General features: G+C 49.2%; 1 protein-coding gene and 2 non-coding genes across 8 annotated transcripts; 2 read left to right on the top strand and 1 right to left on the bottom strand.

Annotated features, from left to right (window-relative positions):
• The first annotated feature begins 3,465 nt into the window (after positions 1-3,465).
• On the top strand, positions 3,466-44,993 carry ACY3 (aminoacylase 3). Of its 6 annotated transcripts, none has more exons than XM_043549469.1 (8): positions 3,466-3,789; positions 39,169-39,285; positions 39,956-40,207; positions 40,903-41,098; positions 41,179-41,272; positions 43,327-43,434; positions 43,759-43,868; positions 44,755-44,993. In XM_043549469.1, exons 3-8 carry the CDS (start codon positions 39,975-39,977, stop codon positions 44,944-44,946), a joined length of 933 nt encoding a protein of 310 aa, XP_043405404.1. In that variant the 5' UTR covers positions 3,466-3,789; positions 39,169-39,285; positions 39,956-39,974; the 3' UTR covers positions 44,947-44,993. The 6 variants fall into 6 exon arrangements, with proteins under 6 accessions (XP_043405404.1, XP_043405405.1, XP_037755310.1 ...); XM_043549470.1 differs by lacking the exon at positions 3,466-3,789 and adding an exon at positions 37,136-37,153; XM_037899382.2 differs by lacking the exon at positions 3,466-3,789 and adding an exon at positions 38,404-38,551.
• TRNAL-UAA lies at positions 16,461-16,543 on the bottom strand. The gene has a single exon. It is a non-coding gene; the product is annotated as a tRNA-Leu (tRNA).
• Positions 22,392-22,474, top strand: TRNAL-UAA. Its single transcript has one exon. It is a non-coding gene; the product is annotated as a tRNA-Leu (tRNA).
• Positions 44,994-51,898: the final 6,905 nt, after the last annotated feature.

Below are 51,898 nucleotides of genomic sequence, written 5' to 3'. Positions count from 1 at the left end.
TTCCCCATTTTGTGATGCCCAGCGCAGCAGTCTGGGAGCTGACCTTGTTAGTGAAGACAGAGGCAAAAAAAGCATTGAGTACATTAGCTTTTTCCACATCCTCTGTCACTAGGTTGCCTCCCTCATTCATTAAGGGGCCCACACTTTCCTTGGCTTTCTTCTTGTTGCCAACATACCTGAAGAAACCCTTCTTGTTACTCTTGACATCTCTTCTGCGGAAAAGGACCTAGGGGTGACGGTGGACGAGAAGCTGGATATGAGTCAGCAGTGTGCCCTTGTTGCCAAGAAGCCAATGGCATTTTGGGATGTATAAGTAGGGGCATAGCGAGCAGATCGAGGGACGTGATCGTTCCCCTCTATTCGACATTGGTGAGGCCTCATCTGGAGTACTGTGTCCAGTTTTGGGCCCCACACTACAAGAAGGATGTGGATAAATTGGAGAGAGTCCAGCGAAGGGCAACAAAAATGATTAGGGGTCTGGAACACATGACTTATGAGGAGAGGCTGAGGGTCCTGGGATTGTTTAGTCTGCAGACGAGAAGAATGAGGGGGGATTTGATAGCTGCTTTCAACTACCTGAGAGGTGGTTCCAGAGAGGATGGTTCTAGACTATTCTCAGTGGTAGAAGAGGACAGGACAAGGAGTAATGGTCTCAAGTTGCAGTGGGGGAGGTTTACGTTGGATATTAGGAAAAACTTTTTTACTTGGAGCGTGGTGAAACACTGGAATGCGTTACCTAGGGAGGTGGTAGAATCTCCTTCCTTAGAAGTTTTTAAGGTCAGGCTTGACAAAGCTCTGGCTGGGATGATTTAGTTGGGGATTGGTCCTGCTTTGAGCAGGGGGTTGGATTAGATGACCTCCTGAGGTCCCTTCCAACCCTGATATTCTATGATTCTATGATACTGGCCTAGTGGATAGGGGTGAGCTATAGATGTGAGAGATCTTGTTTTTAGTAAGGTTTTCAACACAGTCCTGCACGATATTCTCCTAAGCAAACTAGAGAAATGTGGTCTAGACAAATTGCTGAAAAGTGGGTGCACAACTGGTTGAAAGACTGTACTCAAAGAGTAGTTATCAATGGTTTGCTGTCAGATTGGGAAGACATAGTGGGGGTCCCATATCTAGTGTCCTGAGTCCAATACTATTCAATATTTTCATTAATGACTTGGGTAATTGAGTGATGGGTATGCTTGTAAAATTTGCAAAGGATACTAAGGTGGGAAGGGTTAGAAGCACTTTGGAGAACAGGTTTAGAATTCTAAATGACCTTGACAAATTGGAGAATTGGTCTGAAATTAGCAAGATGAAATTCAATGAAGACAAGTGTAAAGCAGGGCCGGATTAATTCTCCTGTGGGTCCGAGGCTATTAGATTTTGTGGGGCCCCTGTATACAAGTCTTTTTCCTGGGAGGGAGTTTGGTGCAGGAGGGGGCTCCCATTGGTTCCCAGCCAATGGGAGCTGCAGGGACAGTGCTGGGGGCTGCCTTCCCCCACCCCCGACAGAGGCCGCAGAGACATACTAGCAGCCGGCTGCTTCTGGGACCAGCGTGGGGCCAAGGCATGCAGGCAGCCTACTTGAGTACCCCTCTGCACTGTGGGACTTTTAGCAGCCCGGAGTTGGAGATCGCTGTCTGTGATTTATTTTTGTGGGGCCCCCCTTGAGCTGGGGCTCTGGGCTGCAGCCCCTAAATCCCCTGCCTTAATCAGGCCCTTGTGTAAAGTACTGCACTTAGAAGGAAATATCAAATGCACTACTACAAAATGAGGAATAACCGACTAGGTGGTAGTGCTGCTGAAAAGGACCTGGAGGTTATAGTGGATTGAAAGTGAGCTAACAATGTGATGCAGTTGTGAAAAAGGCTAATATCATTCTGGGGTGTATTAACAGAAGTGTTGTACATAAGAAATGGGAGGTAATTGTCCCACTTGGTAAGGTTGAGATCTCAGCTGGAGTATTGTGTCCAATTTTGGGTGCCACATTTTAGGAAGGATATGGACAAATTGAAGAGAACTCAGAGGAGAGTAACAAAAATGATCAAAGGATTAGAAAACCTGACCTAGAGGAAAGGATACAAAAAATGGACATGTTTAGTTATAATAAAAGAAGACTGAAGGGGATCCTGATAAATCTTCAAATACACAGAGGGCTGTTCTAAAGAGGATGGGGATCAATTGTTCTCCATGTCCACTGGAGGTAGGACAAGAAGTAATAAGTTTAATCTGCTGCCCAGAACCTAGCACATACATAGAGGGGAGAAATACAGGGCTGATAGCCCCTCCCATCCCCTAACTCCCCCACTTCCTCTACCCCCACCTCATGTCACCCCTCATATTGTCCAACCACTCCTGTCTTCTGCTCCCTCCAGCCCCCACTACTCCCCTGTACCTGACCCCCCAACTCCTCTTCCCTCCCCTACCACCCATTAACATTTATCTCCCCATAATCCCCCATCCCTCACTCCAGACCCAAACCCCTCACTCCTATTCCTGCCTCCTCTGCCACCCCAATCACCCCTCCCTTCCCAGCAAGCATTCACATATGTAATTTATTTTCTTTTCAAAAACAGCTTGAGTGCCTTCTGAATCATTTCCTTTCCTCAGATTACATTTCTCCAAAATAATCACATAAAAAAACCTTGACAGAGACAGATTTAGCCAAATGTTTACAATCCAGTGTCAGGTTTCTGCCCTGGGTGGGTTTCAAACACCAAAGTTGCAAGAATCTGAACTTTCAGAATTGCTATTTTTATGTTTTTCAGGGTGGGTAGGGAGTTCTATCTCAGGAACCCCTTAGTCAAATTACCCCAAATTTGGATCGCTGAACCTACTCCACACCCCTATGAGACACACCAAATTTCAAGACAACCCATGTAAGTACGGGGATTTTCGAGCACTTAGGAGAATCATCCGTTAAACAGGAAAAGCTTCCCAATCTTAATCATAGCAGAGCTGGTGCTCCACTGTAATATTGCATGAAATAAATCATCATCAGTTGCTTTGCTGTCCCCAAATCCGCAGCACAGGGGAATGCTGAAAGGAGGAATTTTAGGAAGGAGAGAGGAAAGGGTCTCTGCACATCCATCTGCAGTATAGGCAGCTCCAAAAGATGTGAGGGGGCCCATTGATCTCAGTGTGATGGTATCCGCAGAAGGACAGCGCCAAGGGGGAGATGATACAGCCTGAGACAATAGCTCCATTCATCTCAGTGGGTGTTCTCAGCCCTCCCCCCCCCCCGTGCTCCCCCCAGTTAGTGCTTGGGAGCCTGTGCTAGGCACCAAGCCTGCCCATTCTCATCTCCTCACCGCAATCTCAGCACTGTGCACTCGGTGCACGCTCCCAGCATGCCTGTACTCAGCTCTCCCCCAAGAGGGCAGGGCTTCCTCAGCTGCTGGCTTGCATGGGGGGGCTAGGGAGCAGGGGCTCAGACCCTTTCAGAGTAATAGGGCCCCCAAGATCTTGGCTCCACATGGGGGGCAGGACAGAAGAGAAGGCAGAGACACCCACAGAGAGGCAGCCCTCCCAGATCCCAGCTCACAAGCACTCAGTCCAGGGGATTAAAAGAGAACTTTATTGGGGGTTGCGGGAGGAGAAGCAGGGAAACTAGAATAAACTTGGGAAAGCAAGTGATTAATTACCAATACCTATTAGATAAGATTTCCACCCCACCCCTTTGGTGTCTTACTCGTCCACATCTCAGTCCTCCTCTGGCAGATGTGAGTGGCTTCCCTCCCCAGCTCTCTGTGTTGCAGTTTGTTGTCCAGAGATGGAGGAATCCAACAATTCCGTCAGGTCAGTGTTTCCCGTGGTGCTACTGGGAGCTGATGAGATTTGTGAAATAATTGTGGGTTTTATGATAAAAGCATGAAACTTGCCAGAGTCTTAGGGCATGACCTAATCAAGATTCTCAGATCTGGGGGCATCACCAGCTCATGCCACATTGGCTCTGGCAGTCATATGCAATTCTAAGATGCATTTTTTCTACTGATGTTTTTTCTGATACTGGTTGTTTATGGTATTAAACCACCCAGTGGGTTTTCATTTTTGTACATTTAGATTCCTATTGTCTTAGGTGTCCTAAAAACTAAAGCAATGAATTATTATGGCTTGAGACAGGGGTAGTCGATAGGTGGACCACAGGCCAAATCTAGACCTCCAGACTCTTTTAAATGGATCCCAAATATTTTTATTTATTATTATTATCATTATTGTTGTTATTTTGTCTGGAGTCCAGACCTTGACTATACATTGAACAAGAAATTTGGACCTTGACAAAAAGGAATTGACTACCCCTGGCTTGAGATCATACAAATATATAAAGAATGTACATGCTTAGTAGCATGCCACTAGGGAGTATTCATTAAAAAGTGAATGCTATAGCAAAGTAACTCAATCCGTTGAAAAGGTTCTGTCCATGACCAGAAAGTTACATTTCTATTTGCTAAGAATGATATTTCAGATTGATCTAGACATAAAAGACGTTGCTGAGTCTCAAAAAGATTGAATTAAAAAACAAGGAAGTTATTCACAGGCCTCAGTGTATTGAAACATCGCATTCCCTGCCATTTTTCAAGGAGGAGAGCTGTTCTTGGGCCTTAGAGACCTCCCTTGCCGGAGGTCTGTGGAACAAGGAGTTTGTTTTGGTTGGTGGGCTCCGTTAATGGCTTGGTTCTGACTTGGTTTGTCTGTTACAAATGTGGTGTGCTGCTGCTGCCCAATCTTCTCAGCCTCCCTAACAGAGACGGTCACAGAAGGATTGGGAATGGTTTTGGTGTCCAGTTTAGCTAAGTCTGCACTCTCCCCTGAGGAGGGGTTGCCCATGTCTTCTATGATGTCAACAAGTGCCTTGACATGTCGCGACAAAGAAGCCTGAACATGTTTCGCCTGCTCACAGTGTTTTGTGTTAGACGCTTTTCAGGTGGCTCATCTACCCAGTGAGGCTTCAAATCCTCCTCTCAGCCTGGCCACCTCTTGGCCCACTGTCATCGAGGCCAAGGGGCCTCTGGACTTTGTGTCGACCAAGAGCTCCACCATCCCCTTTGATTATGGCATTATTTTGCTCATGAGCTTGGCCGAGTGCTATTGCAGAGCAAACATGTTGTGGCTTGTGAGCTGTGAAGGTCGCCTTTAGGAAGGCTCTAGCTGTGTCTGTATGAAGGGTAACCATATCTTGGAGGTGAACAGGCACCCAACGAGTATAATTACTGTGATCTAATGCAAAGAACCAAGGTGGCAGCTTTCCAAGGTGTTCAATGTATGGAGCAAAGTTTGCCTGGTGGATTGACAGCACATAGGTCAATACAAGAAGTTCCTGATTAAGTGTGGCATGCCAGAAGTGGAACATTGGATTTTCTAGTTTTTGCTTGTCACACCATTTACCCTACCCCATGGGGGCCTCATCTTCCCTGAGACGTTGGGTAGACTGCGTGTGTGCATTCTGCAGCAAGATGTACAGACCGCTGGCGGTTACTTCATGGGTGCGCCTAGTATGTGTGACATGAGACACTTTCAAGAAGTCAGCTGTTCCTGGGGAGTCCACTTTGGCTTCCATCTCTCCACTATCTTCTAGCCAATCACCAGACTCCCATGAGCTTTAGACTTGTCATATTCAGTTCTAGCTTAATGACAAATTTGTCCTCTCCATCCCCAGGGGGCCAGGTCCACTGTATCTGTTGGGTTATGGTGAAAAGGGGCTGATCCACAGAGAGTGTATTTTCTCTGCAGTTCTTCAGGGTGACCCACAGCTTTCTCAGTTCTTTTTTGTTAGTTTGTTTATGTGTAGTCCTGTTAAACTTGATGTAGCAGGGCTGGAGCCAATGTCCATTGTTCTTGTTTAAAGTCTTTGCAATTCCATCACCATCATCTAATCTGCAAATGCCTGTGGCTACTGGAGGCAGAGGGGACAAGGGGTAATGAGAAATGGGTTGGGGGTCCTGGGAGGCAGAGGGGGCCAGAGGTGATGCAGAGGTGGGGGGGAGCCTGGAGAAGCAGTGGGGGCCAAGGGAGATGGGAGGATGGATGGAGAAGCAGTCGCGGTCAGGGGGGCTGGGTGGGGGAGCTGGGGGAGGTAGGGGGGGACAAGGGGGATGGGGAAGCAGCAGGGGTCGGGGGGACAGGGGAGGAAGAGGGGGTCTGGGCAATAGGGGGATGAATGGGGACCAGGGAAGGCAGCGAGGCCAGGGATGCCAAAATACAAGTTCACCCAGGGCACCATTTGCCATAAGGCTGGTCCTGATCTAGCTACCGCCTCTCAGAGAGGTGGATTACTACAGCGATAGAAGAACCCCTCCTGTGGCCATAGTAAGCATCTACAAAACCTTTTGTAGTGGTAATCAAGGTGGGCCGTTTCCAGCGGTTGACAAGAACGTCTGAGGAACAGTGGTGGGGGGAGGGAATAAACATGGGGAAATAGTTTTACTTTGTGCAATGACACATCCATTCCCAGTCTTTATTCAAGCCTAAGTTAATGGTGTCCAATTTGCAAATTAATTCCAATTCAGCAGTCTCTCATTGGAGTCTGTTTCTGAAGTTTTTTTGTTGAAGAATTGCAACTTTTAGGTCTGTAATCGAGTGACCAGAGAGACTGAAGTGTTCTCCGACTGGTTTTTGAATGTTACAATTCTTGACATCTGATTTGTGTCCATTTATTCTTTTACGTAGAGACTGTCCAGTTTAGTCAATGTACATGGCAGAGGGGCATTGCTGGCACATGATGGCAAATATCACATTTCCCCATGTTTATTTCCTCCCCCTCCCCCCCCCCCCCCCCCCCCCCCCCCCCCACTGTTCCTCACACATTCTTGTCAACTGCTGGAAATGGCCCACCTTGATTATCACTACAAAAGACTTTTTTCTCTCCTGCTGGTAATAGCTCACCTTACCTGATCACTCTCATTACAGTGTGTATGGTAACACCCATTGTTTCATGTTCTCTGTGTATATAAAATCTCCCCACTGTATTTTCCACTGCATGCATCCGATGAAGTGAGCTGTAGCTCACGAAAGCTTATGCTCAAATAAATTTTTTAGTCTCTAAGGTGCCACAAGTACTCCTTTTCTTCTTGTGGATACAGACTAACACGGCTGCTACTCTGAAACCAAACATTACATTGTGGCATCTCACAAGAAGACCCCGAGCATCTGGTTCTATGGTAAAGAAGAGAGGAGTTCCTCTCCCCGACCAGGAGAAGTGACGCATGAGAAATGGCCTCCCACAAAATCTAGCAAAAAACCTCCACATTAAAATCAACAGAGCCACATCTACAGACTCCAACCTTCCTCTAGGAATACCACCATTTCACAGCAGCCCAGGGAGGTAACTAGGTAACTAAAGCTAGAGGCACTCAATAATCTCTCATTTCATCAATGGTCTTAATTAGAGCCAAGCAAATGATTGATGTTTCGGTTCAGGGTCCAAACCAAAAAATCAAGAACAAAAATGTGGTTTGATTTGAAGCTAAATTGATTTTTTTCATCTTGTTTCAGATGGTTTGGGGTGTTTTTCCATGCCTTTTTGAGGTATTTTTTAATTAGCTAAATTTCTAAACAAACTACCCTTCCGAAATGAGATGATCAAAATAAACTGTTTGACTTTAAAAAATTGCCCTTCCCTGCCTCCTTTTGTTTTTTGGCCAAAACTATTCATTGAATTCAACCCAAATTTGCAAGTAGTTTCAGTGGCCTATACAATATATTTTTTTGGTGAATTTACTATTCACCAAAAATTTTTTAAAAACACCCAGCTCTAGTCTTAATTACAAAATTCTGGATCGTTCTCTGATTCTTTCCCCTGCTTCTCCCCCCTTCCCCGCCCCCCCATTTTGTCATGATGACTCAGGGACCTTCAAATCTTCTGTCTGATGCTATGTCTACCCAGGAACAGATAGGGAAGTTAAGGAGAGCCAACTAAAGGTATGATAGTGCACATAGGTTATAGCAGGGGTTCTCAAACTGAGGGTCAGGACCCCTCAGGGGGTCAAGAGGTTATTACGTGGGGGGTTGCGAGCTGTCAGCCTCCACCCCAAGCCCTGCTTCACCTCCAGCATTTATAATGGTGTTAAATATAAAAAAGTGTTTTTAATTTATAGGGGGGGGTCACACTCAGAGGCTTGCTATATGAAAGGGGTCACTAGTACAAAAGTTTGAGAACCACTGGATTACAGTGTGTTCTGGAGCAAAGTAGCCTTTGTTCTATGTAACTTAATCCTCTGTTGGCCAGAAGCTGGGAATGGGCAACAGGGGTGGATCACTTGATGGTTACCTGTTCTCTTCGTTCCCTCTGAAGCACCTGGCCTTGACCACTGTCAGCAGACAGGATACTGGGCTGGATGAACCATTGGTCTGACCCAGGATGGCCGTTCTTATGTTCTTTTTGCCTCCACGCTTTGTGATCATAGAATCATAGATGTGTAACCCATCACTCCTTCCATGCCTTGTTTGTGCTGATAGACAAGCTGGGGCTTGAGTCCTTCAAACTTCAAAAGCCCGGTAATTACGCAATTAATTCCTGGGGCTGCTGGATAATGGCAGTGCCCCAGACGTGGTGTGGAGTCAGCCTCTGGTAGGTGTCTGTGTACAGTACTAGCAGGGAGCACTTCTGCAAGAAATCACACACACAGAATGAAATACCCAGAATGAAGTACCCAGACCTCAGCCTGGAAGCACCATTGGCTAGTCTGAACTGTCAGACTGAAATGACTGCTAGATCCATGGAGCAGACTGTACAGCATGTTAGCTCCACCCCTAAAAGGATCTGGTCAATCAGCCACCTTCACCTGCCTTACTATGGAGTTTTAACATAACATTAATTGCTTAGCCATTACCTTAAGAACTGGGGAATAGGAAAATGGTTCTAATCAATCATTCCAAAGATCTGCCCAGGTGATTAGTAGGCAGAGAAAGACCTGAGAAGTGACCTGCCCTCCCTGAAACCTGCATCCTTGTTGTTAAATAGAGGAGACCCTGCTCTTGAGAGGGATAAAAGAACAGCTGTACTAAAAGTGGGACTCAAACCCACATGGGGCACACATCCACAGGAGTTTAAGTCCCACACCTTAATGACTCAGCCATTCTAGGTGGTGCAGAAGTGCTCCCTGCTAGTACTGTACACAGACACCTACCAGAGGCTGACTCCACACCACGTGGAGTGGTGAACTCTCCTGAAAAAAATCTTTATTTTTTTTTTTTGGTAATTAGGATTTGTGTTTGTTTTATTTATGGTCAGAAGACTTCCCAGATTTCAGCCCACTCTAGTCCAAGCTAAGCAGCCTCCACCTCCATGTACATCTGGTCTGATCCAATATGACAATTCCTGTGGTTCCTATGTCCCATTTGGTTCTTTCACCTCCCTCTGAGGAAAGGTGTCTGTGAATGTTGTTACAGAACAGAATTCCCTTTCCCCCAGGGCTGCTTTCGCTCTCTCCCCATTGTGACCAGGTGCCTGGGATGTGCTACACTGAGAATGCCACACACAGGGCAGACTGCAAGAAACAGGGCAGACAGTCCCCCAAAATGGTGATTTATTCTATAATTAGATTCACCAAACCAGTAACAAAGGAACTTCTGCAGTACCACCCTGGTTAACAAGAAGCCAAACACAGTCCCCTTTAGGCATTCCAGCCCCTGGTTCCCATCCAGACAAATAGGTGTAATATAGTGAGAGGAACTGAAAACCCAATTCACCATATGTGAGGTTCTACCAGTCCCAAGGGATCAGGCACTCACCCCCAGATCAATATATATCTCAGATCTTACCCAAATATCATGCTGTCAGCCAATCCTCAGTAAGCTAACTAAAGAATTATTAATAGAAGAAAAGAATAGAGTTATAAATTGTTATAAGATCGTATACATACAAATGATTGCAAAGTCCTTAGATCAGGTTTGTAGCATTAATGGAATAGACTGCTGGTTTCCAAAAGTTACTCTGGTAACTTCTGTGACATTCTGTACCTTGGGGGAGCACCCTGTAACCCGCATATTCCTCATTTATATATGATTGTGATCTTACATATAAAACATGCCTTCTAAGGTATCAGGGGAAAGGTTATGATCTGCTGAAAGTCATTTCTCTATCCGTATATGTGTATCATTAATGCATATGAAGTTATGAGAATTGTGTTGTATGGTGGTCACTACAACATGCTGTAAATTGAGGAATCAGCCAGATATTAGCTCCCCAGAGGCAACAGCAAGGAAAGTAACCAAAGCCCAGGTGGGGTGTGAAAAAACCCATCAACAGCAGTTGTCCAACAAGGGAGCTACAATTCAATGACTCACCTGCATGAGGCCACACTAGGGGGATTGCTCAACCTTGACTGGAGACTCAGCAACACCCACCAGACTTGCCTGGACTTGTGTTTTCCAAGCACATGGACTGAGGGTATAAAAACAAACATAGGAGGCCATACTTGGCCTTTCTCCTTCACCCAACTATGCTGCAAGCAATAGGACACTCTGAAGACTCCAACTAAGGGGACTGGCCCAGATTTCAAGGGTGAAATCTGTATACTATGGACTGCAGTATACAGTGGGGTGAGAAAAATTGCTTAATCTAGATGTTGCCCAGTCTAATCGGGTTAAGAGTTTAGACTGCATGGTTGTATTTTCTTTTCTTTTGGTAACTAACTCTGACTTTTTGCTTATCACTTATAATCACTTAAAATCTATCTTTTGTAGTCAATAAACTTGCTTTACTGGTTATATTTGCCAGTGAGTTTGTATGAAGTGTGTGGCAAATCTGCTCAGGTTTTGCAAAGGCTGGTGTATATCCACTTTCCATTGATGAAGTGGTGAACCAATTAATAAATTTGCACTGCCCACCTTGAGCAGTGCAAGACGGTATATTTCTGAGGTGCAGTGCTGGGAGCTGGGGGTATTTCGCTGGTGCCTTTCCCTGTGTGATTCATGAGTGGATCTGTGAGCATTCATGCAATCAGCTGGGTGTGGAGTCTCCACTTGCGGTTGTGCTGAGTGATAACAGCACCTGGAGGGGTTTGCTGCTGCTCACTAGAAAGGCATTGTGAGAGACAGCCCAGGCTGGAGAGAGTTCAGGGGGCTCAGTGGTCCCACAGTCCCAGGCTGCACTCTGGGGAATGTGTCACAACTTCCAAAAGATTGGAAGGTCCTTAGTCCATTTTTCAAAATACTCCTTTTATTTGTAAATCCACAGTCCAGAAAATTGAAGCAGGAATGAGGCAAAATGGGGATGACTCAGGAGTCTTTTATATCCTCTGCCATTTGCATGGAAATTTCGTGTCCCAAACAAAGCCTGCAGCCCCTCTATATGGAAAGTTACTGACAAAGATACAGTCCAAGGTCACATGTCTATATCACATGCCATTACGTGTTTTGCTGAATCACAGGGTGTGGCCATTGGCTCCAGGACTGGATTTAGGGGCAGGCAACCCAAGTGACCACCTGGATTCCGAGTGCTGTTTTTGGTGTTAACAAGTTAGCAACAAAAGAGAAAATAGAATGTATGAAGTAAAATGTTTCAGATATTTCATTTGTGGATTCATTTTTCACTAACCTCCTAGAACGTTCTGAACCTTTGTAGAATCTCATGGAACCTTCCAGACTTTCTGAGAACTACATTTTCCTCAAACCTCTTAGAATGTTGTAAGCCATGCCCTTGCAGTATTTTAGGGATGGGGTATCGCCGGTCAATCAATGAGATATAAGAACGAAGTGAAGTGAGAGCCCAGTGGCTATATTGTGAACCTTGTTGTATTGTGTACTTATGGAAGTATACTTGTGTTTTAAGACTTGAAGAGTGTAAGTAGCAACTAATAAAGGATATATTTAATGAGACGCTAAAGATATCTATGAAACCCCTATCTGTGCAACAATATAAAAGAAATACTGTTATTTCTTTTGCCATGTTTAACATGTAATGTTTGATGACTTTCTAAGACTGCAGAACATTAGGGTGACCAGATGTCCCAATTTTATAGGGACAGTTCCGATATTTGGGGCTTTTTCTTATATAGGCACCTACTACCTCCCACCCCGTCCCGATTTTTCACACTTGCTATCTAGTCACCCTAGCGGAACATAGACTTTTGCTCTCCCTAATACTATCTGTTCTCCCCCAGTAGAAAATAAGAGATGACCCCCGAAGAAGCCTTCAGGAGCTCAGTATAGGAAGTATATTCCAGTTATTCTTAGGTACATTTCAGTTATTCTTAACGTTAAAAAGTTTCTATAAGCTTATGGTCTCTGAACAGACCACTTCAGAGGGCAACGTGGTACAAGAGGGAAAGATAGCACCATGACACTTGTGAGAGGGAGGGGAGCTGGGAGACCTAAAGGTCAATACTTCATTTATGTCTTGATGTCTTCAAATCCAGTCTGGAGTCTGTCTGGAAGATGCTTTAGCCAAACATAAGTTAATGGGCTCAACACAGAGGTAACTGAGTGACATACTCTGCCCTGTGTTATATAAGAGGTCAGCCTAGAATCTGATCTAATGGTACCTTCTGGCCTTGAACTCTAAATCTATGGACTTCACTTGATTGAAACCAACTTGGAGAGTATTAAATCATCTGTGAACATCTGAAACTTGGCAGCCTCTTTTCCTTGCAGTTGGAGGGCTGCAGGTATTGCTCAGGATGGATGGGGATGGAAACAGCTGTGTTTCTAAAGAGTCCAGGGCTTGCTTTTTGAGAACAAACCCAGGCCTTGGACTCTGCATCCTCAAATTAAATGCCTGAGACTCTACCCAATAAGCTACCCACAGTGCAGTTTATTGGATTGCACTGTACATACTGTGGAATGTAGGTCAATGCACTTCAGCCTAGAAAACAGCAACACACCAAAGAAGAGAAAGAGGTTCCCAGGGATCTTCTTCTGTGGTGCATTTTCTCTACTGAAGTTTTTCTGAGTCTGACTGCGTATGGTATTAAGCCACCTGCTAGGTTTTCATCATTGTAAACTGAAAACTTATATTCCTATTGCCTTAGGTATCCTAAAAACTAAAGCAATTATAGGTTTCAGAGTAACAGCCGTGTTAGTCTGTATTCGCAAAAAGAAAAGGAATACTCGTGGCACCTTAGAGACTAACCAATTTATTTGAGCATGAGCTTTCGTGAGCTACAGCTCACTTCATCGGATGCAAGTATTGCATGCAAGACATGCAAGTTGCATCCGATGAAGTGAGCTGTAGCTCACGAAAGCTCATGCTCAAATAAATTGGTTAGTCTCTAAGGTGCCACAAGTACTCCTTTTCTTAAAGCAATTATAGTGGCTTGAGATCATACAAAAACATTAAACATTAACATGCCCTAGCATATCACTGGGGAGTATTTTAATTTTATAGAAAAATAACACAAGTTTACAAGTTTCTGTTGGTGACCCAAACATTACATTTCTCTTTGCTAATAACATTGTTTCAGATTGATCTATGCATAACAGGATAGTGCTGTGGCTTAAAAAGATACTGTCTATAATTGCAAAGTGCCCACTATTCTCCAGGCAATACAGCAGAATCTCATGCAGTTTCTCTGCACCCATAGATACACGTGTGTACAGTCTTCTATTGCTGAGCACTCTACTGCCAACCCCAAGAGTTCAGTGTTCTCTTGTAAGCCCCATGACCTGAAGCTCCACAGAATGGGACACTCACTACTGACTCCTGTTGGTGAACAAGGAGAAGAACAGCCCAGATCTGCTTAGGAATTCCAGATGGGCAGGGGCTCCATGAGGGACCGAGTTCTCTGCTGCCATCTGTTGAGCATGGGGAAATGACTGGATGTTCCATGTCTCATTTGCATTTCAGTTCTGTGACTGTTTGGGGCATTTGGTTAAAATATAGTTAAGTTTTGAGTTTGGGGGCAATAAAATGACACTGACCCTGTTGGGCAATGAAAGGACAAGAAAACTGCAATAAATGTGCTGGGGTGAGGGGTCACCATGACTGAAATAAGTTCTGGAACAGTTGAGTGGGGTCACCATGACTGCAAAAAGTTCTGGAACAGTCGAGCCTGGAGATGGCTTTGAAATGAGACAGGTTTTTTAATCTGTTGCCAGAATGTGTTTGTGAGAAAAAAATAAATCTGTTATGAGTTCTTTATGCCACTTATTCTTCTCTGGAGAGCCAGCACACAGGTTGTTTCAAGTAGGTGATTGGGCTTGAGGTACTCTGTAGAGCTGAGCTGATGTGGTTTTAAGGCACTATTTAGCACTGAGTTAAAACAGCTTTGAGGAAGTGAATGGAGCTAAATTGGGGCAGATTTGAGGCTGTGGATTGAGCAGAAGCTGCAGTAAACAGCAGCCTTCCTGAAGGACTCAGCTATGGTTTCTCCATCCAACAATCATAGCTCTAATCACCTGAGGTGGTAGAGCCTGTAGAGCAGCCAATACAACATTTCCCTTGAGGCTGGAGACAGAGCTGTCAGAATTCTTGGACTCCACCCATCATGCACAATAAACTGTGAGTGAGAGAGCCAGGAAAGAGGGAATTAATTAAATAAGTTCATGGAGGAGATAGGTCCATCAATGGCTATTAGACAAGATGGCTACACCTCTGACCGCCAGAGGCTGGGACTGGATGACAGGGGATAGGTCACTCAATAATTGCCCTGTTCTGTTCATTCCCTCTGAAGCATCTGGCACTGGCCACTATCAGAAGACTGGATACTGGGCTAGAAAGACCCTGGGTCTGACCCAGTATGGCCGTTCTTATGTGGTAGCTAGAATGAATCAGCCACTCACAACTGGAAGAGAAAGACTGAGGTTGGGACTATTGTTAAGACACCCTTGACTGGGAAGAAGTCTTAGCTCATAAATATTATTAATTGATGAATTGCTGGCTTTCCCAAGTTTTTTCTGTTTTTTCCTTTCCCCACGATAAAGGTCTTTGTTTTAAACCTCAGAACTCAGTGCTTGTTCATCATAGAATCATAGAACTGGAAGGGACCTCGAGAGGTCATCTAGTCCAGTCCCCTGCACTCAAGGCAGGACTAAGTATTATCTAGACCATCCCTGACAGATGTTTGTCCAACCTGCTCTTAAAAATCCCCAATGATGGAGATAACACAAACTCCTGAGGCAATTTATTCCAGTGCTTAACCACCCTGACAGTTAGGAAGTTTTTCCTAATGGCCAACCTAAACCTCCCTTGCTGCAATTTAAGCCCATTGCTTCTTATCCTATCCTCAGAGGTTAAGAAGAACAATTTTTCTCCCTCCTCCTTGTAACAACCTTTTCTGTACTTGAAAACTGCTATCATGTCCTCTCTCAGTCTTCTCTTCTCCAGACTAAACAAACCCAATTTTTTCAATCTTCCCTCATAGGTCATGTTTTCTAGACCTTTAATCATTTCTGTTGCTCTTCTCTGGATTTTCTCCAGTTTGTCCACATCTTTCTTGAAATGTGGCACCCAGAACTGGACACAATGCTCCAGTTGAGGCCTAATCAGTGCGGAGTAGAGCGGAAGAATTACTTCTTGTGTCTTGCTTACAATACTCCTGTTAATACATCCCAGAATTATGTTTGCTTTTTTTGCAACAGCGTTACATTGTTGACTCATATTTAGCTTGTGATCCACTGTGACTCCAGATCCCTTTCTGCAGTACTCCTTCCTGAGCAGCCATTTCGCATTTTGTGTGTGTGCAGCTGATTGTTCCTTCCCAAGTGGAGTACTTAGCATTTGTCCTTATTGAATTTCATCCTATTTACTTCAGACCATTTCTCCAGTTTGTCCAGATCATTTTGAATTTTAATCCTATCCTCCAAAGCACTTGCAACCCCTCCCATCTTGGTATCATCCACAAACTTTATAAGTGTACCCCCATGTCATTATCTAAATCATTGATGAAGATATTGAACAGAACCGGACCCAGAACTGATCCCTGCAGGACCCCACTTGTTATGCCCTTCCAGCATGACTGTGAACCACTGATAACTACTCTCTGGGAACAATTTTCCAACCAGATATGCACCCACCTTGTAGTAGCTCCATTTAGGTTGTATTTCCCTAGTTTGTTTATGAGAAGGTCATGCGAGACAGCATCAAAAGCCTTACTAAAGTCAAGATATACCACATCTACCGCTTCCCCCTTATCCACGAGGCTTGTTGCCCTGTCAAACTTCATGGGGAAGTGTTGCCCACTGGGTGTTCCCAAGGTGGTATATATAGTTTCCCAGATTTCTAGGTGGGGAGGTGGAGACAATGTTGCTGGAGTTTTTGGTAGGAACCCCTAGAAAATTGAGCCTGTCCCTTTTTCCTGCTGCCAACATCTGCCAGAAGGATTATATGTTACAATGAGTGCTATTGAAAAAGCTGAACCAGACTAAATGAGTTAGGAAGGCACTAAATTGGGAATTTACTTTTGGGTTGGTTGATTGATGATTGAAAATCAAGAGAATTCATCTTTATCCACTAAATGAAAAACTGTGGGAAGGAAAATAGTTTTATTTATGGTGTTAAACAGTGGGTGCTTGAGAGGCAAGAAAACATTTTCTACCAGAAGTGGGGTTCGAACCCACGCAGACACATGTCCATTGGATCTTAAGTCCAACGCCTTAACCACTCGGCCATTCTGGTGATTCCCATATGTTGCCTGTTGCTAAAGTGAGCTTTGATCCCCAGAGCATAGCTTTACCTACTGCTGGTTTCCATGGCTCTTTAATAGCTCCAGGGGGGAAGCTGTGAGGTTGAGGATTCTCTCATCTCTCCCTTTTGTTTCCTAAGAGTGGTTGCTTCATACAGTTTCTCACATGGCTCACTAGTGAAACTGTGCTTAACAGATGCCTTCGGGCTTCCAGCTTACTATGAAAGAAGCAGGTGTTCTTGCAACACCTGCCTTGGAACCTAGTATAAGGTGAATCGTAGCCACAGCTGACACTTGTCCCAGCATCTTCAACTTTTTCCTGATGCTTGATGTACTTCCTGTCCAGCCTTGCCAAATTCAGTTTCTGGGTGCACTTCTTAAAGCATGGTAGGTGCCACCAAGCATTGTGTTTGACTAGGTCCTCCATGGTGGTAGTCTCCAAAGATTCAGCTACTAGGTGATACTCTGTCTCCCCACTAATGCATAAAAATCATCAAGACCAAGGTAAAATCAAGGATTTATGTAATAAATTACTTTGGGATTGTAATTAATTATGTTATGTAACTCTGTTCATACTGTTTGCTGATGGACTCTGGTAATTTCTGGCTGGATGCTGACATCACAACCCTTTTGGCATAATAAACAAAGCGGATAATTAATACCACTGAACCGCTTCTTTTTTGCCAATGACGGCAATCAACTTGAAGCCTTCCTTCCATTTGTAGTCATCTGTAATAGAAAAAAAATTAATTAGGTGTCAGCATTAACTGATAACGCAGTACTGTCAGTCAAGGGCCATCCTTTAACTTTCTGAGGGCTGCATGGTTGACATGCCTGTGTTAACGTATCAATTTTTTTTAAAAAATTGATTTTTAACCATTTTCTCAAATACCTGTATAAGGAAGGAGTTCTGTGGAAAGGGATCTGGGGGTCACAGTGGATCACAAGCTAAATATGAGGCAACAGTGTAACACTGCTGCAAAAAAAGCAAACATCCTTCTGGGACGTATGAGCAGGAGTGTTGTAAGCAAGACACGAGAAATAATTCTTCCGCTCTACTCCACACTGATTAGGCCTCAACTGGAGCATTGTGTCCAGTTCTGGGTGCCACATATCAGGAAAGATGTGGACAAACTGGAGAAAGTCCAGAGAAGAGCAACAGAAATGATTAAAGGTCTAGAAAACATGACCTATGAGGGAAGATTGAAAAAATTGGGTTTGTTTAGTCTGGAGAAGAGAAGACTGAGAGGGGACATGATAACAGTTTTCAAATACATAAAAGGTTGTTACAAGGAGGAGGGAGAAAAATTGTTCTTCTTAACTGCTGAGGATAGGACAAGAAGCAATGGGCTTAAATTGCAGCAAGGGAGGTTTAGGTTGAACATTAGGACATTAGGAAAAACTTCCTCATTGTCAAAGTGGTTAAGCACTGGAATAAATTGCCTCAGGAGTTTGTGTTATCTCCATCATTGGGGATTTTTAAGAGCAGGTTGGACAAACATCTGTCAGGGATGGTTGATAATACTTAGTCCTGCCTTGAGTGCAGGGGACTGGACTAGATGACCTTTCAAGGTCCCTTCCAGTCCTGTGATTCTATAATTGTTCTAGGTTTGTCATCTTTGGTACCATTGTGTTCGCGGGAGAAAGGGCTTTCAAATTATACCCAGCTCGACCCATTTCTAGCAACACTGTGTCATCAACATTTTTCCTCTTCCTGTGAACTTCTGAAATTAGAATGTTTAACAAAAATGTTGGACATTTTTTGTTTGGAAATGGAGGGGAAACTCCCCTCTTTCACCCTTTTAAAAACCCAACAACAACTTTTCACCCAAAAAATGTGAAAAAAGAGGATGTGGATGAGAGGGTTTAACCCTCCACATTCCCCTTTTTTTGAGGCAGGGAATGAAAAATAAGAGAAAGTGCTTGTGGGTTCCCACTGACATGAAATTTTGAGTTGAAAAATGAAAAATGTTCTGAAAAACATCAAGTGAAACAAAAAACCTTCACTCTTATTTTTAATCAAGGATTTTTTTTCTTTTTGTGAGATTTATTTCCTAGGTTTAGAATCATAGAATATCAGGGTTGGAAGGGACCTCAGGAGGTCATCTAGTCCAACCCCCTACTCAAAGCAGGACCAATCCCCAACTAAATCATCCCAGCCAGGGCTTTGTCAAGCCTGACCTTAAAAATATCTAAGGAAGAAGATTCCACCACTTCCTAGGTAACGCATTCCAGTGTTTCACCACGCTCCAAGTAAAAAAGTTTTTCCTAATATCCAACCTAAACCTCCCCCGCTGCAACTTGAGATCATTACTCCTTGTTCTGTGATCAGCTACCACTGAGAACAGTCTAGAGCCATCCTCTTTGGAACCCCCTTTCAGGTAGTTGAAAGCAGCTATCAAATCCCCCCTCATTCTTCTCTTCTGCAGACTTAAACAATCCCAGTTCCCTCAGCCTCTCCTCATAAGTCATGTGTTCCAGACCCCTAATCATTTTTGTTGCCCTCTGCTGGACTCTTTCCAATTTTTCCACATCCCTCTTGTAGTGTGGGGCCCAAAACTGAACACAGTACTCCAGATGAGGCCTCACCAATGTCGAATAGAGGGGAATGATCACGTTCCTCGATCTGCTGGCAATGCCCCTACTTATACAGCCCAAAATGCCATTGGCCTTCTTGGCAACAAGGGCACATTGTTGACTCATATCCAGCTTCTCATCTAATGTAACCCCTAGGTCCTTTTCTGCAGAACTGCTGCCGAGCCATTCAGTCCCTAGTCTGTAGCGGTGCATGGGATTCTTCCGTCCTAAGTGCAGGACTCTGCACTTGTCCTTGTTGAACCTCATCAGATTTCTTTTGGCCCAATCCTCTAATTTGTCTAGGGCCCACTGTATCCTATCCCTACCCTCCAGCGTATCTACCTCTCCTCCCGGTTTAGTGTCATCAGCAAACTTGCTGAGGGTGCAATCCACACCATCCTCCAGATCATTGATGAAGATATTGAACAAAACCGGCCCCAGGACCGACCCTTGGGGCACTCCACTTGATACCGGCTGCCAACTAGACATGGAGCCATTGATCACTACCTGTTGAGCCCCACAATCTATCTAGCCAACTTTCTATACACCTTATAGTCCATTCATCCAGCCCATACTTCTTTAACTTGCTGGCAAGAATACTGTGGGAGACCGTGTCAAAAGCTTTGCTAAAGTCAAGGAACAACACGTCCACCGCTTTCCCCTCATCCATAGAGCCAGTTATCTCGTCATAGAAGGTAATTAGATTAGTCAGGCATGACTTGCCCTTGGTGAATCCATGCTGACTGTTCCTGATCACTTTCCTCTCCTCTAAGTGCTTCAGAATTGATTCCTTGAGGACCTGCTCCATGATTTTTCCAGGGATTGAGGTGAGGCTGACTGGCCTGTAGTTCCCAGGATCCTCCTCCTTCCCTTTTTTAAAGATGGGCACTACATTAGCCTTTTTCCAGTCGTCCGGGACCTCCGCCAATCGCCATAAGTTTTCAAAGATAATGGCCAATGGCTCTGCAATCACATCCACCAATTCCTTTAGCACTTTTGGACGCAGCGCATCCAGACCCATGGACTTGTGCTCGTCAAGCTTTTCTAAATATTCCCGAAACACTTCTTTCTCCACAGAGGGCTGGTCACCTCCTCCCCATGCTGTGCTGCCCAGTGCAGTAGTCTGGGAGCTGACCTTGTTCGTGAAGACAGAGGCAAAAAAAGCATTGAGTACATTAGCTTTTTCCACATCCTCTGTCACTAGGTTGCCTCCCTCATTCAGTAAGGGGCCCACACTTGCCTTGACTTTCTTCTTGTTGCTAACATACCTGAAGAAACCCTTCTTGTTACTCTTAACATCTCTTGCTAGCTGCAACTCCAGGTGTGATTTGGCCTTCCTGATTTCACTCCTGCATGCCCGAGCAATATTTTTATACTCTTCCCTGGTCATTTGTCCAATCTTCCACTTCTTGTAAGCTTCTTTTTTGTGTTTAAGATCAGCAAGGATTTCACTGTTAAGCCAAGCTGGTCGCCTGCCATATTTACTATTCTTTCTACACATCGGGATGGTTTGTCCCTGTAACCTCAATAAGGATTCTTTAAAATACAGCCAGCTCTCCTGGACTCCTTTCCCCTCATGTTATTCTCCCAGGGGATCCTGCCCATCAGTTCCCTGAGGGAGTCAAAGTCTGCTTTTCTGAAGTCCAGGGTCTGTATTCTGCTGCTCTCCTTTCTTCCCTGTGTCAGGATCCTGAACTTGACCATCTCATGGTCACTGCCTCCCAGGTTCCCATCCACTTTTGCTTCCCCTACTAATTCTTCCCGGTTTGTGAGCAGCAGGTCAAGAAGAGCTCTGCCCCAAGTTGGTTTCCTCCAGCTCTAGGCCAGACTGGACAGCCCCACACCTCCATGCTTGTTCTGAACTATGGCAATTCCTATTTCCATGTGGTTCTTTCATCTCCCCCTGAGGAAAAGTGTGTGTGAATGTTGGTCCAGGAGAGAACTCCCTTCCCCTCCTTCCCCCGTGCTGCTTTCACCTCATCCCGATCCTGACTGGGGACCCTCCGTAACTAGAGCAGAGACAGTCTGCAAGGTACTGTCCCCTCAGGATCAGGAATAGGCCCCACTGCAGAAGAGGTCGGTCTACCTAGAGGTAAATTTGATGAGTGGGGGAGCCAGCAGCATGAGCCTTGGTAGAGGGAGAGGAGCTAGGAGACCTGCAAGTCAGTGCTTCCTATATCTCTTGATGTCTTCCCATCCCACCTGGATGCCCTTCTAAGATCAGCATTAGTCAAACACAAGTAATTGGCTTCAATACAGAGCTGAGTGAGTCAGTTTTTCTGCCCTGTGGATATCAAGCTAGTAATGTTGATTTAATGGCCCTGTCCGGTCTTAAAATCTGTAAATTTCACACTTGATTGAGACTAGCTTAGAGGGACTAAGGGTTGTACTGGTGTAATTATTTCATGAAAGGAATCAACACCCCTCATTGAAATAGTTATGCCAGTACAAAACCTGAACATAGCCCAGACTTCAGCCTGGAAGCACCATTGGCTAGGCTGAGCTAGCAGACTGGAATGACTGCTAGGTCCATAGAGCAGACTTTAAAAACATCAGAATGGCCATACGAGGCCAGACCACAATGGTCTGCCTAGCCCAGTAGCCTGTCTTCTGATAGTGGCTAATGCCAGGTGCTTCAAACAGAATGAACAGAACAGGGAAATAATCAAAGTGATCTGTCATCCAGTCCCAACATTCAGCAGCCAGAGGCTTAGGGACACCCAGAGCATGAGGTCACATCCCTGACCATCCTGGCTAATAGCTATTGGCAGACCTATCCTCCATGAACTTATCTAATTCTTTTTTGAACCCAGTTATACTTTTGGTCATCACAACATCCCCTGGCAATGAGTTCCACTGGTTTGACTGTGTTGTGTGAGCACTTCCCTTTGTTTGTTTTAAACCTGCTGCCTACTTTATAGCACATTCGCCCCACCCCCTGTAGGCTGGGACCAATCAGCTCCCTCCACCTGCCTCACAGTACAGTTTTAATGCAACTCACCATTAATGTAGCCCATTTTTAGGCCAGCTCATGCCCCCCCCCCCGCCCCGCCCATGCTCTTTGTGCAGGACCCACCCCCTCACACCTTTCATGTCCTATTTGTGCTGATAGGCAAGCGAGGGCTTGAGTTCCTTGAACTTCAAAAGCCATGTAATTACCCAGTTAATCCCAAGGGCTGCTGGATAATGGTAATGTCTTGAACGTGGTGTGGTCAGGCTTTAGTAATAATCTCTATGATGCAATGGAAATTTTGTCATGCATTCACCAGAATGGCCGAGTGGTTAAGGCGTTGGACTTAAGATCCAATGGACATGTGTCTGCGTGGGTTCGAACCCCACTTCTGGTAGTAATGTTCTTTTCTCCCTTTCAAAGCCCAGTGTAGCCTCTATTTGACCATATCCTGCAAATAAAGACCCACAGCTGTCCTGAGCCAGGGGCTAAGGGGCTGTTTAATTACTGTACATAGTCCTTCAGGCTTGGGCTAGAGCCCAGGATCTAGGACCCAGCAAGGTGGGAGAGTCCCAGAGTTTGGGCTTCAGCCTTAGCCTACACAGCAAGTAAACAGCCCCTTAGGCCAGCTGTGAGTTTTTAATTGCAGCGTAGATATACGCATGGATGCAGGACTGTCTGTGCCTGCCAGTCTCCTGGGCGAATCTTTGGAATGATTCATTGAAACCATTTTCCTGTTCCCCAGTTCTTAATGTAATAGATTAGCCAATGATCCGCCTCATTTTCAGTCTTCATCTGAACAGCAGAGAGGTAAGTGATTAACTTCGGCCCCTCATTGACTCACTGGGTCTGGCTTAGCTTTTCTCTATCTCTTCCCTCAGACTAGCTCCCGGCAGTGAATTCCAGGTGCTGGCTGGGAAAGCTGAGATTTGAGTTACTTGGATGAAAGATGAAACCAGCCGCTGCAAATCCCACCTTGTCTCCTGTCAGCCCCTTCCACCTGCCCCACCGTGGACATTTAACACCACTAAACCCTGTAGCCCATTCACAGCCCAGCTCCTGGATTCCCTTGCTCTCTGTGAGGGACCCATCCTATCCCATTTTCCCTCTCCTATCCATGCTGACAGCCAAGCTATGGCCTGAGTCCCTCTAATGTCAAAGAAGCCCTGGAATTACTCAGTTAATGCCTGGGGATGTGTATTTTCCTTAAGTGAAGGGTTAAAGCAGCATGTTCTAGGTGGCTCTACGGCAGACTGGATAGCATGTTGGCCTTCTAGGGCAGCACAGTGATTCAAAGGTTGTAGGCTTGAGTTAAGTCTTGTTCTAAATTAATTGATTCCTGCAGCTATCCCTTAGAAAATACAATCCATTAGGGAAATATGTCCAATACTTTCCCAACTTTGCTTCCCATCGGGGCTCCAGTTCATCTCTCCTGGTATTGCTGATGTCCCATGATGTGTTCTAGATAGATATCCCTCGACCACCTGATGGAGTCCAACACCATGAGTTGCCGCATCAGCCCAGCGTAGCGTTGACTAATTGTGCATTCTCACAACACTCATTTGTTACTGGGGTCCCATGCGACCCGATGATCAGCATGGGCAAATGACTTACAAGGAGAGGCTGAGGAACTTGTCTTATTTAGTCTGCAGAAGAGAAGAGTGAGGGGGGATTTGATAGCAGTCTACAGCTACCTGAAGGGGGGTTCCAAAGAGAATGGTGCTCGGCTGTTCTCAGTGATGGCAGATGGCAGAACAAGGAGCAATGGTCTCAAGTTGCAGTGGGGGAGGTCTAGGTTGGACATTAGGAAACACTATTTCACTAGGAGGGTGGTGAAGCACTGGAATGGGTTCCCTAGGGAGGTGGTAGAATCTCCATCCTTAGAGGTTTTTAAGGCCCAGGATGATTAAGCTGGGGTTGGTCCTGCGTTGAGCAGGGGGTTGGACTAGATGACCCCAACTCCTTAGGGTTGGTCTCTTCCAACCCTAATCTTCTATGATTCTATGCTGGCCCTCGTGAACCACAGAGGAAATTCATGAATGTCAGCATGGGCTGCACTGGAAACCTGGTGGCTGAACTTTGTGACTTTGTCCTCACCCATAACTATTTCACATTTGGGGACAATGTATACCTTCAAATCAGCGGCACTGCTATGGGTATCCGCATGGCCCCCAGTATGCCAACATTTTTATGGCTGACTTAGAACAACTCTTCCTCAGCTCTCGTCCCCTAGTGCCCCTACTCCACTTGCACTACATTGATGACATCTTCATCATCTGGACCCATGGAAAAGAAGCCCTTGAGGAATTCCACCATGATTTCTACAATTTCCATCCCACCATCAACCTCAGCCTGGACCAGTCCACACAAGAGATCCACTTCCCGGATACTACAGTGCTAATAAGCGATCGTCATATAAACACCACCCTATACCGGAAACCTACTGACCGCTATAGTTACCTACATGCCTCCATCTTTCATCCAGATCACACCACACAATCCATTGTCTACAGCCAAGCTCTACGATACAACCGCATTTGCTCCAACCCCTCATATAGAGACAAACACCTACAAGATCTCTATCAAGCGTTCTTACAACTACAATACCCACCTGCTGAAGTGAAGAAACAGATTGACAGAGCCAGAAGAGTTCCCAGAAGTCACCTACTACAGGACAGGCCCAACAAAGAAAATAACAGAATGCCACTAGCCATCACCTTCAGTCCCCAACTAAAACCTCTCCAGTGCATCATCAAGGATCTACAACCTATCCTGAAGGACGACCCATCACTCTCACAGATCTTGGGAGACAGGCCAGTCCTTGCTTATAGACAGCCCCGCAACCTGAAGCAAATACTCACCAGCAACCACAGACCACACAACAAAAACTCTAACCCAGGAATCTATCCTTGCAACAAAGCCCGTTGCCAACTGTGTCCACATATCTATTCAGGGGACACCATCATAGGGCCTAATCACATCAGCCACACTATCAGAGGCTCGTTCACCTGCACATCTACCAATGTGATATATGCCATCATGGGCCAGCAATGCCCCTCTGCCATGTACATTGGCCAAACCGGACAGTCTCTACATAAAAGAATAAATGGACACAAATCATACGTCAGGAATTATAACATTCAAAAACCAGTGGGAGAACACTTCAATCTCTCTGGTCACTCGATTACAGACCTAAAAGTTGCAATTCTTCAACAAAAAAACTTCAGAAACAGACTCCGAGAGACTGCTGAATTGGAATTAATTTGCAAACTGGACACCATTAACTTAGGCTTGAATAAAGACTGGGAGTGGATGTGTCATTACACAAAGTAAAACTATTTCCCCATGTTTATTCCCCCCCACACACACACACCGTTCCTCAGACGTTCTTGTCAACTGCTGGAAATGGCCCACCTTGATTATCACTACAAAAGGTGTATTTTTTTTCTCTCCTGCTGGTAATAGCTCACCTTACCTGATCACTCTCGTTACAGTGTGAATGGTAACACCCACTGTTTCATGTTCTCTGTGTATATAAAATCTCCCCACTGTATTTTCCACTGAATGCATCCGATGAAGTGAGCTGTAGCTCATGAAAGCTTATGCTCAGATAAATTGGTTAGTCTCTAAGGTGCCACAAGTCCTCCTTTTCTTTTTGCGGATACAGACTAACACAGCTGCTACTCTGAAACGTGCATTGGAAAAGTTCATGACGCCTAGATTTTTCGCTGAGCGGCAATCTATATTCAGAGATAGGCTGGGACACTATTCCCACCAATGGACTTTGTTTTAAATGGAATTACTGGCCCCGCCGTTATTCTGGGGGACCCAGTATACCCCGTTTTGCCTTATGAATCCTGATATCAGAGGCCCTGGCAGATTACACTCTCAGCCGGTGAAGAATGATTGTTGAATGTGCTTTTGGCGGTGTGAAGTCCTGTTGGAGATGTCTATAAACCCCTTGCCAGGTGGGCCCACTGCCATTACCACACCAAACCACCAGTAACAACACAACCTTGCCAAAAGAAAAGGTGCATGAATAAGTGCAAACAGTGAAACCATGCAAAAGAAAGAAACTGTCTACCGTTGCATGGCCCCTGCCGCCCCCACTTCCCCTTTCCCTTCCTTCCCCATTTGCCATGCACGTTGGTATTCCCTGGGTCAGCCTTTCATATGGCTGGCTTTCTTCCCTGGGTCCTCCAGCTGGTGAGCTAATTACGTCCTTAGCTCATCAGGCTCCCTACAGTTCTAAGTGATCTTCTACCCTGCTACACCCAATCAAGCCACCCAACTCCCTCCTCCTCTCACCACACCTGGTGTCCTGGGTAATCTAAGTGACCAGGGTGCTGGCCTCCAGGCGGCTCCATTTGTAGCTGCTCACAGCCCCCTGTCCCTGTTACAGGGCTGACCCAGCGAAACACACGACAGGGGTGGGAGCATAGATGCAGATACAGTATACTCCCATGGAGCCAAACTCTATTAGCTGAACCTCTGCATTATCTGAAGCCCTTCCTAGCCCCCTGGCATGAGTTACATGAGATAGTGCCCTCTGCTGCATGTAGCTCCTGGTGGGGGACAAGGAGAGGACTTGGATAATGGAGCAGAGACCAGCCAGGATTGCAAGGAAGAGGAGCCCTGGGCCGTGGGGGAGGCCATCCTGCTGCTGAATGGCTCCTGAACTCTTGATTACCTGAACTCCGGATTATCCGAATAAAATCCGTGTCCGCCCTGCTATTAGGAGAATCAGCAGTGTACTGGAGACAGTACCGTGGCTCTCACCCTGTGTTTTTCACTGGTTCCTGGAGTCCCAGGCCAGAAGAGACCATTGTGATCATAGAACTTCCCCCAAATCATTGCTAGAGCAGAGCTGTTAGTCAAACATCCCATCCGAGTTAAACATTGCCAGTGACAGAGAATCCACCACGCTTCTTGGTAAATCATTCCAGTGGTTAACTGCTCTCACCCTTAAAAATATACACCCTCTGGATCTGTCTAGCTTCAACGTCCAGCTATTGGGTGGTGGTAGACCTTTGTCTGCTAGACTGAAGAGCCCATTGTTAAACATTTGTTCCCCATGTAGGTACTTATAAACTGTGATCAAGTCACCCTTAGCCTTCCCTTTATTCAGCTAAATAGGAGTCTAACACTATAATGTTTTCCAGGCTGTCCCACCATGGGAGACCAGGGACCCAATTCTGATAGGAAGACTAATGGGTAGGGCCGCATGGTGGGGGACTCAGGAGACTGGGGTTTCATTCCTCGCTCTACCCAGATTTCCGGTATGAAATTGGGCAAGTCACTTTGCTGCCCCGTGCCTCAGTTTAAAAAGGGGACACTGCTGCCCTACCTCAAGGGGGGGCGGGGCAAGGATTGTGAGGAAAAAAACTATGACTGATTTGTAGATTTTTAAGGCCAGAGGCGTTCGTTGGAATGTCTGGCCTCTCCCCCTGGATAACCCAGGCTGTAGGACTGCGCTGATTCGTGCCTGGCTGTGATGTGCCACGGGGTGAGGGACATACAGGCACCTAGACAGCCCCATGTCAGTGCACAGTGATTCCCCAACAGCAAAGGAGGCAGAGCAGTGCTTGACTCATGGCCTCGCTGCCTCGCTAGAGCACTGCTCTCTCCTTTACATGCCAGCCAAGACCGAGCACCTAAGTCTGGACTAGATGGGCCCCCACGGTGTGTGGGGCAGCCAGGCCTGAGCCTCCTGTGCTAATAATACTCATCCCTAGTTCCTCTCTGCCATAGATCTCAAAGTGCTTTTCAAAGGAGGGCAGTATTATTATCCCCCTTTTACCAATGCGGAAACTGAGGCACAGAATGGTGCGGTGACATACCCACATCATCCAGCAGCCGAGCCAGGAACAGAATCCAGGTCTCCATTCACTAGGCCATGCTGCCTCCAGATCAGGGGCATAGGCAGAGGAGACTGGGTGAAGGGGAAATTTGGGGTGAGTGGCCTAAATTCTAGGTCCCACCTCCCAGGTGGCATCTGAGGGAATGCTGAGAGGATCCTGGCCTCGGGCAGGATTTGTACTAAGACACCCACCCCGGCCTTAATGGGTGTTTCCCACCCACACAGCAGCGAGGTGGGGTGGCCCACTGTTAAGGTCGGGACTCTGGAGATGTTGGTTTGACTCCCAGCTCTGCCACAAACTCCCTGTGTGACGTGTGCCCGTGCCTCAATTTCCCCTCTGTACAATGGGGATAATGGCACTGCCTTATCTCCCAGGGGTGCAGTGGGTATAAATACATTAATGATTGTGAGGCCGCAGGCCTACAGGGGCCAGTTAACTGTGTGCAGAGCTCCCCAGAGAGAGTGCGAATGTATGTCACTACATCGCCTCCCCAGAATCCTCCCAGCCTACGGCTGTGTGAGCTGAGTCTGTGGCTATAAAGTGACAGCCCCGGGGCACACTCAAAGCAAGGACTCCTCTCAGCTTGGACTGAGGCCCTGGGGGGATGGGGGGGCATGGCACGGACTGGCATCGGCCTGACTCCCAAGCTCAGGACTTTCACTTCCACGCTGCAGTTTCCTGACTTCCATCCGCTACAACAATAAATGGGGAACCGAGAAATCTCTACTGCTGGGAGAGGATGGGGGGAAGGTGCAGCTGGGGAATACTGCTGCCTTCACAAAACTAAATCTGCTGATTTTAAAAAATAGCCCGTCTCGTGCTTTGAGCCTGTCATGCAGCTCACTATAGAGCCAGCAAGCTGAAGGTCATCAGACCATCCAGCGTGACCTCCTGCATAGCACAGGCCAGAGAATATGGCCCATTTACCCCTGCACTGAGTCCCATCGCTTACGTTTGGCTAAAGCATCTTCCGGGAAGGCCTCCAGGCTGGTTTTGATGCCACCAAGAAAAAGAGAATCCACCAGCAGTCTGTTCTAATGGTTAACCACCCTCGCTGTTAAAGCCGTGTCTCGTTTCTAGTCAGACGTGTCTGCCTTCAGCGCCAAGCCTTTGGTTGTCATGCCTATTCTCTGCTCAGAGAGCAGCTGGTGTTTTCTCCCAGGGAGGTACTGAGACGCTGTCACCAGAACCCCACCCTGCTGGATCTTCTCCTCCATAAGCGAAACACACGGAGCTCTTTCAGTCTCTCATTGTCAGGCATTTTCTCCCACCATCAAAGCTTTTCCCCAGCTCTTCCCGGCACCCTCTCCAATTTTGCAGCATCCTGGGTGCTCTCATTACAGGTGAAACAGGGCCAGAGAGACTGAGATGAGAGTGAGGAAGCCCAGGTGGCAAGGAAAGGCAGGCCCTGCAGTAGCCCTCAGTGGCTATGGGGCCCGGGGTCACAGGGCCGGGAAGCTGGAAGAGAATGGAAGAGGTTCCCTGCAGCACATTTGGTGCGGGGCGCTGGGGTACGGGAGGCACAGGGTGGGAAGGTGACTGGTTCAGGGGCTGTGCGTGTCAGGAACTGAGCAATGGCCCCTTGTGAAGGAGCCCAGAATGGGAAGGTGACACCAATTCACTGGCCCAAAGGATCCCCACAGCCCCAGGGACTAGCAGGAAGGGAGAGCACAGCAGCGATCCCGCTTTCTTTTTGAGGGAAGCTCCGGTGAGGAGGCCGTATGGAGATCCCTGGGGACTGACCGCCTCTGTGTAGCTGCTGACCGGCTACGCAGCCCACCAGTTTGCCCCCACCACACCACACCACACACTGCCCCTCCCGCTCCCCTGCCTCCCGGACAAAATGTTTGACTTCTGCCATGGAGAAACGCCCCCTGCAAGCATGTGAGGGAAATACAGTCTCTATCCCACCCTTAAGGCCAGATCCCCAGCTGGTGTCAATCAGCCGTAGCGTCATTGGAGCCAGCTGGCTGGATCCCCAGCTGGGGTAAATCAGCTGTCGCTCCATGGGAGTCAATGAAGCAATGTCAATTTCCACCAGCTGAGGATCTGACCCTTTAAGTCTCTCTGCCGCCTTAGCGCCAAGGATAGTGGCTGTTTTGTGGCCCTGCAGCCTGGGTGAGCTAACTCCCCACGTGGGGAGGAAGACGGTCACAACGCAGCCACCAAAGTGGGTGACTGTGCCTCATCTTCCCAGGGAGCATGGGCACCACTGGCGGGAGGGGGAGAAGGGACTGTAGGCGCTGACCACCGGGTCCCTCTCAGCCAGAGGCCTATGTGTTAACTACGTAGCTCACACCGAAGGGCATTAAGTTACTAGCAATGACTTACTGTTAAGACTAGTGGATTACTTGAATATAAACAACACGACTCCAGGGGCTGGAATAGAGTGAGGGGCTGCTCAAAGAAGAGCTGGACTCCACCAGGGTCTTAGTACAAGGGAGCAGGTTCCTTCAAGAGGAGACAGGGCCCAATCTACCCAAGGCTGGCTTCTTTAGAGAGAACAAGCCCAACTCAGCCCACCTGTAGTGATTAACCATCCAGGTGGCTGGTTGGCAGCTCATTGAGTGAGGAGCACCTGAGCCTGCAAAGCTACCAGAGCACAGTTAAAAGAGAGTGGGTCTAGGGGGAGGGATTCCCCAAGCACCCATCCTGGCTCTGCCCTACCCTGCCCTGCCCTGCCCTGCCCCGCCCCGCCCCGCCCCGCCCCACCCGATCCGATCTGATCCTATCCTATCCTATCCCATGAGAGGAACCTGCCTGGTTTGTACCAACTGTTACGAATTACACCTGATAGGACACGCACACATGTGCTACGAATTACACCTGGTAGGACACGCACACATGTGCTACGAATTACACCTGGTAGGACACGCACACAAGTGCTACAAATTACACCTGATAGGACACGCACACATGTGCAACGAATTACACCTGATAGGACACGCACACATGTGCTACGAATTACACCTGGTAGGACACGCACACAAGTGCTACGAATTACACCTGATAGGACACGCACACATGTGCTACGAATTACACCTGATAGGACACGCACACAAGTGCTACGAATTACACCTGATAGGACACGCACACATGTGCTACGAATTACACCTGGTAGGACACGCACAGTTCGAATCTAGGCTGAGGCACAGAAATAAAGTCCACAACTGCAGAGTTCCCAAAAGACACTAAGTTTATTACGCTCGAGCGTGGTGCCCCCCTGCTAGCCAGGAGGGGACCCTGAATACAGATTATACAAAGGTTATATACTTTTTAGCAAAGCATGTTGCCCTCGTGCATCGGAAACCTTAGCCAATAAACAAACCCTTGTCTTATCTACCACCTATCCCTGCTTGGTGCATTCCTCGTGCTATACCAGTATGTTAATTACACAGCATGGTCCTAAAGCCATGCATCAGTAACTTTTATTATCAGGATGGGAGGCCTCACATCAAGGCCAAGAGACAGGGAGTTAGAGACTGACAAAAACCAGATACTGCAAATCAAGGCAGGCTGGAGACAAGGAGGAGGATTTTCACACGGATTCGGTATCTAAGGATTACTCCTCCTGGTGTATGATGTGCTGGCATTTAGACAATGGTGGGCCCCAAACCAAAATGGAGTCACATTTGCTAACTTTTCCTTAACAGTCCTCCCTTTCTTTTTGTACGTCAGTAAGCTATATCGGGGCTGAGTAACCGCGCTGCAGGGTTAGCAACTGCCGACAGCACATATTGCAGGCATACAAAAAATAACACAAAAACAATAACAGTCAAAAAAAAGTAAATACAAAATACGCCGTCCCCAAGTCCCCACATCCGGGAGCCATGCGGTGAGCCAGTCCCAGACCTCCTGGAATCCGGCGCTCGTAGTGTCGAGGTTGATGCGGTGGAATAGGGCTGCCTGTTGCTTGAGGATGTGGATGTCAGTTTCCACCCTATGGTGCTGATTTACAAATACACAACAGCTTGAGTTGACCAGAGCACAAACCCCCCCCTGATTTGCAAGGAGATAATCCAGGGCTAGGCGGTTTTGCAATGTAGTTTGGGATAGCTGGGTGACTTCAATTTGAAGGGCAGATAGAGCATCTGCAGTAGCATTTGCCATTAGTTCCAAAGCAGCTGAAATATTAACTATAGCTTTTTCCAGCTCGCTTACTTTCAACCATGGCAGAAACCAACGCACAAAGGAGTGAAAGCCTTTGGACTGTTGAGGAAGGGGGTTTAAAGGAATACTTCGTCGGTCCCTCCATACTAGATTGCGGATCTCTCCCCGGGTCAGGTTCTGGTGTACTGTCACGGCGGGTACTATAGCCCCTAAGGTACATGTACCACACCATCCTGCTGGGAGAACCTTATAGGCTGTGTGATTGCATAACCAATACCAGCCAGACCCCTCGGGGACTGGCCACGGGGCTCTGGAGTAGGTAGAGGGGCCTCCTGCACCAGAGCTGATTTGGGTGGTGTCCTTGCACCCCACAAAATTCCCTACAAAAACTGTATTTTCTATGCCCTTACGTCGTGACACACATAAAGCATAATTACCCTGAGCCACCATATTAATAGACCATATTTGGATTGTAACATTCCAGTTAAATGTAGTATTTGCCCATAGCTTAGCTTGGAGTGTTCGATTAAGGGGGATAGGTACCCCTACCAACAGGACCCCCTGACCTAAATATGTGGGGGTATGAATACCAATCCAACACTGCATTTGATTTACACCCTGTTTGATAGCACGGGTTAAATTCAAGAAGCTATTGCCCTCCCATCCTTGTACTGGACTTGGGAATAGGGAGAGGACCCCCAGGCAAACCATACCAATGTCGACATCCTCCCCTGTACCATACAAAAAACACTACCCCCAATGTAAGTCCAATAAACAGGAACACAAAAAGTCCTGGTGGGCTGTGAAGGTCCCAGTAGCTGGAAAGCTCAGTCCATGGGTTGGTTGTAGTGTTCATTTGTGAAGTGGCTCGTCCAATGGCTTGTCAGGGTCAGGTGGGGGTTCCAGTGCCAACTTAACGTAGCTATGATGGATTCAGGAACCTTTACCTGCAAAGGAGTGGTGGCAGATGGTGGGAGTAATGTTTGTGGCTGTAAGGCTTTTTTGGTATTTATACTTGCCTACAAGCACAGGTTCCAGCCTCTGGAATAAACCCACCCCACCACTTCACTTCACATTCCCAAAAATACATTCCACAACTTCCTCCCTGCCAATGTACAATGCTCCGTTTTTGCCATTAAGGCCAATTTTCAGTGTCTCTTGCAGTCAGGAATCCTTGGATTTTGGTGGTTTTAGCAGAGCAGGTGTTTTTTCTTTTTTCTTGGAACAGTCATGGTTTTGCATTATACAGGGGAGAGGTTACTAGCACGTCACCCTGTAGTGCTTTGGTTTCTTTAGCAAATACTGAATGCAGGTTAGCTTTGTCAGTGGACAAGGGAGAGGTTACTAGCACTTCACCTTGTGTTTTTTTTTTGTTTTTTTTTTTGCTGTTTAAAAGGAGGAAAGAAAAAAAAACCCAGAAGGAGGGACAGGCTGATCAGTAGTCGAAGTGAAGTCATCTCGAGATGGAGGGGTCTTTTTGCAGTAAGAAGCATGGGTCCAGGAAGTCAGTCTTTGGCACTTCACAGCGGTGTTGTTAGTTAGCAGGACTTAATAAGGGCCTTTCCAGCATGGGGCCAGAGTAGTCTTTTGTTGATGGACCTTTATTTAGACCCAGTCACCTGGTTTTAACAAATGGCAGGTTTGCTCAGGATTCTTGAAGCAGGACTTCTTTTACCTGTAAATACAGAGACCTAACACATTTCATTAATGTCTGGCAGTGTGTTGCAGATCTCACAGCTGCTTGGGCACATTCAAGCCCCCCTCTTTCTTGGCTATTAGCCAAATCCTAGCTGTGAGTAGTGTCCTTGGGCAGGCTAGTGTCTTATCTTTGGACCGAGCCTGCCAGCTGCAGCGTTGAATTAGCTCGTCCTCCGTTTTATTTCTTTTCCCCTTCTTGGCTTTTATTAACCTGCAAAGGAAACTTTCACTTTTTACTTATACACCTTTGTTTAAAAAGGAACACATGTACATTGCCCATTATACAGCACTTTAGTTCTTATTGTTTAATGTATGCCACATACACCCTTCTAGGAAAATGACTTTTTTACAGAGCTTTGGAGCAACAAGCCAGGACAAGCACACCCACTTTTGAGGAGTCCACTTGGTACAACCTCTGGTGTCCAATAGCTTTTCTCCCTCTCCAGCCCTCTGGCTAGAAATGTGAGGTAGCCAGAAGGATCTCATGTATAATATGGGGAGTGGGTTAACCTTTCATGTCCTTGCTTCCAAAGACTGTTGGTGTGCAAATTTTAACAACAATTTTTTTTAATTAAAAGATCTGGCCAATGAATTTTTTTTTTTTAACTTAAGCAAATGTATTAAACTTTAGTATATCACATTTTTTTGATATTATCCAAACACTTTGTATTCCAAGTTGAATAAAACAAGTATCTGCATTTTGATTTAACCCTTTTATTTAGTTTTAAACTAAACTGTCCTATGAAAAATTAAACACAGCAATTCTGGCCACAAGACAAACACCACAAGACAGGACATAGAACACAGAACAGAATTCCTATTGTGCCAGTAAATTCATGAGATGTTGAATTGCTTTTCAGCTGGCATTAGTTTTTTTCTGATTTTCTGAAAGACAAAAATAAAACACAGATCTACCCCTTTTGGGCAGTCAGTCATTGCTTAAAATATTTTCTTTTTATACAAATACCCTTGTTAATTGCAGGCAAAACAGAGGAATTACCCATATTTTCTTGTATTTGTTTTATAGGTAGCCCAGGTTTCAGTGGCCTCTACCTTATTAGTTAGGTAATTTACATTAAAACAAATGCTTTCCGGCTTGCTTTTGGATCCACAGGTTAAAGATTTTTACTTTAAAAAGGGCACAATAAACTTTACCAGACTTTTGATTGCCTTTTACTTTTAACTCCTGCTGTCAAACACACAGCGACCTGAAAAGGAAGACATCGCCTATTGTAGCCCCTTGGAGCCTAATAAGATATTAATTAAGTAGCACTGTATAATTGCATTTCTTTGGAAAAGGGCCCATTTTTTTTCAAAATGGCTGCAAAGAAACCAAGAATTTTGTTCTTTCCAGTATTTCACAAAGTTCAACTGCTTAATTCTTTCCAGCAACTAAAGAGTTAACTTTTTTACTTTCCTTTCTTAAATCACTTGCTTATTTCCCAAAACGACACCTAATTAACTTAGATTTTACCATTTCAAGTATTATTCCGGGATTTACGTTTTCCATTCCTGTAATTCTTTACTCCTCTTTTTTCACTATGACCTTCAAGTTTTCAACCTGTTTTCCAATCTCTCTATCTGTTGCCTGCCCGCTTGGGCCCGATCCTGGTTTTTTTTTTTTTTTTTCTCTGAACTGTTTTTTCCGTGAGCAGCAGCTTTGTTTCACTACCAAATTAACAAGGAGGGTGGGCTTCTTAACCAGCCCCCAGCCCTCCTGGTCTCTTTTCTTAAATATTTTTACTTACAAGGGCTACCCGAGTCCTCCCCCCATGAGGCTTGTCACCTGGACAGAAAGCACGGCTAATTGGCAAGCAAGGAGGTGACAGGCATAAGTCAGAAAGCCGAGGGTAAGCCGGAGGAGGGGCAGAAGCAGGCACAGCACAGAGCGGGTCTGAAGACCCCTGAGATGAATAAGAAAAGGAGGAGGAAAGAGGACGTCCTTTCGGATGCGCATAAGCCCAGTTGTTCCATACATACCAATAATCCATCTGGGCTGGAGCTTTGTTTTCCAGCCTCTTCCTAAGCGCTGTTAATTTTCCCCAGCAAAGGTACCATCCGGTGGCCAGTCAAAAGGTGTTTGAGTTGTTAGTGCTGGCCACTCAACCTTACATAAAATAACAGCTTTTTTCCTACCTAACCCATGGGTGCCAGAAATATTTCCCCAATTCTCGAGAATTTTAGCCAAAGGGGTCCCCTTACTTACACTCTGCCCAGAACCCATAATGGGCTACCAAAAGAACACAAAATGTGCCACCTTATTGCCTAAGCGACGGCTCGCACCCCGCCTCCTCGGAGTTCTCAAAGGTGAACTCACCCTGTGCCGGCTGGAGCTGTCCGAGAGGAGGAGTGTAGTCTCGCTTGTTGGGGCGAGCCTAGAGTCCCTTCGTGGTCGCCAAAACTGTTACGAATTACACCTGATAGGACACGCACACATGTGCTACGAATTACACCTGGTAGGACACGCACACATGTGCTACGAATTACACCTGGTAGGACACGCACACAAGTGCTACAAATTACACCTGATAGGACACGCACACATGTGCAACGAATTACACCTGATAGGACACGCACACATGTGCTACGAATTACACCTGGTAGGACACGCACACAAGTGCTACGAATTACACCTGATAGGACACGCACACATGTGCTACGAATTACACCTGATAGGACACGCACACAAGTGCTACGAATTACACCTGATAGGACACGCACACATGTGCTACGAATTACACCTGGTAGGACACGCACAGTTCGAATCTAGGCTGAGGCACAGAAATAAAGTCCACAACTGCAGAGTTCCCAAAAGACACTAAGTTTATTACGCTCGAGCGTGGTGCCCCCCTGCTAGCCAGGAGGGGACCCTGAATACAGATTATACAAAGGTTATATACTTTTTAGCAAAGCATGTTGCCCTCGTGCATCGGAAACCTTAGCCAATAAACAAACCCTTGTCTTATCTACCACCTATCCCTGCTTGGTGCATTCCTCGTGCTATACCAGTATGTTAATTACACAGCATGGTCCTAAAGCCATGCATCAGTAACTTTTATTATCAGGATGGGAGGCCTCACATCAAGGCCAAGAGACAGGGAGTTAGAGACTGACAAAAACCAGATACTGCAAATCAAGGCAGGCTGGAGACAAGGAGGAGGATTTTCACACGGATTCGGTATCTAAGGATTACTCCTCCTGGTGTATGATGTGCTGGCATTTAGACAATGGTGGGCCCCAAACCAAAATGGAGTCACATTTGCTAACTTTTCCTTAACACAACCCAGCTCCAGGGGCAGGGCTGGTGATTCCAGAAAGAGGCCTAACTGAGCCTCTATAGGGACCCTAACGAAGAGAGGTTTAGACTCTCTCAAAGAGCTAATACATCAGACCTCCCTCTGCTTGAGGTACTCTGCGGTCAGTAACTGATTGATAGAAGGGAGGGAGCTGAGGGCAATGCACCCTCAGGGCCACCAGGGGGCAGGCTAGAGGGCAGCACCTCAACACTTGCACTTTCCCAGAGAGTCAAGGCCATAGCAGTGGGTCTGGCTATAGACACCCCCAGCTCCCATCAAGCTCATGGATAGAGTTTCCCTCTGGCTTTCTCCTGTTCTCCCTCCCACCCCTAGCAGCCCTTAGGGTCTTCCATGCCCTCGGAACCAGGGGCGGCCTTGGGGCCCTTAGAGCTGCTGCTGTGTCATGCTTTCTCTGGACAGCTGCAGCTGCATGCCCTGGCGGAAGGGAACACGCTCTGCCCCTCGCAACGACCTTAGTGCCACTCCCACCTGGCAAAGAGATCAAGGGGGAGAGGCTGCAGGTCAGGATGGAGGGGCTTCAGCAGAGTGGGGGCGCCCAGGGCTAGGGTAACGGGGGGCCATGAGTCAGGATTGAAGGGCATTGGCACAGCTGCAGGGGGCAGGGCTTGGATAGCGGGGCGACTGCGGGGCGGGCCTAAGCTGCATTAGAAGACCTGGCTGTGGCACTTCACCCGGAGTAGTGAGGGACAAGAGCAGACCAGCAAGGGGGTCTGGGGACAGTGGAGGGGCGGGGCAGGAGGCGCTAGGGCAGGAACAGCAGGGGGATGAAATCAAGCTTGCAGGGACTTCCTGTCTATTCTACCAGCTCCCACCACCAGCTGCTGCTCATTCCCTCCTCCTCCTCCCACCCCTCCCCCCCCCCGCCCCGCTCCCCAATCTCCCTGTGTGGGGCAGGCTGGGAGAGCATGCGGGGCGCAGGGGGGCACTGAGAGATCTGGGCAGGCTTTAGATAAGCATGTGGGGCCTGATGCTCAACGGGTGTAAATGAGCAGACTCCAATGTAGCGACACTAGTGTACACCTGCTGGGGCCCTGTCCCTTGGACGCTGGGATATGCAGCCAGAGGAATCCAGTCACTGCTCCCCAAACCTCTCAGGGTTCCCCCAACCCTTTCCAAGGCCTGGAGTTCACCTTCATTTCCTGGGGACTGTACATCCAGCATCTGGCCCCTTGAGATGCCTGTGATCTGGGTTAGGGTCACCAGGTGCAGCAGGTCTCCTGGCTGGAGGCCATGAGGGAAGCCTCAGTGAAGAGGTTGCTGCCAGCCCTGGGGTATAATTCACCCAAGTTCCAACAGTGGGAGGTAAACATTAAACACAGAGAGGCTCCACGGCTTGGACCTGGAGCAGCTTCTCACATGTGGGAGGCCTGAGGAGATTGTTATTGACAGCGCTTGACTGGCAGTGGACAGGATCAAAGCTGGGGGGTCTGTCTTGACATACACCCACAACCAGCAGGTGGGCTGGGACCTTTATCGGCTGCCTCAGAGGTGAGTGTTCAGCACTCCAGGATACGCCTTTGGCTGGACCATTTCTAGCCTGTTTCATTCACTGTCCCCTCGCCCCGCGCAGCAAAAAGAAGGGGACATGCCGTGGAATGGAGCCAAACTGATCAGAGGAAACGCCTTTCTACCCCACACCCAATCGGCCTGTGGCACTCATTGCCACAAGGTATTGTTGGTGCTTAGCAGGATTTCTAAAAGAGGCAGTCATTTTGATGGAAAAAAAAGACCGTGCAGAGTTAGGATACATGTTCAAGGAATAAACTAGGGCTATGTAAGGACTTTAAACCCTCATGCTTTGAGGCACAACCCTGCAGCCTCTAATGACTGGGGGCTAGAGTGACCTTTGTCTGCGGGGCAGGTGATCCCGCAACTTCAGCATTTCTTTCATGTGAAGCAGCTGGGGCTGGCTATTGTACGAATCAGGATGCTGGGCTAGATGAGGCGTGGGTTGGATCCAGTCTGGTGGTTCCTCAGCCCTGTGCTCCCAGGGGAAGGAGGCACAGGAAGGAATGGTGGAGGGCCAATCTCTGCGCTCGCTTCGTCTCAGTGCCTGGAAACTCCTCCCCATCCTTGTGGGTTTTTCTTTTTTGTGACCTTGGCAGATTTGGCTTCCTGCCAGTGGCTTTCGTGTTCCTCTTATAACCCCTTGGCCCCAGCATCCTGCTGAGGATTCTGTCCCCATCTGGACCGCCCTGAGGCTCTTCCACACCAGCCTGTGGGTAAGTGTGGCTGCCTGGATATCACGAGGTGACTGGCCCTTTAAGAGGGGCAGGGATCCCTCTGGGCATCAGGGAAGCCATTGCAGGTACTCCTAAACTCCACTCCCTCTTAAAGGGCCAGTTGCCCTGTGTCATAGGTTCCAGCCTTTGGAGAACCTGCTGTGGCCAGTGCACCTGCTGAAAGCCAGGGAGGCCAGTCTCAGCACCCCTGCCATGCAGTGTGAAGCCTGGCATGGGCACTGCCACAGCAGATTCCCAAGAAGAGCAGGGCACTGTCTGTGGGCTGAGTAAGAGGAAGCCCACATAACGCCTACACCGCTGAAAGGAAGCCGTTCCCAGAGGCATAGAGACAGGGGTGGGCTCCACACTCCTCTGGCTGAAGAACACGTCGCTGTCAGGGGGATTGAAGCCCCAGTAGATACTGATGGGGGAAAATACCGGCAGGGCCTCCAGCTGGAGGGTGACTGTAGCAGGGGGCATCCCAGCTGGCTTCTGGGCATCGGTCCCCTACAGTTGCCCTGGGGGGGGGGGCAGCAACCCCTCACACACACACACAGGCCAGGCCAGGCCAGTGGAGATGATATCAGAGCAGCAGAAGAGCCACTGGATGGGGAAGATCCCATGTGGGCTCTCACCTGGGCAGCATCCTCTGTTCTTCCCCCTCCCACAGGAGCAGAGCAGCTGCAGGAATGGCAGCCTCTTGCCGTCTCAAGCCCTTGAGCCGTGTGGCCGTGAGTGGGGGCACCCATGGCAACGAGATGTCGGGCGTCTACCTGGCCAAGCACTGGCTGCGGGACCCCATGGAGCTGCGGCGTGACAGCTTTGCCGTCACGCCCTTCCTGGGCAACCCGTGTGCCATTGAGAAGTGTGTGCGGTATGTGGGGCGGGATCTGAACCGCACCTTCACCACCGAGTTCCTCAGGTGAGCTGCCCCAGCACGTACCACTCTGCACTGGTCCCCAGGGCAGTGGGGAGAGCTGCCCCAGCACGCACCACTCTGCACTGGTCCCCAGGGCAGTGGGGAGAGCCCCAGCATGCAGCGCTCTGCACTGGTCCCCGGGGCGATGGGGAGAGCTGTCCCAGCATGCAGCGCTCTGCACTGGTTCTCGGGGAGTGGGTGGGAAACTTATCCCATGATGCATCACTGTGGAGAGGCTTCCAGTGACGGGTAAGGTATCCCATGATGCATCATTCTGCAACAGTTCCCAGGGTTGGGATGAGTTATCCTCGCATTCAACACTCTGCACTGCTATCCCAGGGGGTGGTGGGAAGCCCAGGGATCTTCCATGAGCTGGGGCTTCATAGCCCATGAGAGAGCACCGTGTGGGGTGACTGATCACATGCCCCCCATAAGTGGATAGGGTTTCCCTCACACTGCACCCCCCATGGGATCCCTCTTCCCTCACACTACTCCCCCCAGGGATCCTGCCCCAGAGGGATCCTCCACCCCTCACACTGACCCCCCGGAACCTTTCCCACACCATGATTGGGGCCGCCAACGTGAACTGAAGCGGAGAAGGCTCCCAGCAGCTGGGGGGAGGGTGAGCCCTACTTGGAGCCATCCCCTGGCTCCAGGGGCCCTGGTGGCTCCATGTGACTCATCTCTCCCTATCCCAGCTCCGCAGAGGCAGAGGACGAGCCCTACGAGGTGGTCCGGGCCCGCAAGATCAACCAGACCTACGGCCCCAAGGGCTCAGCCCAGGCCTTTGACTTCATGTTTGACCTGCACAACACCACAGCCAACATGGGCGCCTGCCTTATCGTGGACTCAGAGGAGAGCCTGCTGCCCATGCACATGTGCCACTACATCCAGGTGGGGCCAGCCTCCGATCTCTCCACTCGCCCTGCACTAGGCCAGGGTCCCCCTCCTAACCCCTCTCCTCTCTCCCCCAGACGCACTACACACGGAGCCCCTGTCCCATCTACCTGTACAAGTTGCCAGGCGAGGAGACTTACTCTATCAACTCGGTGGCCAAAGCCGGGCTAGGTAGGGAGCAGGCACTTCCAGGGGGCAGGGAGAGCCCTGTGGAGTGAGCGAATCTGTCCCAGGGCAGGGAATGGCATTGCTCAGCTACCCCCCCAGAGCCCACCCTCCCATGCCCCTCTGGCACCAAGCACTGCTGCCCCCCACCACGTCCTTGGTTATGTCACCTCCTCCCCACCCCATCACCATTCCAACAGCTTCACACCCCTGCCCCCTGTGCCCCATGTCCAGTGCCCACTGCACCTTCAAGCCCCACCTCCCCATCCCCAAGTTCTGCCCCCACTCCTAACCCTTGCCCTTTTCTCCCCAGCCCTCAAGCCCTGTCCCTTAGTCACTTATCCCCAAGGCTTCTCTCCTCCCATTCCCAGTGCCCTCTCTTCCCCTCATTCCCATGGCTCCCCATCTCCTTCTCCTGGGAGACACACCCCCTCACACTGCTGCTCCCAGCTAAGCCCCACCCTGACCTCCTCCCTCATAGGGCGCTGCCTGCCCCAGCTCTGAGACTGGCTCCTTCGGGGCTCCCATGGCAAATGGGGTGAATTGGGGTGGCTCGACAGAGTGCAGTAATGCTGTGTGGGGCTCTGTCACCCTCCAGTGTCCCGATCACAAATACAGGTTTCTGAGGCTGCTGCCTCCTGCAGTTCACACCGTAGTGCTTCTGGCTGTGACTATAGAGGCCAAGGGTTCAATCCCCATGCCGAGGATTATTGCATAGGTGCTCTGTCAGCAGATAGTAGCCATCCTTTCTCCAGTCATTCTCGGTTCATTGAATCCACATCCCTGCTGATGCTCACAAACTTACTGAGCTCCATCTTAACCCTAATTAGTTATCACACTGCTTTTCTAAGCAAGCACATTTATTCCTAAGGTGAAAGCATGACAGAGAAAACCTGCTAAAACAAAAGACTCGACACTACTGCTAATAAGCTTCCCGACTCCTGCCACAGCTCTGCCCAGTGATCAGTCCTTCAGACCCCACCCATGGATGTTTCTGTGGTCACCAGTTCATCACACCAGGGGACTCAGAACAAGCATCCCCATGAATTAATGTGTCCCTCTTTCCTACAGTTTGGCCCTCTGCTCTTGTCCTCATGTAACCAGTGATCAGCAGACAAAGTTCCCATTCTCAGGTCGAAGCTTCTTGCATAGCAGAGGAGTTACATTTGCATCCTCCTCCTCCTCAAGATTTCCTAGGGAATCACTTCACTTGAAATGCCCAGTCTTGCCTGGCCCATTGCTCCAAGTAGTCCTTTGAAGCTCCTAACTTGCCCCAGGATTTACCTTAGTCCTGCCCCGCCGAGAGACGTTCCATGCCATCCCCCAATAACACACAAACATCTGCATTTTCAATACAACCAATGCCTAAGGTGCTTAAACATATCAAATTAAGTTAAACTTCCTTGAAAGAAGGTTTGTGCAGGATATTTCAGGGAATTGCCCTACACAACCCCCCTACCCCACTGGGAGGCTCATCTGGACCCTTGCTGATCTGATGGGTAGAACCCACCTTTCATTTCTAGCCTGCATTTATGCATGGCTGGGTGATCCCCCTTCGTTCTTGTGCCGATGCTGCCCCTTTAGCTTCGCTAGCTCATCCCCTCCCTGGTATTTGCCCCCTGAGGTGGTTAAAGTTTTTCCAAAACGTGGGATTGAGCCAGGCTTAGAGTGCCAGGCCTTCAGAGAGGGATGGGTTTGAGGTCACACCTGAGGTTGGTGGCAGAGGCAGGGATGGACCCCACGGCTTCTGCATCCCCATCCAGAGCCTTTTCCGCTGTCTCATGCACAGCAGGGTCTTGAGAGCAGTGAGGGCCAGGTGTGTGAGGTCGGGGTTGGGGGTGAGTGGGATGAAAGGACACGGGTAGTATTTTAGCAGGTACCTGGGGCATAGCTGTGATTGAGGGAGGTGGTGGGTGATGCTCTCCCCTAGGGCAGGGCCCCGGGGGTAGCGATGGGCATTGGGGCATGTTTGGGGGACTCCTTGCAGCATGCTCTGGGGAGGAGTGCTGGGGAGGGTGCGGTAGCCAAGCTGTAACTGGGTCTCTGTGGTCTCCCTGCAGCGCTGGAGCTGGGGCCACAGCCCCAGAGGGTGGTGAGAGCTGACCTGTTTGCTCAGATGAGAGCCCTCATGGCCTGCGCACTGGACTTCATTGAACTCTTTAACAAGGGTGAGTTATCCCAGAGGGGCCATGAGCTATCCCACCTGGCGTCACCCTGGAGATGAATTGAGCTATCCCATCACGCATTGCTTTGCAGTGCCCTAGGGGTGGGTGAGAAAAAGCCTCAAATATCAGGATTGTCCCTATAAAATCGGGACATCTGGTCACCCTAGGTGAGGTCCTCCTCCCATATCAGTACTTTGAGGAGGTCACCTTCCTCTCCAGCCACAGTGGTGGGAGCCTGTGATTAACTGGGGGGGGGGGAGGGAAGGGCAGCCTTCCTACGCAGTGCCCCCCCATTCTGAGCCCTCTGCTGCCCCCTTTGCCCCATAGGCACAGTGTTCCCTGCCTTTGAGATTGAAGCCTACAAGATCACCGGGCTCATGGACTATCCCCGCTACCCTGATGGGGAGATCTCAGCCATGGTGCATCCCAAGCTGCAGGTGAGTGTGGGCTTGGAATAGGGTAGTCCCAGCACCCTGCATTGTTGTTCTCTCTGGGAGAGACAGATCACAGCTGTAGCTCCAGCGTGCGCGCAAAGCCAGCCTGGCAACGACAAGGCCTGATTCACTAGCCCGGATTCTCTCTCAGCCCTTCTCTGAGCTCTGGGTAGAGCTGGGGGGGGGGGGGCGGCTTTAAACCACCTCTGTGCTCCGTGCATTGTGGGTTGTGCGCCTGGCCCCTGGTGTGGGTTAAAGCAGCCTAAGGGCTGCTGTGAGCTACCCTCTGCTCTCCATAGTCCCAGGGTGGCAGAGAATATCCAGAGTGTAATGCACCCCACCTCCACCCAGTCTACCCCATAGTGGGGGCTGGGAGCAGGGCTCTTACACCAGCTCTAGAGCAGCTGGGATATCTCTGCTCTTGTTTCTACTACTGAGCAGCACAAAGGGGCCTTAGTGCAACTGAGGCCTGTACCCCAAAGGCTCCGCCATGGCAAGGCAGTGCCAGAGTTAGCCCCAAGCTCAGCGGGGTGAAGCTGGGTTTATTCCGGGGCATGGGGCGAGGGAAGTAGATTCCATGTTCTTGGTTATGCAGCCCTCAGGCTCAAGGGAGCTGTAGATTGTAGCAATACAGCATCAGGCTGGGTGACACTGGACAGCCGGGAGATGAGTTGGGGTGGGCTTAGTTCACAAGGCACTGTGACCTGCATGGGGTCTTGCCACATATCTAATAAAATGTTTGGTTACCAGAGAGTACTGCCAGGACAGTGGGGATCCTGGCCTCAACCAGCAGGGCGTGCTGTAGGGAGCAGGGCAAGAGCACTGGCTGTGGGGGAGGAGTTCCTGGCTACTCCAGCCCCAGCCTATCACCAACCTGTTCCACCCTTAGGATAAGGATTTCCTCCCCTTGAATCCCGGGGACCCAATCTTCCAGACCTTCAGTGGGGAGGAGATCCTGTACAAGGGCAACACCACCATCTACCCGGCCTTCATCAACGAGGCTGCCTATTATGAGAAGAAGGTGGCCTTTGCCAAGATGGAGAAGCACACATTCTCCATCCCTGGCCTGCAGCGAGAATGAGCCAGGTGGGGCATGGGCTAAGAGGGAATAAACAGAGTCTGAATGGATATGACGGTGTGTGCCATGAGGGATGGGATGGGTGTTACCAGGCGGACATCACCCTTGTGTTGTGATGGAGGGGCTGGGCTGGGTGTTGGGTGCACCATCTGGTAGCACCACCTATTATCCAGGTTCCCCAACACTTCCCAGTGCACGTCTTTTCTTTCTTTCTTATAACTTTGAAAAACTGACCATTCAGGCTGAAACTTTCCAGGCCGGCCTGGTGTCTGCCTCAGGCAGAAATTTTTTTGGAACATTTCAGCCATTCAGCCTTTTCCCAAGAACAAGGCTAGGGCAAAGGTGTTGTTTTGCCAGGTTAATTTCTACAACGGTTTCTTTGCAAGGCTCTAGCGCCCCCAAGCAGCAGGGTGGCCTTGGAGGAAGGGAAGTGCCGTTTGCCGTCCCCATCAAAATCCACCCAAATTTGGCCAACTGATAAGCCTTTGGAGAATCTGAGTTTGCACACGCTCAGTAGGGCCTTTTTAATTCCCTGAAGTTTCTGTCCACACTGAGCATGCTCCAACCCTCCCAGCTCCTAGAAGGGACTAGAGTGCCCATGGGCCCGCCCCACAGGGTGACTGAGCGTGCTGCAGGGCCTGAGCCAGATTTTCCCTGCAGTTGTTACTCCTGTCTGCTGTGGTGCCAGGCACCAGCACACAGAGCGGGGCACCTGGCTCTCCTGTGCACTCAGTGACCCCCTCAGGTGCTGTGGGGGAGGTGCAACCTGAGTCGACTGCAGTAGCAGGAGCAATGCAGGAGTGAGGACAGGTGTAGGGTGGGAGAGTGAAGAGGTAGGGGCTGTCTTGGGGGAGGAGGATGGGCAGGAACCAGTGAAGCGGGAGGGGGGCTGGAGCCAGGGAAGTGATGGGGTGGCGAAACAGGGCTAAAGGTGCGGGTGGGAGGTGTGGTGAGTCCCCTCAGGCATGCCGTGGCTTGGCTCAGAACTGGGCGATCATAGAGGCCGGTTCCAACCTGCTGAGGGGAAGCAGAAGAGGCTTGGGTTAGAATGGGATGGGTCTGTCACACACACACACACCCACCCACCCCCCAGTCCACTGTTTTCTTCCTCTCGTATGAGGCCAGGGCAATAATCAGGATCGTTAACAGCCCCCCAAAATCATGGGCTTGATCCCAAGTGCCCCCTGCTGCCACCAGTGGGCCAGCTCCAGTGGCTGCCCCTGCCTTCACGGGGGATTGCTCAGCATGGCTCTGCCACCCCGGGCATAGCCTGACTTCCTGCGCAGCCCCGAGCCTGAGCGGTGGAGCCCCCTTTGGACTCAGGGTTTCACTCCCTGCCAGGAGCAGGCGCAGCTGGAGCGAGAGCAGGGAATGGGCCCCATTTTGGGCTCAGCTGTTCCACACCCAGCCCTGGGGTTTAGCTTTAACCAGCCCTGCGGGAGGCAGAGAAGCCGCAGGTGGCATCGGCCAAAGGCCAGGGTTAAACGTTAGCCCTGCAGTCTGCTCTGGCCTGGGGCTGCCAGGGCTGCCTGCTGGCTCCCCTGGGGAGCACAGTGCACGTGGCCCTTGCTCAATGCTTCAGAGGTGGTGTCTGCCAGCTGGAGACCAGGGGCGCCGCCAGCCTCTTCCTGGTGGGGGGCTGAGGTGGGCTAGACAGAAGAGGGGGGGCTGTGCCCCTCACCATGAGGCCCTGCCCCTCTCTGTGGCCCCTGCTACTTCTCAAAAGGTCTCCCCTCCTCCTCCCCCCCCCCCCCCCCGAGGTCCTACCCCCTGGCCAGGTTAGAGGCTGGAAGCCAGAGCCGGGCAGTTTCGGGCGCTGGCTACTCGCAGCCAATAGGAGCTGCCTGGGAAGGGCGACTCAGCTCTGGGGCCAGCAGAGCCCTCGAGGAGCAGCAACCACGAGGGGTGGGGCGCAGGATCCCAGGCCAGAGTGGGTTAGTCCAGGCTGCTGTGGGGAGCCCCGGACCCTCCACCTGCCCTGGGCAGTGTACCCCAGCAGGCAGGGACAGGGGCCGGGGCCTGCCCTCAGGCACACCAGCTCCCACACCCAGGCTTACTCCTTCGCTGCTGCTGGAGCTGGGTGCCCAGCCAGCAACTGCTGCTCTCTCTGCTCTGCCTTCAGAGCTGGGCGGCCAGAGAGCGGCAGCTGCTACAGGGTGGCTACGGGGGGGGGGGGGGGGGGGCGGTATGCAAATTTTGCAGTGACTATAGCTCCAGCAAGTCCCCTTCCCCACCCCCCGCCTAGCCCTGCCCCTGCTGGAAACACTGTTGGACGTACAAACCTCATTGCGGAGCAGCCACTGGAGGGAGACACAGACCAGCACAGCTGTAACCTGGAGGATGGTAAACTCATCCCCATCATTGCGTTATCTTCCTGGGGCTGGATGGGAGCTGGGGACCTGGAGGAGAAAGGCACTATGTCCCATTCCCCGCTCCCCTGAGCCAACTAGTCCCAGCCCCTGGGGGCCACATGGGATCCAGCACCCCCAAGAGGAGAAAGGCACCGTAATTCCATTTCCCACCGCCAAGCCAACTAGGCCCCTTCCCTCCGGGGCTGCATCAGAACACAGGAACAGCTAGACTGGATCAGAGCCAGTGCAGCTAGTCCAGTATCCTGTCTCGGACCGTGGCTAGCACCAGATGCATGAGTTTAACAGTCAGCACTCTGCATTCCCAGACACATTCACCTCTCCCTCCCACCTCTCCTAGCTGCTTTATTCATAGGAACGAAATGTCTCCTTCTACTAAACATCAAAGAAGGTGAGTCATGTGGACTCCTCCCCCCAGCCAGAAAGGGGTGCTGCAGGGATATAGCAAACTGAGACAGGAAAACATTCCATCCCCCTATGCAAAAAATCCCATCTTTGCCTTCCCAGGAATCTGGCCTTGCTTCCTAGAAGCAGGAGACAAACGACAAGCTTGTGGGAATACCTCCATTCTGGAACCACCCCCGTATGTGGAGAATCTGGTGGGAAATAGGTTTATTTCTATTTATTCTATTATGCTGAAGTTTGGATGCAAACTGGCAGCAAATATTTCACCACAATGAAGAACAGCTGGTCTTCACAAGCTTGAGCCTAAATCATCCATCGCTGCTGTTGAGCCCCTTGACTGAGCTGTCCCCCAGTATCTATGGCCACCCTCTGAAAAGGGGCCTCTATCGTAGGCAGCGGCCTCCTGGCTACTGCACACGTATCAGGGGCTTTTTCCAATCTTGCATAGGAATCACATATTATGCAGTATTCCTCAGCTGCCTCGGTTTCCCCATTTTCAGCTGTGGTCTTGACCAAAGCAATGAAGAGTTGTGCTTCAATTTCCCCTCTTTCAGCATCAATCTTGGCCGAAGCAATGCTGAGCTGTGCCTCAGTTTCCCCAAGGCTAACATAATCCTATCCCCTAAAGAATTTGGTTAAGGATCAGTGCTGGGATGCAGGAGGCCCAAGGTCGATTCCCTGCTCTGCCACAGATTCACTGTGTGACCTTGGTTAAGTCATTTCACCTCTTCAGACTTCACTTGCAAAATCAGGATAATGATGCAGCTTCGGTTCTTTCATCTGTTTAGACTGCAAGCATTTCAGACAGGGACAGCCTATGACTCTGTGCCTGGGACAATGGGCCCCAATCTCGTTTACTGTGTCCATGCAGAGTCCGGCAGAACAGGCCCTGATCTCCATGACTGTCTGTACAGCGTTCTGCACAATGGAGCCCTGACCTCAGCCAGAACCTCTAGGCACTGCCATAAATACAAATAGTAAGAATAATAGATTTAGAAGCCAGAAGGGATTGTTATGATCATCTGGTCACATGCATAACACAGGCTAGAATATCTTGCTGCAGAGGAAATCATTTATCTGCACTCCATACAGAAACTGCTCTCTCCATGGGTAAGAATCAGCAATGTGTGTCAAACCCACCGCCTTTCAATATCTTCCAAGCTCTGAAAGGCCAACACACAATCCATTATCGCCACCAGTACAGGATACTCACTGTACACTGAGCCAGACCCCAATGGGATCATCTTCATCAACCTCCATGCGCTCTGGATTGCACCATTAGTGTATTTCCTCTCTCAAAGATGAATCGGGGTTTGCCAAAGCCCAGAACTGTAGAGTCTGAGATGGAAAAGTCCCTTTACTTTCTAAAAACTAAACCAGACATACCCTGAGGCTTATCTTCCTGCGGAAACTGACCGGGATAGTGGAATAAACCATTCCAGAATATCTCCCCCTGTGGAGACCCTATTCCAGCACAAAACTAACTTTAATCCAGAATATTTACTCTGCTTTGGAAGTCACTTTTATTGTGGAATAGAGCAGCCACATGGGGACTTATTCTGGCAGACCTGTAGCAGAATCGTTTATTCCACTGTTGCACGGCTGGTCAGTTTCCTTGGGTAGATAAGTTTCCAATGGGATCAGAAAAGAGCAATTTTAAAGAAAGCCACTTACTAGCATGGGTGGGGGGGGCCTCACCCAGCTGGGAGATTGAACCTGGATACAAGGCTACTGTCTCAGGGATGCTGCTCGCAGAGGTGGCCAACTGCTGCAGCCCACCTGGGGTATGGGGCAAACTCATGAAACAAAGAACTGCTCTTTTCTAGCTAAGGTACTTATGCCCCCCTCCATAGTGTCTGAGTGCCTCCCAGTCAGTAATTGGCTGAGCAGGCTATATGCAGTATTGTGGCAGGCACGTTGGCCCCAGGATAAGAGAGACACAAAATGTGTGAGGTAATCACTTTTATGAGGCCAGCTTCTGTTGGTGAAAGAGACAGGCTTTCGAGCGCATACAGGGAAGACCTGAAGCAGAGTTCTGTGGAGCTCGAAAGGTCATCTCTTTCTCCAACAGAAGTTGGTCCAATAAAAGATAATTACCCCATTCACTCTGTCACTCAGCTTGATGGCATCTCCAGCGTCTGTCTGTCTTGGAATCACACACCCCATCCATTCCAAACTCCCAGGGAATTTCTAGGCAGTGATGGGCAGAAAACTATTAAAATGCGGGGGTGGGGATCTGAAATGGGGGATCCACAGAGCCCCGGCATCTGATTAGCACAGCCACAGCATCAAGCACCTCTCCACTTGTCTGTAGCTCATACAGCTGGTTGACCGCGCCTTTAATACCGGCACACATAACAACACCCACCTCTCAGCTCAGCATAGCCTCCCACTAGAGTTTAACATGTTGACACCCTTGATGACTGAGTGCCCAATAATAATGGTGGGGAGGGCCAGAGGGAATGGGTGGGATGCAGGTAGCCCCTGGCATGGGACGTGGCGAGAGGAAATGAGGGATTCTGGCATGGGTGGAAGAGGGGAATTGGGATACACAGAACCCCTGGCTGGGGAGGAAAGAATTGAGATACCCTGGTATGGTGCACACAGATCCCCTAGCATGGGAGGGGCCCACACAGTAGCAGCCGCAAAGGGGTTAATGGGCATAAGCTCTGTGAGGAAGTTGCTGACTAGCAACAGCTGAGCTCACAGGCTGCTCCTGGAAGGAGAAGCCTCCTAGAGAGAGAGCAGCTGAGCTCCCAGGGCAGCGAGACCCTGGCCAGAACAGCATCTGAGCAAGGGCCCTCCCAGGGAGCTGGAACGGGCCCAGCCTGCAAGGGGCTGTGCGGCCAGGCGACCTGAACAGACTTGGCATCAGCCTGAAGGTAGGAAGTGGCCGTGGGAAGTAGCAGTGAGTGGGATGGATGGAGCTGCTTACTCCAGGGTTCCTGGTTCCTGGAAGGAAGTGGGAGGCCTGGGTTCCCCCTGCCACTCCTGCAGGAAGGGGAGGGCACAGCTCTGCCACAAGGGAGCTCGAGGACTCTTGAGCCCTGGGTGGGGATGATGGCTCAGACCCATTATTTTCTTGAGGAAGGGGCTGGGATAACTAGGACAGGGGGTCTCAACTGGAGGTGGGGGGAGTCACACCTGCCCTGCCCCCCCATATTGCTAAATGGGAGGGGATGGATGGTCTAGTGGTTAAAGCACTAGCCTGGGACTTGGTTCAATTCCCTGCTGTGCTACAGACTCCCTGCGTGACCAGGGCAAGTCCCTTAGCAGCTCTGTGCCTCAGTTTCCCAATCTGTGCAACGGGGATCACAGCACTGCCCTGTCTCCCGGGGAGAGAGCGTGATGGTTCATACGTCACAGATTGGGCGGTACTCTGTTACTACGGTGATGGGGGTCTGATAAGGATGATGTCACACACAGACAGGAGGCTTCTACCTCAGGGGCCTAGAGAGCAGCGGATGCTCTGCTCAGACCGGCCGAGCCGGGTGGCTGCAGCATCGGCAATGGAGGATGCTGCGTGCTGGAGATTAGCTCGTTGGTGGGGTTAGAACCGGGAGGAAAGACACCACCTCTGAACTATGCAACGTCCCCGCAATGGCAGCCCAGTGGGGAAAGGGCAGTACTAGAAGCAGCAAAGGGTATGCACCCCATAGGGCAAAGGGGAGCACATGGGGCTGACACGAGCTCTGAGGTGTCAGAGCAGAAATATGGTGAGTCCGGGGAAACTGATGCCATCCACTCCATCCCCCACCCCTATCCCACTCTCCTTCTGGGGAAATGCTGACGCACACACCAAGGGAGCGAATCCAGATCAGTGCAGGGGTTGCAATGGGAGAATCCACTCTCAGGAGCCGTTCTCCCCTGGCCCCACCCCTGGCTGGGGCTCTCAGACCCCCGCCCCTCCAGCTGTTTTGCCATGGGCAGGGAAAGGAATGAGACTACAAGCATGGAGATCTTCCCTGGGGCTGGGACCCAGCGGGGTGTGTGACAGCCGACACACTGGGCACTGAAGTGGGGTCCGCCGGAGCTAAGAGCACAGAGGCACTACAGCTGGAGCTCGAGATCTGGAACAGACTCATAATTTCTCTGGATGAGCACCTGTAATACGCACTCACCCTGCCCTCTGCTGCCTGGGATCACAACTGCTCTTCTACACGCTGGTGGGATTCTCCTTT

This window comes from Chelonia mydas, chromosome 6 (genome assembly GCF_015237465.2).
Source record: "Chelonia mydas isolate rCheMyd1 chromosome 6, rCheMyd1.pri.v2, whole genome shotgun sequence".
NCBI lineage: Eukaryota > Metazoa > Chordata > Testudines > Cheloniidae > Chelonia > Chelonia mydas.
This window is presented reverse-complemented; position numbering and strand designations above follow the sequence as displayed.

Bases quoted from the DNA above. Each gene is read 5' to 3' on its own strand.
- ACY3 (XM_043549471.1), top strand. From the start codon at position 38,649: ATGCCGTGGAATGGAGCCAAACTGATCAGAGGAAACGCCTTTCTACCC. The intron at 38,733-39,168 runs GTATTGTTGGTG...TGACCTTGGCAG, and splicing joins GTGGCACTCATTGCCACAAG to ATTTGGCTTCCTGCCAGTGG. The intron at 43,869-44,754 runs GTGAGTGTGGGC...TTCCACCCTTAG, and splicing joins TGGTGCATCCCAAGCTGCAG to GATAAGGATTTCCTCCCCTT.